The following is a 71210-nucleotide window of genomic DNA, read 5'->3' as shown; positions in this document are numbered from 1 at the left end:
TTGATGGTGTAGCTTTACTTAGAAATAAGTCTAGTGTTGTAGCATATTTCAGTCTCTGTATTTAAGATGTAATTCTTAGAAGTTGAGAGAAACTATGAGTCATGTTGACTACTAGAAGATATGCAGATAGGAAGGCCAATTGTAAATATTTCATGCCTTGTAATTTTGTATAAATGAAGTGGTATCAACGGATGACTTAAAGACCTTCAACGGATGAGAAGCTAAGCTTCAACGGATGTCTCTAAAGCTTCAACGGATAACATCCTTCAACGGATGAGTGCATCAACGGATGAAAGCTTTAACGGATGTTCTGTTGATTAACCGTTGATAAGTGGTAGTTGTACCTACAAACAGAGGCACGTGGGTGAACAGAGATAACTGAAATGTGGCAGCCTAATTTCAGGAACATCAGAAAAAGCAGCCGTTCTACTCTAGTATAAAGAGACATTAAGTCAACAAAGTACTGGAGTGAACTGGAGAAGAAACAAGTGGAGATCTTACTTTATTATTTTATTATATCCTTGTCTTCACTTGTAAACTTGGTAATATATAAACCAAGTAGTAGCTAGTAATTAGATAAGAATTTTTCCAGAGCTGTTTAGAAAAATCTTGAGAGAAAAATTATCTAGTTTGTACTAGGATGCAGCTGTGATCAAATTCTTAGATCACAGAATTTCTGAAATACCATCTCTGGTGGAACAACAAATCCACCAGAAAAGTTTTTAAAGGTTTATTGTGTTCTTTACATTTGTGTTTGAATATATATCTGTCTGTATCAGCTTAAAGCAATTCACACACTTGTTCATCTTGAACACACAGTCTTTATAAACTGCTCAAAACTTGAAAAAGTTTTGAGATTTACATTCAACCCCCTTCTGTAAATCTCATTGTTAGTTCTCTAGAAATAACAGATAATAAACTCCAATCAAGCTGTAATGCAGAAAGCCTAGCGACACCATAAAACCCCGAAGACTGTAAAAATGGTATCATACGACGGTCCAACCTAATAGTTTCCTTGTCAGGATTCAAGTGTCTACATCGCATAGCATCATCACCACCTAATCTCCAAATCTCTTCGGACCTATGATTCGGCTGAAGATGAAGAATGCTATCATCAATAGGTCTTGGATTAATAGACTGCATATAAATATTTGTACAATGTCAAAATGTATGTCACAGAAACCAAATCAATACATATACATATTTAAACATTTAAAATCAAATAAAACACAAAAATAGTATGGGACACTAAAAATAGTATGGGAAACTAAAAACTATAGCACAGTAAACCATTACTACAAAGTAGCTCACTATATGATATGTTATCAGACTGAGGCATTTGCATTAAGAATCTAGACGCTAGTTCAAGTCTTTGAATCCTAGCGGAAGCTGCCATAACAGAATTCCAATAAATGGTAACCTTGCTGTTCATTTCCTCAAACAAGCGAATCGCCTCTTCGACACACCCACATTTCCCATACATATCAATCACACAATTAGAGGTAACAACACTGCATTCATCCCCATACATGGCCCAACTAAACTCGAACCCTTTAACATTTGATATAAATGAGAACATGATTATCTACTTAGATTACACCAACATCTTTAATTAGGAGATGATAATTAAGAGAGCAAAAAAATCATACAAGAAAGTATCAGCATACTAGTAATGTGTATCAAACTTCGCACATTAAGTTCTTAACAGGTCTAGTCGGGTTAGGTTGGTATGATTCGGTAGACATAGTTATTTTTCCTAAATAAAAATGCCAGTAATGTGTATCAAACTCAAAAATCATGATCAAACTCAAAAATCATTGCTCTGCATTTTGACAAACATATGGTGGGCAGTAATGGAATTGGCATAAAACTTATGTAAACTAATAACTTTTGTCAACAAATAGAAACACATAACCATATCAACTACAAAAAAATAAAAATAACGAAGAAAGATATGGGAGGGAAAACATACATTAAAATCCATAAAAATTGTAGAAAAGAACTTTGATAAACCCTAATTTGATAATGAAGAAGACACCAATATCATAAGCATTAAAGGAACTTTGATAAACCCTAATTTGATAATGAAGAAGACACCAAAATCATAAGCATTAAATAATCGGTGTAAATTGCAGCAGAAAGGGTAAGTCAGAGAGATGACGAAATGTGTTGTGATTTCTTTTTTTTATGCAGAAAAGGGAAAACAGTTTCACGTTTTTTAAAAATAAAAATGGTAAACGGAATGCTGTTATAGAGTGACATTTGTGGCTAATAATTTATAAAATGAAATTGAGGGCCTTTTAGCCCCAAATAATGACATTTGGAGCCTTTTTGCATGAAATGTTCGAGGAATGACATTTTTCTAAATTCTTTACGAAAGTAAGGTTTGCAATTAAAAGCAAAAAATGCTACAATTTTTTACAAAATTGTAGGAGTAATCAACTAAATGTAACTTTTTCTTTAATTTTTTTGCTGAAATACGTTGCAGTTGTTTTTTGTTGAATTTATCGTTTATTTTAGTTACATTTAGTTAGAAAGTCTTGGTTTTTCTAAAAAAATTAAATTTGTATTTTGTAATAAAATAAAGAAAAATGACGCATTTGTGCAAAAACATGAAAAAAATTGTATTTTGCCAAAAAAATATTTTTATTATTAATCTCTACTTATATTTTAAATTCTAATAATATTACAAATATTGAATTTTAGTATGTATTTTTTTTGACGAACAATGAAATTTTATTAAAACTCCAAAGCACTTCTGAGTACATTTTTGAACCTCAGTAGGAATAGAACTCCTATCGAAAACTCGATCTGGAAAAGAACATGACAGACGAGCTAATTCGTGCGCCGCCATATTAGCAGATCGTTTAACAAAAAATAGTGACACTGTGTTTGACTCCACCAACATATTCCGACAGGATTGAACAACCTGCCCGAGAGGAGATACCATTGGCGTCTTACTTCGAATGGCCTGAATAGCAGTCAGACAATCCGACTCCACCACCACCTTACTCCAGCCATTGCTTTTAATCCAACTGAGTGCTTCTTTAATCGCCAAAACTTCAGCCATAATAGACGACACCATACCTGGAAGATACCGAGTTCGCGCTTGAACAAGATCCCCATGATCATCCCTTGCAATTAAAGCCAAACCTGAAGCATTATACTTAGAGAAAATTGTTGCATCTGCCGAGATCTTCATATATTCAATCTGTGGTGCAACCCAAAGCTCCTTCCCATCACCTTCAACAAGATTAGGATAACGTGATGGTTGTTTATTCTTTTGGGCTATATTCCATTGTAGAAGAAACTGCCTAACTTTTGTTATGACAACATTTAGACGAGTATAATTCTTGTTCCAAACAAAATTATTTCTAGCTTTTCATAACGACCAACAAACTGAGGCCACTTCTGCTCTTTTCTCGTTGTCACGGACCTTCAGAACTCTCTGCCACCATCGAAAAAACTATAATTCCCGTTTGCAGTGACCTGAGGTAACAGTCGTTGCCAACATTGAGCTGCCAAAGTACAATGACATAAAATATGCTCCACTGTTTCATCACCATTTCTGCATACTTGACAAACTGAGCTGACAGGTACGTGTTTCTGCATTAACATCATCATTGTAGGCAAACAATTCGACAAAGCTCTCCACATGAAATTTAAGATCTTTGGAGGTACTTTTACTCTCCACGTCTTTCTCCACGTACTATTCTGATCATCCTGTCTCCATAAATTCTTTTGTTGTTGAAGGAGTCTATATGAACTTCGAACAGAGTAATGCCCTGACACTTCTTTTGCCCAGTACAATTTATCCTCCTCACTACTCTCTAGCAGATTTATACGCCTAATGCACTGCTGGTCACGGGTATTGAACATGTCACACAGAATTTCCTCATCCCACCCTTTGTGATCCATAGACATTAAAGCACTTACCTTGTGATTTTGCAAGCCTTGGATCGTTGAAGTTACAAACGGATTATTTTCATCTAATAACCAGGGCTGACCAATAACATTAACAAAGTTCCCCGAGCCAATTTTCCACCTCATACTTGCTGCAATAACATGCTTAGTTTCCCAAATACTCCGCCAAATAAAACTAGGATTGTTACCAATTTGTGCATCCATAAACGAACAATCAGGGAAGTAACGCGCCTTGAAAACCTTACTAACCAAACTTTGAGGATTTTTAATGAATCTCCAACCTTGTTTCCCAAGCATTGCTAGATTAAAATCTCTAAAATCTCTAAATCCCATTCCCCCACAAGATTTATGTCGACTCAATCAGTCCCAACTCATCCAGTGTATACTTTTACTAGCTGTCTACTTAGTATTCCACCAGAATTTTGAAATACATCTCTCCACATCTTTAGTGATCTCTAATGGCAGTAAAAATACGCTCATCGCATATGTTGGCAAATATTGAATGACTGACTTCACCAGCACTTCTTTTCCGCCCTGGTTGATAATTTTTCCATCCCATCCTTGAGCTCGTCTTCTTACTTTATCTTTCAGAAAACTCATCGTTGCCACCTTACTTCTTTTCATCATATTAGGCAGGCCCAGATACATACAATCATCTCTTGTTTCTTCAATTTGTAAGGTGCTACATAGCTGGTATCTAGCATCCGTCCTTGTATTTGTACTATAGAAAACCGAGGAGTTAGACCGATTGACCTTTTGTCCCGAAGCAAGCTCAAATTTCATCAAAATCTCTACCATTTTCTGTACTTCACTTTCTCCTGCTTTACATTAAAAGTAAGAATCATCGGCAAACAACATATGAGTAATACTTGGAGCTCGTTTGCAGACCTTAACCCCCTGAATCAATTTTTGATTTTCAAAACTATGGAGCATAGCCGAGAGACCTTCTGCACAAAGAATGAACAAATATGGAGATAAAGGATCTCCTTGGTGTAAGCCTCGACTTGGCATAATTTGGCCAATTTCCCTTTGAGCATGAACAATGTGGTATGAGACTGATTGGACACACTGCATAATTAAGTGAACCCACCAGGAATCGAAACCCATCTTTATCAAAATAGCTTGAAGGTAACTCCATTCAATACGATCATAAGCCTTGCTCATGTCGAGCTTTAAAGCCATATATGCCTCTTTCCCCCGTCTTTTCCGTTTTAGAGTGTGCAGTACTTCATAAGCTATTAACACATTATCTGGAATCAACCTCCCAGATATAAATGCACTCTGATTTGCAGATATCACCTGATCTAACATCAATTTCAATCTGTTCGCAACAACTTTAGTAATAACTTTTACTAAAATGTTGCATAAAGAGATAAGACGAAGATCTGTCACCACTACTGGGCATTTTTTTCTTCGGAATAAGGACTATGTTGGTAGCATTTAACTCCTCCATTAAGATGCCAGTAATGAAAAAATTGCGAACCAGGGGTCATTCCGTCGGGACCAGGAGCTTTATCAGGGTTCATTTGGAATAGAGCTTCCTTAACCTCATCTGCTGAAACTGGACCTAACAAGTGATCATTCTGGTCCCTTGTGATTGAAGTCGGCACATAACTAACCACCTCCTGCCAATCGACCTGAGTGGCTGTGAACAAGCTCATGAAATACCCCGACATCATCTCTGCAAGACCATTCTCCCATTCCAGCCATTGACCATTTTTATTTTTAAGCTTATTAATTTGGTTATTTCTCCTTCGATTGGAAGCAAACGAGTGAAAATATTTGCTATTTTGGTCACCAGCCTGTAACCACAATTGTTTTGATCTTTGGCGCCAAAAAATCTCTCTCTGATTTAAATTTTTCATAAGCTCGTTTCTAGCTTCCATGTACCGATGCTTTGAGTCCTCATCTCTCCCCCTCTGAATTGCTTCATCTCAGCTTTACAACTCTTAATTCTGTTGCCAAAGTTGCCAGTTATTTCTTGACCCCATATTGCCAGACTATGACTACAAGTTCTAATTTTCTGAAGAATACTGGCTTCATTATCACTGCTCCAACCATCTCTGACTATCACCTCACACATGGGCTTAATCATCCAAGCATTTTCAAATTTAAAACGATAAGGAGCCTTTACTTTCGAAATAACTTGAGGAACTAACAAGATAGGACTATGATCATTGGTGGTACCTTCTAAATTATATAGCTTTGCCATAGGAAACATGTTTAGCCATACCTCAGTTGTCAAAGCTCTATCAAGTCGCACCTCCATCCAATCATCTGTGTCTCTCCCCCTTTCCCATGTGTATTGATGCCCCACCAATTCCATATCTATAAGACCTGCATCCTGCAATGCTTCATTGAATCCATCTATTAACCAACTTGGATATTGTGGACCTCCAGTCTTGTCCCTTGTATCAACTACATTATTAATATCTCCGATTATACACCAAGGTAGGTTTGAATCTCTCGCATGATTTCGGAGTAAGTCCCATGTTCTGAATCTTAAAGCTCGGTTAGACTCCCCATGGAGTCCAGTTAAACGCCATGAAGACCCGTTCTCCATATTAATTTTTACGTCAATATGGTTCTGTGAGTAACCCAAAACCTCAACTAGATCACTCTCCTGCCATAGTATAGCTACACCCCCACTTCTTCCTACACAATAAACCACGAACATACCCGGATACCCCAATTTCATCTGTACCCACTCCATTTTCGACTTCCTTGCTAAAGTTTCACATAAAAAAATAACCATGGGCTTTTCTTGACGTACAACGTCCGATAGGAACTGAATAGTCCAAGGGAGGCCCACCCCCAGCAGTTCCAACTGAGAATATTCATAATGATAGGCGGGTCTGCTTTGCAGAGCCAGCCATAATTTTGTTTTTTGAATTCAAGTTCTCTAGCTTACCTTCTTCAATCATGTCCGTATCTTCTGTACTGTTACTTTCTCCCAGCCCAACTTCTATGGTCTCTTCAATTCGACGTCTTTTTGGGTCCACAACTTGCAGCCCATTGTCTTCATTTGAATAAACATTTTCCTCCGTAGAAATATTATTTGAGATAATAGCATTATTATCTCCTAAATTTTCCCCCGTACCAGATGTGCCTCCAATCATTATCTTTTTTGAATTAACTGCCATATCCATTTTGTTACCTACTTTCATGGGAACAGGAATAATTACTGCGCTTTTTGTGGCAACAATCTCTCCCTCACTGTCAGTTGTCGTTGTTGCCGGAAAACTCACCGGATTTTTACCACCCTGTCTCAGCCATTTAGCTCCCCGTGGTTGAAGAGTCAACCTGGGAGCATGAAAGTGAGATGTTAGAAAAGTACCCTCAATTATTTTCATAGCGTGATTTTGAGGACACAATCCTAATAAGGGGGGGGGGGGAGAATGTAACGACCGAGAAATTACGCTTGTATTATATTTTAATAAAGGTGATTTATGTGTAATATTATGTGATAAAGTGTGTTGAGTCATAAAACCCTAATTGTCATGTGCTACGTGTTGTCTGTTATGATCGGAATGTGTTTCGAGTAGTTATCGAGTGTTTTATTATAAGTTATATGTTTTATACCAAAATCTGTACAGCCCAAACAGTGTTTTAAAAGCCCATATTTCAAACAAAATCATTGGCCCTATTTTGCCAAGTATGGCCTATACCACATCGATATTCTGAACATCTAGACGTTTTACAAATTTACCTTTTTCGCGAAAAACGACTTTTCCGGGCCCCTTCGGGTGTCAAAAGCCCCACACAAAAATCACATTTTTATTTTTATATGATCATGAAATTATCAAACATCATTTTTCTTTGCATTTTTGTATTGTTCACAATTTTTGGGAATTTTTGGCATATATTTTGTATTTATTGTATATTTAAAAATTCATAATTAATACCCAAAAATTATAAAAATTGGGGCCAAATAATTTTATTAGATGTGTAATTAGACCCTTAATTTTATTTAGGGGTATTATTTTAGCTAGTATAAATAGCTGATTTATTATTAATTATTAATTATTAATTATAAAAAAATCAGAATATTCAAGAAATATTAGTGTTGGTGAAGAACAGGCCAGGAATTAAACCTTCGATTTGAACGTGATTCTGTTGCTCAAATCTTTTATGTAAGTAGTCAAATTGAAGCTTATGATCTCTACTTTCTATTCGTACCATCAATTTCATGTTTTATTGCTTAGATTTTTGATTCGTATTCTAGGGTTTATGTTCTGAATTAGGGGTTTTTGATTGCGGAATCGTTTGATTGTTTTGATGATTCGTATAGCTTATTCGTAGTCTTAGAAATGATCTGTATAGCTTATTTATAGTTTTGATTTCGTTTTCGTTAAATTATAGATGTTTTTGGTTGATGTTAGCTATTGAGAATGATTGTAGAACTCTGTAGCTTCGATTTGGTGAGATTTTGTTAAGTTTTTTGTGAGGAACGATTTTCCGATGAAGTTCATCGGAGAAGATCGGGATTTAGCCGGAGATGGAGATGGGACGGTGACTCGACGGAGGTGATGCGGCGGAAAGGTTGCTGCAGCCGTGGGGGATTGAATGGCACCAAAAATCAGAAGAAATGACGTCCTGGGAGCATGAAACGGACTCGTCGGAAAACTCGTCTGGTAACCGGAGTTGCTGCAGAATCCGGCGGGTCGACCCGTGTTCTTGAAGACCCGATTACTGACCCGTTAACCCAGAGCCATGACCCGATTTTAATCTTGATTGTTACTAAACTGATTTCTAAAAATTGTTTCTGTAATTTCTAATTTATTTTTAATTTATAAAAATCAGAAAATCAATTTTTATTATTTAGTAGATCAAATAAAAATCAGATTAAAAATCTGATTATTTATTTATTTAATTAATTATTTATCTATTTAATTATTTATTAATTATTAATTAATTAATTAATAAATGAGATTAAATAATTAGATCGAATAATTCGATTAGTGGTTCTATAATTAATCGAATTAATGCGAGTAACTCGTAGTTATTCGAGTTGTGTTTCGAGAATTTGGAAATTGGCGTTCGAGTATCGATTCATTTATTTGTGCGATCAGATTCGTAATAGTTATACGTAGCGATTAATCGATTAATTAATTATAAGTAATCGATTTAATCAGATAATTTGTAATAAATTGTAATTAATTCTCAAAATTAGGGGATAATTATTTTAAATATAATAATTTTTAATTAATTATTTAAAAATATAATTAAGGTTTAATTAATTATGATTATTTATTTATAATTGATTTTTAATTAATTAAATCTTGTTTATTATGTAACAAATACCGTCTATCCAATTTGAGTGAAACGAAGACCCTTAAACTCAGAAAAATGACCTGATTCCATTAAAAATAATTATAAATCATAATTTCTTTCGAAAGCGAGTCGGCTTATGATAATTATTTATTTATTGACCCTATTTGTGATAAAAACGAGTCTAATAAATCCCAAAAAATTAGGAATCGAGCCAAATAGTGTCTGTTAATGCGAATATAAGTCTAGTATCGATTCTAAAAATAATTGTAAGTCTAAAATTAATTATGTGCTTTATGTGCTATGTGATTTACGTGATTATGTGAACTCTATGTGTTATATAATTATATGCGAGTCGGATAGAACCGTATGGGTAGACGATTAGGGTTACGTGGTATCAACCTGAGATTGCGTATGAAGTAAGTCATCTAAACAAGTATCTTTCCTTGATAGATTCAGTACCAGCAAGGCGAATCAAGCCAGAGATAGAAGGTTGTGAATCATTCAAGGTGAAGTGCATACCAGGCAAGTTTTTCCCCTATTCTAAGTTCAGAATAGTGAATTACATCCAACTTTTCATAATAATTACACCTTGATAATTCTTGTTCACAAACACTGATACACAGTTATTGATCATTTGTTTATATTTCATTTCGATTCTTGATTTCTCCTAATTCATTGAATCCTCTATTTATATTCCAATACTTATACCCTTATTTACATATACTCTGATATATCCTGATGTTGGGATACATCGAAAGCATACCGATTGTCCCGGATGCTAAGCATCCTGATGTTGGGATACTCTGATATATTCGGACTGGATGGTTATGATACGGGCCGGGTATGAACTGGACCCTTGATTATTAGGCCATAGTTGCCTGGGTATTCCATATGTTGGTTGGGTCAATGCAGTTGGGTATATATCCGCACTGTATCCTGACTGATCAGCAGGTTATAGTGCATATGTTGGTTCTTGTTTCTAGTCTCGTTCATTTGACACTCGCCAGTTATGGCATTCATTGTTCTTTACAGAAACAGATGGTTGTTCGAACCAGCAAATTACCGGTTCATTTATTCTTTCTCTTTACACTATATATACATATTGTTGCAGGCTTGTTGAGCAATTTTTGGCTCACCCCTATTATTGTTGTTCACCTTGTTTTCAGTTAAGGTTGACAATGAAACTCATCAGAACCCGAGTAGTTAAGAAGCAAGTCAAGCTGCGGGACCCTCTAATTCCAAGAATGTTTGTCCCTATCCCAGAAGAGAGCTTTGAGTTGTCAGAACAGGTGTAGCAGGATAAGTGATAGTTGTAGTTTGAATAAAAGATGTTTAGTTTAAAATTTGAATAGAAAAATGGTTTGTAATTAAAAGAGTACATGAGACTGGCTGTGTAGAATTGTTGTAATAAAGTTGGTTTGTCGTTCTTGTTTTCAATCCTTAACCTCGAAAAGATCTTGAGTAGTATCTTGAGTAGTTGTAGTTCGGGGTAATTATTTATTTATATTATGCTTGTACAGGTTCATTAAGTAGTTAGTATTAATAATGACCCAAATTTATACCCCGGATTTGGAGGGTGTTATAGTTGGTATGTATTGATACCATTAAATGTTTTCATTCATTATTTTAATATTTAAATTTTTGCCACCTATCAACTTCAATTTGGGCCGAATCATGCTTTAATGCACAAACTATCTTTTTCAAGTCCACGGGCCTCTACCAGCCAAGCCCATTCATTATACATCATCGTCTCTTTCATCAACTAACTTTTCCACAGCCTTTACATCCCTAACGTTTACTCTTATTTCCCCTAATAAAAAAAGAAAAGAAAAAAGTGGGGTTTAATAAGTTGCAACTTATAAGTTGTAACTTATAAGCAGCTTCTTCGCCTAGGGTTTATCATTCACCTTCTTCACAATGAAAGTGAAAGTCATATCACGTTCTACTGATGAATTCACTCGCGAGCGAAGCAAGGACCTCCAGGTATGCATACATATATACACGTATACATATATGTAATTTCTAATTTAATGTTTAATTGTTTGAATTGATTTTAATTTTATGTGTTTTTAGAGAGTGTTTCACAACTTCGATCCAAATTTGAGAACTCAAGAGAAGGCGGTTGAGTATGTTAGAGCTCTTAATGCTGCGAAATTAGAGAAGGTAATTATTATTTTTTTACATTTTTTTAAAATTAATTAGATAGATTTTGTGTTTTTTTAGGTTTAGGTGAGTTGTTTGATGTTTATGAGAAATGTCGTGGTGTTTGGTTTGGGATAATTAGGTGTTTGCTAGGCCGTTTATCGGAGCGTTGGATGGACATATTGATGCTGTGACGTGTATGGCTAAAAATCCTAATAATTTGAAAGGAATAGTTTCCGGTTCTGCTGATGGAGGTATATTTGTTTGTTTTGGTTTTTATAGTTGAGATTGATTTTTAGCTGCCTGTAGTTTTACCGAAAATAATGAAATTGGTGAATATTCCGTAGTTGTAGCTGTTAGAGGAAGCTTGTTAAGTCTACTTTCGTTTATAAATTAGCTATATTGTGTGTGGATCATACAATTTGAAAACACGAAGTAGATGAATTAATGTAGATTTTGGTTTTGTTTTGCCGCAGATATTCGTCTCTGGGATCTGGCTACAAGGTATTTTGACATTTTCCCCTACTTGGAACTCCTCAAAAATATTTATGTAGAGAAGGAAAGCCATTATAAATCGACTAATCTCTATATTTCATTATCGAAGTTTATTTTCAAGTTGATAATAATATGGTTAGGATGCATCATTCTAATTATAGTTCATTCTCATTGTCCTGAGTCAACAGAATCAACGCACTAATTTTTTTTTTTACTTTAGTTGATCGACGAAAGCACTTCATATTTTCAGTTGACTTTGTAATTAAGTGTTGTACAATTCTAACACTAAAAGCACTTGCAACGTTAACTTCGTAATTATGTGTCTATGACTAAAAGGTCTTGAAAAGTTAACTTTGTTTTGTCTACTCTCTTCTATTTTGATTTCTTTCTTTCTTTCACCAGATTAAAGATAAATGCTCTTACATTCCAACACTGTGTGAATCTTCTTTATAATCTCTAAACTGTAATGGTAAAAGATTTTTAAGTGGAAGATGAGGTTGAGTTAGTATATAATAAGGATACATCATGGACTTGATATTGTAGGAATAGATTACTGTTATTACCCTGATTTTCAGTGATTTCGAGGGTCTAACGATACCATTGGCTTATTGGCTGTCGTGTCCGTGTCAGCTAGTTAGGAACACTAACTTTTATGGTTTCTGTAAATAGTACATGTTTTGTAGTAATGTGTAGACAGTAGACACCTGAATGAAATATCTGAACATCCATGCAGAACATTCGATTTTCTGTTTCTTTCGCTCTAATTAGTTGAATCGTCTTTCAGAAGCATCTTTTTGTTAGTTATCCTGGGATAGTAGGATCTGGCCCAGTGTTGTTAAACGCGAGATGCGCACTGAAGCGCAAAGGATTCCTGGAGCATAAGCGAGAAGCACGCTTTTTGAAAAAAATGCAATAGCTTGAAAAAATGCATAACAATAAATTTGACATGTAATGAGCAAATTAGATTGCCATAAAATATGTTAATAATATCCAGATTCAAGTTTAGGGCAAAAACATTAAGTCTTTGTAATAAAATAAATATAGAGGATCAACTAAAAGTTCCATAAAGTAGTACTGGACTTCTTAATAGTTAATAACTTGACAAAAACTAAGGATCATCACTAACATAACTTGCGCTTCTTGCATCTCGTTTAAGCACAGAAGCACACCAAAAAGCGTGCTTCAGGAAACTTGCATCGCATAATTGAATCGAAGCGCTTCAGCCTCGCATCGCATCGCTTCTCGCTTAAGCGAGCGCTTAAGCGCGCTTTTAACAACACTGATCTGGCCTATTTTTTGCACAAAATGTATTTAACATAACTATGTGCATCATCACCGTATAAATTTAACCTTATATGTTCCATATATCATATAACCATTTACCGTAGTTGTATAAAGTTTTGTATGATACGCTCAGTAACCAACTTAATATGATGTGGATGCTGGTTATAGCTGCTTATCTAATATGCAAGGGCTTCATGGAATTTTGGCAACAAGCCGTGATGTGGTTACATTGATGATCGAATACAGTTCCTCCTGACAAAATTCTTTCTTCTGTTGTTTTTAATAAATTCAGACGAACGGTTTGTCAGTTTCCTGGTCACCAGGGTTCAGTACAGGGTGTGACAGTGTCTACAGATGGACGGATACTTGTATCATGCGGAAGCGATTCAAGGTAAGCTCGAACTTTTAGAGGCTGAGGGCATGAAAGTAAACTCTTTTTTCTTTTAATAATATACAGTTGTTATTGTATTGCATTACTCTGTGTATTTCTATAGTTAACTTGTTTGTATTATTTATGTATTTCAGTGTCAAACTCTGGAGTATTCCTGATGATACTGTTATGGATACTGAAGGCTCTTCGAGTGACTCTCCCAAGGTTGATGTCACTTTTTTTTGTGCTTAATATTAGAAGTAATTAAGCATAGAAGCCTTAGTTCTGAAACCGTGTTCTATAATTGCAGCCATTGGCAGATTATGTCCGAACAAATCCAAATTTTAGGTAATATGTTACTTTATATTCACGGAGGAAAATTTGTTATACTCTGTATATATTTGTCATTTAAAATCTTACCTGTTTGTCTTGTTGGAGTTCTATCTCTTGATGCCATTTTTTTGTCTTAAAGGGCTGTTGATCATCAATGGGATGGTAACCTCTTTGCAACAGCTGGTGCTCAAGTGGATATATGGGACCATAATAGGTTTGCACTCCCTTTTTTTTCAGGTATGATTGCCTCACATGAGAGCTCAAATTTGTAATCTGTGATTCATACAGGTCTCAGCCAGTGAACAGTTTCGAATGGGGAATAGATACCGTGGTATCAGTTCGGTTCAATCCTGGTGAACCAAATATATTAGCGACATCAGCTAGGTATGTGCAGTCTTTAAAGTTGTAGAAACCATTAGGATTGCTAATTTCTGGAATTAGTTACTATTATGCATAACATTCTTTCCCGATACTATCCGAGTCCGGAGAAACATGTGTTATGCACCATTACATCTAAAGGTGTTTGGTCGTGTATCTATACTTCGAGTCATGAAATAGGTAAACAATATGTGAAAAAATGTTAAAAATAACAATTTTTTGGTGCAAATGGCTCAAAATACCCATTCTGGAAGTGGATGGCTGAAAATACCGTTTTGGATACGCATTTGTCATTTGGGTATCGTGTTTTGTACTAGATACGCATTTGTTAAATGGGTATCCAATTTATTTTTTTTATTTTTTTTAAGATACGCATTTGGCAAATACGTATCTCAATGGTAATACCCAAACTACAAATGCGTATCTTTAGTAATTTCTTAGATACCCAATTCTCAAATGCGTATTACACTTACCCAATTACAAAATGCGTATCCAAAACGGTATTTTCAACCATGTATTTTGAAAATGGGTATTTTCAGCCATTGCACCCCAAAAATGGGTATTTTTAAACATCACCCACAATATGTTGGCATGCTAGATCCTATGTACCTCACTAGATATTTGTGGACCTTGACTGTTCATTTAGAACGTTGAATTCTACTTCATCGACTTGGCATATTGGCATCTTATTTCTTATAATAAATTTGGACAGTCAGTTGATCCCAGTAAGAGCCTGTTTTATGCATTTAAATGAATATAAATACAGTTGATTTTGACAAACACCACTTATTTTCTCACTATTATTAATGTTCCGAGTCCTATAAGTTTATGTGTCCACTTTAGTTCAGCATGTACCACAATATTATGCTAGGATTATGCTTCTGTTTATAAGGTTGTGTCAGTATTTAAGTTATTAGTTCTATGTGTTCTTTTGACTTGGAATATCTCCCCCCTCTCTATATATGAATACTTTTATTTTGACATCGGTAGTACAATTCAATGGATGCTTACACTAAGTCTTCAGAAATGCCATTTGCCAATCATTTACCTTTACCCAACTGATAACAGTCTTTAGATTTTCACTATACTAATGTATTTAGCAATCTTTTGGCAACATTCTAAAGTAATTTTGTCTCAATTAAGTTCGCCAATTATAACAGTGAAGTTATATTAAGGATGTGATTGCGTTTGTGATGTAGTTTTTCCTTTGAACCTGGGTCAAAATTGAATTCTGTTGTCAAAGTCACATATTGTTACAGAAAATGTTAATGCTTGCTAATTGCTATAGTATTCTCCAGCGCACTACTTTTGCGAAATGTAAATTTTCTCCTCTCCCATCTCTATTCCTCTGCACAAACCTTTAAATTCATCAGTTAATACCACTTGTATTGGTTTACTATGTGAAGTTCACTGGTAGTTCTTGCACGATCCTTTTTTCAAATTTTCTACCGCATCTTAGGTTTCTAGTGTATTTTGGATTGCTCCTATAGGAGAAGTTCTGGATTAGGGATGGATTAAAAGTATTGTTGTCACCTGCTAAAGGGACAAATGTTAGCATAATTTGATACCTGTAATCAACAAATGTAAATTTCTTAAGTGAATTGTACGGCTCTGCAAGTTGGTTCTGCTTTGGTATTGATATTAATGTGGTGTATTATGTTATCATACATTTAATAACTTGGTGCTCTGATCGTTCTCGTTGTAGTGATCGTAGCATAGCAGTATATGATTTGCGGATGTCATCACCAGCAAGAAAGCTTATCATGCAGGTAACTGCGGGATTCTAAAACATAGAACTAGTTCTACTACTTTTTCCTATAAAATATACTAAATGTCTGGAAAAAGTTGATGTATCCGCGCACAATTTTATTATGTACCTTGTAAAAATTTAGGTCTCACTTATTACTTAAGCATCTGGTTGTTTAAAATGCTAGTTACAATAGACCTAGGTGGTATCCAAATTGAGCAACAAATGGTGAAAGGCCTAGATATTCTTGATCTATTATCTGAAAATTATCAATATCTCCAAACATAAGAAATTTGTAACAATGTTGGCTCAAATGTGACTAGCTCTTGCTATGTAGCATGGATTTGTTGGTAGGACTGTACTGTTTTCTATTAAACTGGGTGGAAAAAACAAAATAAGGCAAGCCATTACTTGCGAAACCACTCCTAGGTCTAAGAATAAATGTCTCTGACTCTCAGTGCTCACCAAACAATAAGCTGGAACATCATGGAAAATCAATATGAAAAGGTTTACCAGTCAAAAAGATTACATGCGTGTTTAACAATATTTAGTAATTTTAGGTTAATCTGTTTGAACTATACCAGAAAATGAGTTGACTATAGTTGATTTAAAATTACTAATAAAATATTTTGGCTGGAAATTAGAATAATTGTTTTTCTTTTTAGTGGGAATTCAGTTTCCCTTGGCTTACAAGTATTTTTGCATATTTGTTGCAATATTTCTACCCTCATAATTGCACGCATGCTTTTTTTAAATACCGGAAAAAAGCTTTAGGGGTCAATTGTACTATATTTTTGTAAATCAAAGCTGCATGGTACAAGTACTTTTTTGCTTACTTTTGCAGATTCTGATCATTTTTATATTCTGCTTACAGACAAGGACCAATTCAATAGCTTGGAATCCAAGGGAACCAATGAATTTCACAGCTGTAAGTAAAATTATAATATAATTCTTTGACGGTGTCTCTATAAATGATTTTGCTTTGAAAGATATGTGATATATGTCAGAATTTAGATATACTGGACTACATGTTTAAGTCAGTTTCCACTCTAGTGGTAAATTAATAATCATCCAGTACGTAATCTTTTATTTCAGTACTGTTCTCTGCACTTGCACAATCTTTTCTATTCTGCTTAGTAAAACATCTAAATTTCAAATATTTAAATTTTAGGCAAATGAAGATTGCAATTGCTACAGCTATGACGCCAGAAAGTTGAATGAAGCCAAGTGTGTTCATAAAGATCATGTTTCTGCAGTGTAAGTTTTTATTCTTAAAACATGTTATATGTTTATTTCTAGAATTTGTTTTACAATCAGGAAATTATATCTTCTCATCTTTTGCAGGATGGATATTGATTACTCACCAACTGGTCGTGAATTCGTGACTGGATCATATGATAGAACAGTTAGTGACCTTTTATTTGATAATATAATTCATTCGTTTTTTATTCCTCTTGTTCTATTTCTTGAAGACTTATTGTAAATCTGAAAAATGTTATCCCTCATGTAGGTAAGGATATTCAATTATAATGCTGGTCACAGCAGGGAAATCTATCATACTAAGAGAATGCAGAGGTTCGCCTCTTGTTAAACCCTTAATGACTCCTTTTTAGCGGGAACATTAAGAGAATGCATTGTTAAGTAGTGAAATGCTTGTGGATTTTTGGATAATTTCTCATTTACCACAGCAGTTGATCAACTGCTTGCTGACATGACTTGTTTGTAAACAGGGTATTTTGTGTAAAGTTCAGTAGTGATGCAACATATGTGATTTCCGGAAGTGATGATACTAACCTTCGACTTTGGAAGGCTAACGCATCTGAACAATTGGGAGTTGTAAGACTCTTCACTTGACGATATCATACTATTCATTTCACTATTAGTGTAGCAAGATTCTGTCATTTGCATATCTAAAGATTGTATATATTTATGAGTATGTTTTACATGCTTTATGTCCACATGGGTGCTTGGTTTTTACATGCGTTATATTCTCATCACATTGCTTACCAAAACTTTTCCTAACGTTTGTTGGATTTTGTGACTTCTTTCTTTTTCTGGTTCTGAGTTTGGAAGTGACCCCTGCCTATTCTGTCTTGAAAAATTGTTGTAATCCCTTTACTGCTTCAATAGTGTTGCTTTTACCAAGTTATTTGAGACAATCAGTCTAGACAAAGAAAATTCTTATATATGTGGCTCTGTAACAGTGTGGACGTTTACATTAGTTAATTGATTTGCTTATAGAGAAAAGTATGAAAGGGATCACAAGTTATTTTATTAGAATTTTGAAAATGGTTGTGAACTTGCCATTTTCTAAAGATAAAGCTTCTTAAACTGTTGTTTGGCTCTTATAAGCAGTGCTTATCAGGGTACAAGATGAAATTAAGCTGTCACTTTTGGCAGAAGGGGAAGTGTTTTTTTTCCTGGTTGAGTTGATTTAGGGTGTACTGGGAAGTGGGAACCAATAAACAAGAATGAAATTTTATTTTGGGTCCTAGAAGTACTGAATTCATTAAGTTGTTAGAACTGCTTCAGATTGTCCCTACCATGTTCTTTCAAGTCTATTAATCCTGTGGGTTAAACAATATATGTCTAAATCCTACCATATTGCAGCTTCTGCCTAGGGAACGTAAACAGCACGAGTATCGTGAGGCTGTTAAGAATCGTTACAAGCACCTTCCTGAAGTGAAGCGTATAGTGAGGTAAATTTTAAGCTTAATCTGAACTCATTGTTTGCCTTCAAAACTTTATTACTTTATCCTTGCCCGCTTGTATATGTTCCGCTTATGCTTGATTTTAATTATTTTATGATGATAACAAGTAGGGTTTAAACTCAATCTAGTATCATGATTTAAAATAAAAATATAAACAAGATGTCAAGAGGAGGGGTGAAGTATTAAACTTGGAAATTTGTTTTGAGCTTGTTGATTTTGTGACATATTGGTCAGTAGTGGGAATAGGAATTCTAATAGGAATTCAACACAGACATCTGCAGATAGGTATAGAGTTTTCCGAAAAAACCTGCTAGTGGAGGACAGTAGTGGGACTAGGAATGCAATATAAACATTGGTTTGCAACTTTGCATGAATGGCTACGGCCCAGCTTACAAGTGTGCAAGTGGCTGGATTCTTAGAAACCTTACCTTCTCTATTTTGAATCCATGTGTCATATATATTAGCATTACAAATAGTCAAATACACGCGTTTTTATGTGGTCTCCGATCTTTCTATGCAATGCAATTGTGATCTAGCATCTTGTGCTCAAAATTAATTCTTACATTTCTCTTGAGATGCCTCTTACCGCGTTGATCTCCCCCTTCTTTTCTTTCTTTCTGTTTCCTCATAATTTAATTGTTATAAGTGTTTGCCTTGAGTAGTCACTAGTCACATAAGTACATAACATTTGTTCGTGTACAGTTGCTGTAAGTGATTATATTTTCGCATTTATGACTGCTCAGAAAGTTGGTGCATTTTTTTTACTTGCATTTTGTATTAATATCAAAATCTAAACAAGAATAAAGGATTTCAGTCTCTATTTGCTTGGAAACTGTGGAATACTGGTTGCGGGTATAATCCACATGTAAATTGACATTTGTTCATTTTTTGAACTAATTGTGCAGGCATAGACATTTACCGAAACCGATATACAAGGCATCAGCTCTTAGAAGAACTATGCAAGATGCGGAGAGGAGAAAAGAAGATAGAAGAAGAGCACACAGTGCCCCAGGAAGCATGCCTAAAGAGTCTGTGCGCAAGAGAAGAATTATTAAAGAAATCGAATGAATATCTGCTGTGGACGGAAGACTTTTACGTGAGTAGACCTTATAAAATCCATGGTTTAACCTGGGTTTTGATGTACAACGGTGCTATTTAAAATTTTGGTTGAGTAGAGCCCGGCCAAAAAACATTGTCGGATATAATTTAACTTTGTATCTTTGAAATTAAATTTTGATGTAATCTTGTAACAAATGTTTTACTGCTTAAAAACACAACTTTATATTTTTTTTTAAGTTTTAGAAAGTTACATGAGTCCTAATTAACTTTTAATGTTGTCACCACTCCCAACTAAATCTATCAAGCTGTAAGCAGTGAAAACCTGCAAACGCTAAAATGTGAAAGCTCAACTAGGGTATTTTCAATTTGGATCCAAATTACCCGCCCAAACCAATCTAGAATCCAGGTTCTTGGTTCAAACGAAAGTCACAAATTATAATATGGACCGGATTGGGTTGTCATGTTTTCTCTCAAACATAGATACAAACCAGATTAGTTACCTACCGGGCCGATACCGATTATATTATAATTGTTTTTCAAAAAGTTTTTTTAAAATAGCTTAATTTGAATAATATATATTAATACAATATTTTTATTACATACTAATGAGAAAACTTAAAAAATGATATTATCCAAACTACAAATATTGATTATCAATTTTTTATTAAATAAAAAAATATTATAAATAATATTTTTTTAACTAAAATTAATTTTAAATAAGATAAAATTAGTAAAGAAAATGAAACTATTAAAAGTTATTAATTTAAGAATATAAAAATGAGAAATTAGTAAAGAGAAGTGAGAAATGGGTAAGAGAGATAATTAGTGGAGATTGTAAATGAAAGAAAGAGATTGAAAGTAAATTAAATGACGAGGGAATTGTTAGTAGAAGATAATATCAACAAAATTAATGAGAGTTTGACGCATAGTATTTGATAATGTAAGCGCTTAAAAGGAGATTTTGACACATAATATATGATTATGTCAGCTATACTTTATTTTAGTATAATGTAGATATGTGATACATATATTTGCACCCATATTATCATGCTTTCTTGTTCCTCTAAATCAAATTGCTGCGATGATGTGGATTAGGGCTGTAAATTGATCCGGATTATCCGATATCTTGGCTTATATTCGGCTCGAAAATATGATACATGTCTCATATCCGTTTGATAAATCCGTTTGATAAATGATTCACATTTGGCTGAAAAATTAAGCTCAGATAAAATATGATCACGGATATAAGCACTCATATACCCGCTCAAATTATATCTCATATTATTTTCTATAAAATGATTCTACCCGAATATCCAAATATGATACATGGCTCATATTCGATTCGATCTCATATGTAGAATATATTTTCAACCATTATATTTGTAAATAAATAATCATTTTATAATTTTTTATATCTTATATAAGTTTTATATCTTAGAAAATGAAAATATGGTACTGACTCATATTCGGTTTGGATCCGGTCTTCATATATCCGGGATCAGTTTGTATTCGAATAATATGATCACGGATCCAAACCTGAACACACTAAAATACAATATTTGAGTATAAGGGTGTCTGTTTCTAACAGATCATTTTACTGCCCTAGCGGTGATGGCCTCCCGTCCTCTCACTCACTCCTTAGCTATTAACTCGCTTTAGATGTTTTATATTCCAAATTTTTTATATATCAATCATTAATCTTTTCAATATTCCCGACAAAAAAAGAAATTTTCAATATTTTTTAATGAATTTTTATTTAAATAGAAAAGTAGTAACATTTGTTATATTAAAAAAATTATAAAAATGATTTATCCATATTTTGACCCTAATCCATTATAATCCGAACCAAATTCTAACTATATTTTAATTAAATATGGATTAAATATAGTTTTGCATCAGGACCCAACCCATATCCATATTAATTGACCCAAATTAGACCCAAATCTATATTTTGCCACCCCGGTATGGATGGCATTCAAATGAGGGACATGAAAATTGAAAATTATTGGATATCCAGTTTGAAGGCATGTAATATAAGTTTAATTAGTTAAAAAAAATTAAAGTTAATATTTTTGAAAATTTTCTTATCCAATAATTTTGAATTAGACACGAGGACAATCCCTAAATTTTTGGATAAAACCCACAAATCCGGTTGTAGTAATTTTATTTTTCTCAGTAAGAAAATATAAAAATATTTTTGTTGTCAGGTTAAAATCTAAAAATCTAAAAATAAAAAAATAGAAAGAGAAGCAAATAAGAAACAAGCTAGGGTTTTAGCCAAACATAAAACTCAGAACACAAAAAACATCAAAATCCACAAGAAAAATGTCCGGCGTCGCCGCCGCTAGATCTATTTTCCGATCAGCCGCTGTGCGTAACGGCGCCGCTAGGTTCGCTTCAAGCGCCAAAGCTTCTCGTTCTCCATTTCGTATGTCCACTAGAACGCCTCTCGCCAATCGCCTCTTCAGGTATATACAACACTCACTATTTCATTTTATATTTAATATTAATTTATAATTACATTTTTAATGTTTGTGTATGTGTATTGATTATGTTGATTATATTGATTACTGAAATTTCACTTAATTGTGAATGTGAAGCTGTCCGTGTGAATTGAGTTCGATGCAGCCGTTCCACACTGCCACTGCTTCCGCTTTGATGACTTCCATGCTTACGCTCTCTCGTCGAGGCTACGGTTGGCTTCCTGAAGGTAGTTTTTCGATTTAATTGCCCCTGTATTATGCGTTTTGATGTATTGAGTTTCGTATTGTGCAATTATGTTAATTGAATTGGAAGCTAAATAGTAAAATATTTATCTATATGCTTAGTCTTTATATGTTGACTTAAAATGTGGCACTTGTAAATTTATTCATTGAAGTTAAACACAAAATTACCACAGTTCCGTTTAATCTGCGTATTTAGTGTGCAACTAAATACATTGTAAATACAAATTTAAATACATTTTCGTTTTTTCTATATATAACCTGATCCTCATTTTATGTTAGCTTGAAATGTGGCGCTTATAATTTATAAATTTTAAGTTAAACGGAAATTTGCACAGTTCTGTTGAATCTGTGTATTTAGTGTGCAATTAGGTTGTAATGTGGGAGATGATAAGAACGAGTTACGAATTTTGCAATTCATTTCCGAGTGTTTTTACTTGGTAGGCTAACCTTTTTCTTGTCAGTAATATGTATACATGTGTGTTGGAGTCTTGGAGACCCGGAGTGTTCACGTTGTTGAAACTTAAGACATGCACTTCAATCTAGCATATTAGGCTCATCTGTATTTATGTATTAAAATTGGCAATAGAGTGGGGTTATTTGAATTTTGATGTTAATGGATATATGCTTTTAAATAAATTTGACGGTCGTTCCACGACATGGCAGTGTTTAATGACTGGAAAGCATTGTCTATGTGGTTCCATATAAGGAGTTTTTCAATTACAATAATCACGATACCGGTGGATTTTGCATATTATTCAATTGGTTAGGAAATATGTCAAGAAATATACTTTCTGTATAATAGCATTGTAAAATATATTGACTTCAATCATCAAATGGGAGTTAACAAATTTTCTACATTGGCCTCTTTATCCGATTCCAGACTTTTTATGTTAACTCTATTAAATACGATGACTTCAGCAATTAAGTTGTTCTTGAAATTTTCTAGTTAACTAACCACATTGCTATTAGGATTTTGCATTCTTGTCCTGATTGTCTGCGCACTTACTGTAATTTGAGCTTTCTTATCAAGTAAAGGTTGTTGCCTAACCGTTTGGTCTTCTCTTGGTTTAGGTATCTAACAAAACTCTAAGACTTTCTCTTGCTGTCCTGTTTCTCTTTTGATATTATTATTCGGTAAGTTAAATTTTACATGACATTATCTAGACCACGATTCCATTGGTAACTTTGTTAAGTAATCACCCCTGGTATGCTGAATCTTGAGTATGTCAATAGATGTTACATTTGAGTAAAGAAACTGTTTTTAACGACACAGAATCTCAATCTCTTAAACTAGTCAGTAATCAGTATGACACTATCAATTATCAATGATGATAATTTCACTATTTTTGCAGATCTCTAAGAATTCAGTCAGTTTCCATTCTTTTCGCCCACTTTTAACGAAGTTCCACCTGCTTTAATGTTCCCTGTTGTAGGCATTGACAAGACTAGATGAAGTTCGAGATGCAACTATGGAATTAAATAAATTTGTGATGTTTTTGAGCTTTTGATACCCTAGATTGCTGCTTAAATTGAATTCAATTCAAGTTCAGTATTTAAACATAAATTTGATGACAAAAGTACAGTGATCTTTTATAGATCTAGTTCAAGTATATGTTAAGATATACATGATAATGTACCTTTTCGTATTGAATATCTTTTAATTGTTCATAGATTGTTTGATTCTTTCGATATCCTTGAATATTTTCTGAATCATTTATTTTAGCTTTTGTAATAGGTGTACACTGATTTTCTCCTAACATGTTGACCCTTGACATGATTTAAATTGATTTAAATGTGCTATTTGCTGGGTTTAGACCTGAGTAACTTATCCTCTGAAATATGATTATTAATTAATAATTATCTTTATGCGATCAGGTTGCAATGATGATATGTGATATTATTCAGAGGATTGGGGCAGTATTTCATATTTTGATGTAATAATTCGTTCAATGTAAGCCCTGCCGCTAATAACATTTCAATATCTGAACGGGTTGGAGATTTATGAACTGTTCTATCTTCTTGGTATATTATATACTAGTTCTTATGTTATTAAGACCAGTGAATGAAGAAACGATTTCTTTGCCTGATTATGTTGCAAATTGTGATTTGAACCATTTGGTTTTACCTGTTTTCAGAAAAAAAACCTTTTGGTTTCACCTCTACTTAGTTACAAACATGTTACCAATGGTAATAAGATTGGTAACATACATCATGGTCCTTGTATATTAGTCAGCTTGCGATAACAGTTTTACAGTGAATCTTCAGAGCCGGGTTGTCCTTTTTTGATTTTTCACCTTATTATTCATGTGGCTCACCTCATACATTCAAAACACGTGGGGAGAGGATGGCTGCATTTTCTGTATTCATCCTCTTTGGAAACTGATATTAACAATATATACTGTTCTATTGTACCCCGCTTATGGAGCTTTATATGTGTTTTTCTATTTCAAAGACATATAATCTACTGATAATAGAAATCACTAGTTCTGTTATGTTTTGTAGAGTTGAATAAAAGCTTTCTTTAGATATACTAGTTCTCCTCGTTTTAAAATAAACATTATATGCTGTACAAAATTAGCCTTGTTTCGTGGAAAAATGAAAAACTTATCCATCTATGCTAGCAAGACAAGGACTGAGCCGTGGTTCACAATTTCTCTTTTGACGAGATCCCTGTTGTTGACTATGAGCCTTTGACTAATCTTTAGGTTGAATTTTAGTTGCTATAGCACCCTCACATTATTCATATTTGGAGACAGACCTTATCAAAATATGTTAAACAGGATTACTTTACCCTGTTTATACAAAGTGAAGAGAAGAAAGGATTATATTATATAATCCCTTCTTGCACACTTGTCTATATATTATAGACATTTAGCTGTAAATTTTGAACAGTCTTGAGATTTTTATTCTGCACTTTTAACAATTAACAATGCTTGTGCCAAACAACGATTCTAATCAGCTTCCTTGTTAATATGTAGTGTTCTAAATTCACATGAAAACAGGGCAATACGATAGCTAAAACTACGCGCTCCGTCTCATTAGACTGTTACATCGTTCAAATTCTCCCTCACATATTCCCTCACATAATTTAAATAATGTTAACATTTCGGTGGGATAAATTTCCCCTCACATAATTTAAATAATGTTAACATTTCAATAGGACGGAGGGAGCATGGTGTAATTCCCCGGTTGCTTCATCCTGAATAAGACCTATATGTAACTGTAAATATGTCATGAATCTGAGTCACCTACCGCCACCATTAGTTTCTTTCTTATAATCATCATCACATCACTTTTGCTTGTTGCTTCCTGGAACCTACTTATCCAGCCTCCGATTCTGTAGACCACTTCCAGATAAAAACTAACCTCACAATATGCCAAATCCATTTCGCCTAATCTCACGTGACCAACATGTGACCCATCCCTTCCTCAAAAGTCTTTATAATTGACCTAACTTCCTTATATCTAAACAAATAAATACTCACTATTCTTTCCTTCTTTCTTAAGCCTCTAAAAAACTCCTCATCCAATGAGCAATACCATGTCAAACCCTAGCGAAAGCTGGGCTCAGTATTATCAACACAATGCTCCTGCTAAGCCTGCTGGTTTGTTCATTAGCAACCAGGTCTCGGACGCGACTACCGTCACCACCAACACCATCAGTTCAGCTAGCGGGGGTGGTTTGAGCCCGGAAGGTCGCGTGTCGAAGCCTGTCAGGAAAAGGTCCAGGGCCTCGAGACGAACTCCTACCACTTTGCTAAATACCGACACCGCTAACTTCAGAGCCATGGTTCAGCAGTTTACTGGTGGTTCATTGACTCCATTTCCTTCCACTGGCTCAAGCACCAGCTCTTACCCTATTGGTACTAATTTCAGTCTCGGAATCGGGACTGGTCAACAATATGCTAACCCTAATGCAGTCATGGTTCCTAGACCAGGGTACAATAATCTTTTACAAGTCCAGCAACAGTTGCAGCAGCAGCAGCAACAACAACAACAACATCAGTTCATGTTTTCGAAAAATGATGATGATCATCATGCCTATCTTCGGGGGATCGAAAGATCCACAATACCTCAGATGGATGCTCCTGGTGGTTCCGGTTTTCGCATGGACGGTGTTTCCTCATCCGTGCCTCCAATCATGAGGTCTTCTTCCTCCAGCCAGAATCTAAGCGAGGACAACTACATGTTATAATCAGAAATCAAAAAACACAAGGCATGAAGAGGTACTGAAGAAAACTTAGTTTCTGCATGACTTTGTAAAAGGAACAGCATTGACATAATGTATATACAGTTAATTTCCTCTCCATCTAGCTACTTTAACACTTATGTAATCATTCTCAGTTTGTTCGATGATCATACCTTATTTCAATACTTGGTTTATTTATTTCAATACTTGGTTTATTAGTATGCCAGTTACTCCCTCTCTCCCTCTCTCCCTCCCATTTGTTTATCCTTTCTTTTTTGGATGTTCTTCCAATTATTTACATTTCAAAATTTTTCAAAAATAGTAAAGTTTTTATAATTTTTTAAAAATCTACGTCCACTACTTCTCTTCATTATATACCCACTTTATACATATAATATTATCGATCTCACTATTTTATCATTTTTTTAACTTTCTTCCACTATTTTATCATTTTTTTTAAACTCCGTACTCAACCCAAATGTAAAAGAGACGGAGCGAGTATAAACTTATAATTCTTCAAATTAAACATATATTTTTGGTTGGAGGAATAAATTTGAAATGTATTGCAGATCAATCCTTTGATCAGAACCGGAATAAATCTAAAAATTGGTTTCAACGTGTTTCAGCTCAATCTAGTATGATTCACAATATTGATGATGGGTCCCGCTTGGTCAATAAGTGGGAACTTGGATGAACAAATTTAATTAAATTAATGTTTGTTTAATTTGGTTGTTTAATTTACGTTTGTTAGGCTGGTGTGCTAAACACGTTGTGAATTTCAAATATTCTGAATTGATGGGAGTGTGAAGTGGGTTGGGTAGATGGGCTGAATGTGAGCTAGTTGGGCCCCCTCCCCATCACTATCTGAAGAAAATTCTTCTTCTAGAATCTCTGTTATTTTTGAATTGCCTGTGTTTTATGGGCTCTATATTTTACAATTAATTAAATGCCTTTGTGCCGACTGCGTGCTACGTGGTGCTAGTCCTCAAGTTTCGAAAATTTTGAACAAATAATTTTAAGTTAATATGAATTCCGCATATATTAATATGCGACCCTCTAATTAAAAAATATCATAAATAATTCGGGAACAACTTTAAATCTCAATTGATCATTTTCTTGTAAATAGATTGAACCTCAAGTATATTGATATGCGGCCCACTAATTAAAAAAATTCATAGATAAATCAGGAACAACTTTAGATCCCCTGCATTGCGCTTCTGCTGAATGAATATGTAATCTGAATCCTTTTTGCTAATATGGACATAAAGCCTTCTTTGTCTCTTTCTTGCTCTACCTTGCTTATGTTGTTAGGACCGTTCAATAACTTGTAGGGCTACGGTGAAATCAAAAAATCGGGCCCTAATTTTTTTCTTCTATTATATAATATAATATAATATAATAAAGTTATATTTTATTTAAACCACTTAAATTTTAAACTTTAGATCATTTGTATTGTCCAGTATAATATCATGCAGTATTGAAATATATTTGTAATGCGTTATATGTTTCAACGGTCTAAAATGATTTTGGTTTAAGGCTTAAGTGGTATAAATAAAAATTTGTCAAATATAATAATTAGTAAACATGATATTATATCGATATTAATCTAATTAATATTTAGTAAAATAGAAATGCGAAAAATAGGCATAAATATCAACGAAATCACAATAGGAAAAAAATTAAAATAGTTTGAAAAGAAAATTATCATTCGTAAATTTAATATCTCTAAATCAAACAACACATTATTAATTTAAAGAAAAATATACCATGAAATCTTTAGCCTAGCCTATAAAATTAAAAAAATGAGTCATTTGAAAATTAAAAAACTTAATTATGTAAAACTAATTAATATTTAGTAAAATAGAAATGCGAAAAATAGGCATAATTATCAACGAAATCACAATAGGAAAAAAATTAAAATAGTTTGAAAAGAAAATTATCATTCGTAAATTTAATATCTCTAAATCAAACAACACATTATTAATTTAAAGAAAAATATACCATGAAATCTTTAGCCTAGCCTATAAAATTAAAAAAATGAGTCATTTGAAAATTAAAAAACTTAATTATGTAAAACTAATTAATATTTAGTAAAATAGAAATGCGAAAAATAGGCATAAATATCAACGAAATCACAATAGGAAAAAAATTAAAATAGTTTGAAAAGAAAATTATCATTCGTAAATTTAATATCTCTAAATCAAACAACACATTATTAATTTAAAGAAAAATATACCATGAAATCTTTAGCCTAGCCTATAAAATTAAAAAAATGAGTCATTTGAAAATTAAAAAACTTAATTATGTAAAACTAATTAATATTTAGTAAAATAGAAATGCGAAAAATAGGCATAAATATCAACGAAATCACAATAGGAAAAAAATTAAAATAGTTTGAAAAGAAAATTATCATTCGTAAATTTAATATCTCTAAATCAAACAACACATTATTAATTTAAAGAAAAATATACCATGAAATCTTTAGCCTAGCCTATAAAATTAAAAAAATGAGTCATTTGAAAATTAAAAAACTTAATTATGTAAAACTAATTAATATTTAGTAAAATAGAAATGCGAAAAATAGGCATAAATATCAACGAAATCACAATAGGAAAAAAATTAAAATAGTTTGAAAAGAAAATTATCATTCGTAAATTTAATATCTCTAAATCAAACAACACATTATTAATTTAAAGAAAAATATACCATGAAATCTTTAGCCTAGCCTATAAAAATAAAAAAATGAGTCATTTGAAAATTAAAAAACTTAATTATGTAAAATTTTAAAATAATACATACTAAAATTAACGACTAGATGAGTAGACGAACACATTTATAATATTTTTTATTTTTGTATAAAATATATGTATATATACTATTAAAATTTTGCTGAATTTTGAGCCCCTTCAAAAATATGGGCCCGGTCACCCTCTTAGGCCTCCCTCTGGGTCGGCCCTGTATGTTGTAAAACTTGATCGAGAAAAAGAAGTGCATTGCAGAGCCCATCTTAAAGTTTCAACTAAATTATATATTGTTTATTCATGATTCTTTTATTTATAAACATTAATGCATCAATACAGTTATATCAATCGAACACTTGGAAATGCTCAGTTTAACTTCCACTTCCACATCTACATTTTAATTTCTGAAATTCGAGTTCTGGATTAACTGCATTTGAACTAGTAGATTCTGAACTAGCTTAAGCTTAATTCTGATAAATGTAAACTTGGTGACCCTATTCAACTCTATAGATAACCTTCTGTCCTACATGCTTACAATCTGATCCGCGTCGAGTTCACCTTGCTTCTTGGCATGCCTCAGATAGAAGGCTTTTATCCTCTCAAGACCTTCTTCAAGAGCTGCCGGATCAACAGCAAAAGTAATACGGAGCCAATTCTTGAGCCCTACTGCAGCTCCTGCAGGAGACAACAAACTATGAGTATCCTTTATTTAGTAACCAATCATCACCACATGCCCGGAGAAATCATGTTTTGACATCAAGTATCCGTACATGATCCAGTCAAAACTTCTTTAACATCTTTTCATGAATGTCCGAAACTTTAATTAAATTTTAAAAAGCAAGTGTCTTTATTCTTTGGGATCTACATTTTTACAAACTGTATCCTTCCATTCCAAATACGACGCAAGAGGTTTTGTGTATATATATATTCATACCTGGAAGCACGATCACAGACTCTTCTTTGGCTAACTTAATGCAAAAATCCATATCATCATGTATGCCCTCCAACAGTGACAAGTTTAGTTTCACCTGCAACAAACGTTGACGATCCCTTTATTTTAAACATTTCCTAGTATCAATCACGATAAAAACTACATCTCCTTACCATGCAAGACATAGCTCCTTCTGGTTTCTGAGGGCAAGAAAGGCAAGGAATTTCCTCGAGTTTAGTGTGGAAGACATCCACAGCCTCTTTAAGTATGTCAATAGTATTAGAAAAGAAGCCATTTGTTGTTTTTTCAAGGATTTGTGGTAAAGCTCCCTGAAAAATAGACCATGTTATTAGCTTATTTCTTCATATTTCTTGCTTGTCAAAAGTACACATAAGCTTCATAGAACTTTGACATTCATGGATTTAGGAGAACAATTAATCACATAAAGACTACTGTAAAAAACTTAATTTGATCTAAATCATGCTTATTAGTTTCAATTCCCAATTTTCTTTACAATCATGGCGTATACTTAATATTTTAGTAATACAAAACGAATTTGTATGCGTCGCAAATGAGACCACACTTGTTAGATTCACATAGGATTTAGGATTAACAGTTCTGAATATATAGAACAAGGCTCCAATTGTCATTAGAACTCTGATATTTAGACATGTAATTTTTATATCCCCTGCCATGTAATACCACAGAAACAAATACTCAACAGAGAATGAGAACATAATAGACACTGGAACTGATCCATAACAACCATATACCTGAATGAAAGTTGGAGGTTCAGCGCTGATGCTGATATAGCTCTTGATAGATTCAACAAGCTAATCCAAAATGAAAAAAAAAAAATTAGTCAGCATCATTGGGAACAAGTCTTACATGCAGTCAAAGTAGGACCCTGAAGCCTTGTGGAAGTACATATAGTGGCATGGAAATTAATGTAGAGATCGTTTGTGTACACTACGCTGTTGGGTGAATTACAGCAACGTTTGCTTAATGAAAATTAATAGTGATTCTTCTTTCATATATAAACTAATGTTTGTTTTGCTACTTGGAGCTGGTTTGTGCAGAGTAGCATGACTTATTGACAGACAGTAGTCAGTAGGTATATGTGGATAAAGGATCAGAATATTCTTTTACCAGAAGAAAAAGGTTGAGGTTTTCTGCATATTACTATTGTGCAGAAAGTATGTTGGAGGTATTAAAGTGTTAAGCAAAGGTAGAGACCAAAAATTACCCCATATTTCTGCATAATGTCATTTGGATCGTTTATCGCGATCCATCCGAGTCGCCACCCAGGAACAATCCATCTTTTTGATAGCGATCCTAGAGTAAGAACAGGTGTGACAGGTCCAAACACTCCTCCTGGAACAAATGGTTTACTCCCAAAACATAGGTGATTATAAACTTCATCTGCAATTACAAGAATCCCAAGCCTTTTTGCAGTCTCTGCAACCTTTTATATAAATGGATGATATCAAGAATAGGAAGAGATGAATCAGAATTCAGAAGGAAACGAATAATCTCTACCCAAACTTGTAAGTTATAAATTGGATGTATTAAACTATTTTTTTTGACATCAGCCTAACTCACCTGTTTTAGGTGTTCATGTGTGAAAACATTTCCACAGGGATTTCCTGGGTTGATGATAACTATAGCAACTGTATTACCATCTGCCAGTGCTTCCACACTGCGAAGGTCAACCTCCCAACCATTTTCAGGCAGAAGATTGAAGTGCCTAACCTCGATATTACTAAAGGCGGCACGAGCTTCATATACTGGATAACCTGGTCTTGGAATTAATATATTGGCACCAGGGCGAGCAAGAACTGATAAAATAACTTCAATTGCATGATTAGCACCAACCGTAAGAAAAATATCATCAGGAGATAATTTATAAGGGAGATTGAGTGAAAGATGATCTGCAACAGACCTGTGGAATATAAATAAATATGTTAACACTGCTTAGCTAAATATGTTTGAAATGATCTCAGTTGAGTTTGCTTTGCTCCATGTTCAACATAAAAGAGGGTCCAAACCATTAACAAGTCACAAGAGCATAGCATATCTTTAAATCTTCAAAAGTATTCAGAACCGGAAAAAGAATTCCAACCCCCCCCCCCCCCCCAAACACCCACGCACACCTTCATCTGAGTATTATGCAATTATCATGCAAATTGCAGTCTACTTGTAATATTGTATGAAGTCCTCTGTGCACATAAATTCATACTTCAATAAACATAATTTTGTAAATCACTGCAAAGGAAACTCTGTCGTCCTATAGAGATTAATGGTGCAAGGAGTTTTAATGATATCGAATGAGAGAAGGAAGAAAGTGAACAGCCCAAATTGTATTCTATTTTTTGGTATATCCAAAGATTTATTCAGCTTAATAATTCAAAATTTTATACTGTTCTTCCTAGTCCGTACATTATGCAATCTTTATGCATATGAGTAATTTACATCCAATGTTAATGTATGGGGCCAGTCATGCCCTATAACAAAATTTTAAACTCTAAAGAAAGAAGGTGGAAAAGCACTTCAATCTCCAACCTCTTAATAGTGATCTCAGATGATGGTGAGAACAAGGAAAAGATAAAAAGAAACTGGCCCCTTGAGTTGGGACTTGTTATTAATGTTTGCACAAATTAAATTATTTCCCCATCAATTTACATTGCTTTCTAGGTACAAGAGGATAAGAGTAATCTCTCCGACTATGACCTCATTATTAGTGAATTGGCGGGGGAGGAGTTTTCGCCACTAGAATATTCCTAAATCCTCAATATTACATCCTTTTTACCAATCATTAAGGGTTTTCATCATTAAGGGTTGTGTAAGAAACTATCCGCCATGGATGATGGAAATTGTTTCTCAACCAAAATTGATGTCAGATTCAATACTCAAACATAAAAACAAATACATTATACTACTAATTATCACGTTCTCTTAAAAATATTGCAAACTTCAGAATTTAGGGAATGAGAACACTTAATAACAAGCATTCAACAAATTAAACAATGAAGCTACATTTTAATCAACTAATCATCAAAACTTAATTTTCACTTACGGTCTATAAATCGAAAAACAGAAATCATCAATCCATGAAAAAATTGAACCATGTCTTAATGATTCAATCATGCACATTAAGATTACTCTATAAATGTACCATTCCCCAATTCCCCACAAATTAGAACTCCAATTCACAATAAAAAAAAACAATTTTCAAGAAAGTGTGTGTGTGTGTGTTTTTTTACCTCCTTGCCATTGAAATACCAGCAGCAGGGCCATAACAGTTAAATTTAGCAGAACGAATGGCATCAACAAGAGAATCTTCAGCAACAGGAGTAGTTTTAAAGCAAGGAAATGAAGATGGGTCACCATGGCCCAATGGAATAGTGGGCCTGCCATCATTCTTCAGATTCTCCATTATAGAAGCAAGAACACCTCTCACTGTAAATTTTGAGGCCGCGTCCAAATCTTTGTTACCTCGAATGCACCATTTTGTTATTCCACTTTTCATCTTTCTTCTTCAAAAAAACCTTAATCTACAGTTTAAATAATTTAATAATATGAGGGTTTGGTTGGTTCTATCTATCTCTTTAGTTTAGTGCATGTTGAGATCTTCTTCCAAGTGTGACGGAAGTACTTTGGCTTATTGCACGTGGGACTCTGTCAGATTCATAGTTACAAAGGCTGTGTTTCTTTTTGGGCCTTTATTTCCTTTTGAAACTTGAATATTCTTATTTCTATAATTTGCTTTTTTCATTGGGCTAGTTATAACTTTTAGCAAATGGTCCAGTGGGCCTAAGAGCATTCCCATGTCATTCCCGTGCATCCTTATCTCCATATTTTAAGAGAATCTTGAAATTTAGTGCAAATACTTTCTTTATTTTTTTATCGGTCTTTCTAATGTGTGCCCAAGGGCACACAATAACACTAAATTTTATGAGTTTGGTGCATTTTTATTGGTGGAGTTGTTGTAAATGCAGGGGTGGTCCATCAATATTTATGATTAGAGGATCAATCAAAATGTAACAAACTCATGAGAGTTAGTGTTTATTGTGTGCTCTTGGGCAAACATTTAAAAAACCCGTTTTTTTATTTGTCATCTTGACTTTTGCACAAATTTCAATGTGTTTTGGCTGGCTAGTTCGAAATATCATTTTAAAAAAATTCTTTTTGTGAATTAAAATATAGGCCGGCTACTTTTATTTAGAAAAAGAAAATTTTGCAAATGATAATTCTAACTAGCCGGTCAAAAACATATTGGATAGTGTGCAAAAGTTAAAGCGACAAATAAAAAAATAAAGGGAGTATAAGCTAACATCAATTTCTCTATTTCAAAATAAATTTTAGGGACAACTAATTGAGTCCCCAAATATGGGGACTTTTGATTCTCCATCCTATATTTTATACACTTTTATTATGTAAGGAATGAGTGAGATATATTAAAATATTAATTAGTGGTTGAAGTTGTAAAAAAGGTGAGAGAAAGAGTTAAAAAAAAATAAGTATAGAGATGAAGACGGGGATTGGGATGTAAGAGCAACTCCAACAGCTTACTTATAAAGGATCCTTACCTAAAATTATAAGTATTCAATCAAAATTGGAACTCCAACAGCATCCTAGTAGTTCCCTGAAAAGTTAAGATCATTCTTTACTTCCTTAAAGATAAGGGATGCTTAATTATTTCCTATCTTACTTTTGTTAATTAAATATTCATTTCCCTCCTTTCTTCACACTCCTTTTTCTCTCTCATCTTTAAAAAAATATGAATAGGATTTGAATTTAATATTATAATAATAGTAAGGAACCAAAATAAGAATTGTATTAGGATTTGAATTGAATTTTTGTCTCATCGTTCATATTCTACCTACAGAATCTGAATCATGTGAGTTTTATTATTAAATATGGATCGGTTTAAGGAGATGAATCATCAAATGGCTGGGTTAGATATTGAAAAAGAGGAAAATATGAGTTGTGTGTGGTAGGGAGATTCTTGACAGAGAGAAATGTGAATGTTAGAGTAATGAAGTCAAAAATGGTGGATATTTGGCGTCATGCAGTGGGGATTAATATTAAAGAGATTGATCAAGGAGTTTTCTTGCTTCAATTTTATAATAGAGAGGACATGAATTGGGCGTTGAGAGGAGGTCTGTGGTCTTTTGATAGTGCAATGTTGGTCATATCGGAGGTGTCTGTGGGAGTAGATGTGACAACCCAGGTCAAATCCCGAACCTTTTTCGAAAATCGGGTCAAATCCCGATTCCGAGTCCGAAATAAGTCGAAGCCTACTGTCCTGAGTGCATCCAACTTGGGTTAAGACAAGCCCACCACAGGCCCCCAAAAGATCATGATTTGTTGGTACATATAGTAGTAGTACTTTGCCTTATAAATAGAACAGAAGTCCCAAATCTCCTCGATGTGGGACTGGGGTGTTACAAACTCCCCCACTTAAATCCTGACATCCTCGTCGGGCTCTACAACCATCCCATAGGTCCGGATCGTTCCTCTCTAGCCATTATGGGATAATATCGGCTGATTTCGTATCCCCACCTCCGAACCTCTTGCCATTGTGTGATAATACCACCAGCCTTTGTGTTCCCATCTCCGGCAACTTGATGCATCAAACTTTCGAGAGTCGGATCTGATACTATATGTGACATCCCGAGTCAAATCCCGAGCCTTTTTTGAAAATCGGGTCAAGTCCCGATTTCTAGTCCGAAATAAGCTGAAGCATATTATCCCAAGTGCATCCAACTTGTGTTACGACAAGCCCACCGTAGGCCCCCAAAAGATCATGATTTATTGGTGCACATCATAGTAGTGTTTTTCCTTATAAAGTGAACAAAAGTCCCAAATCTCCTCGATTTGGGACTGGGGTGTTACAGTAGAGCCGACTAATGTACTGTTGTGGTCGCTAAATATGTGAATCTAGATTTTTGATTTTCCATCAGGGTTCATGACATAAGCTGTTGGTAAATAATTAAGGAACTTTTTTGGGGAGTTTCTTGAGTACGATCACAAGAATAATACTAGCATATGACGTGAATGTATGATGATTAAGGTGAAACTCGATGTCAGAAAATCGTTGAAACGAAAGAAGAAGATAATCAATAGGAATATAGAAGAAATGGTGGTATCATGTAAGTATGAACGTCTTGGTGACTTTTGTTTTACATGTGATATAATGACGCACACTGAAAGGTATTGTGCAAAATTTCTAAGTCGTGAGAAGGAGGAGGTTAACAAAGATTGGGGTAACTGGCTTCGAGCTCAACCTCGTCGGAATTCAGTGCAGGTAAAGAGTAAATGGTTAAGGGAAGATGGTGACACAGAGTGGGAAGAGAGATGGGGACAAGGGTACGGGGGCGAAAAGTCAGGGGAAGGTGGTTTGTATAGGTCGGGAAATCAGCATGACGGAGGGCGAGATTTTAGGCATTGGTTGCAACTTACTGGAAATGAATATTATCTAGCTAATGATGGGAATCAAGTTATGAACTCTCAGGGAGGGAGAGTTAATTCAACCTGAGGATGAAGAGTTAAATGGGCTGCATATAATGGAAATGAAAAGAATGAGAGGAGGCCCAGATAGATATGAAGTAATGGACGTAGAAGGTGGGCTTAAAATGACAGTGGGGAATAAGCAGCTAATACAAAATTCACAGGTTGTTCTTTCTGAAATAGATTGTTCAACATCTTTAAACATTGATTCAGTTAAGCTTGTACTCCAAGCTAGCCGGCAGCCATGAATGCTTTAAGTTAAAATTGTCGAGGATTGGGAAACTCTCGTGCAGTTCATGCTTTGGGGGACCTGATCAAGTCCCATAAACCCAATATTTTGTTTTTGATTGAAACTTTGTCAGTAAATTCTAGAATAAAGAAGTTGTGTGTGAAATTTGGTTTCAAAAGTTATTGGGTAGTGGATAGTGTAGGAAGAAGTGGAGGTCTGGCTATATTTTAGAATAATAGTGTTCAATTTTCTATAGTTGGTGCTGATAGGAACTACATCGATATTCATCTGTTGAGTAATAATACATCGTCGTGGAGGCTTACTGGTTTTTATGGCTTTTTGGAAGGATCTCGAAGAAGAGAGTCTTGGAATTTACTAGATAATCTAATTAAAAAGTCTGCTCTACCTTGGTGTGTAATTGGCGACTTTAATGATATATTAAGTGAGGAAGATAAGAGTGGTAATCATAGACATTCGCAGGCATTACTCGAAGGTTTTCGTAGGACAATTGAGGAATGTGGCCTGATCGAGCTGGAGTTGATTGGGGGTAAATAGACTTGGGAAAAGAGTAAAGGTAAGGTAGATTGGGTTAGAGAAAGAATTAATCGAGCTTTTGTTTCGGTTTCTTAGTGGCAAAAATACCTATTGTGTAAGTTGATGGTTCATCATACGGTTTATTCAGATCATGATCCAGTGCACCTGGAGTTGTATAATAGTAATCACGCAAGGAAAAAATTCAGATTCCTTTTTGAGAATACGTGGTTAAGAGAGAAAAAATTTCATGAAGAAGTATCATAATATTGGAGAAGTTTAAAATAATTCATTTCCTTTTTAAATTATTGGAGCGTCAAGTTTTATGGAGAAGTGGGGTAGAAAGTTTTTTAACAAATTTAGAAAGAAAGTTAAAAAACAAAAGGAGATTTTGGGGTTGTATGAAGTGTGTGTTAATGAGTTTGAAGTAAAACGGTGTTTTGAGGAAAAAAGCAAGTTGGAGGAATTAGTTCACGAAGAGCAGTATTGGAAACAGAGAGCATAGTCCTTTTGGCTTTTAGATGGTGATTCGAATACCAAATATTTTCATGCCTATGCAATTACAAGGAAAAAGAGAACTAATCTTACTCAGTTGAGGGACGATAACAACGAAATTATGACTGCCCATGATGGGATGAGCAGGGTGGTAAAGTCGTACTTCGAGAAGTTATTTGGTCAGGGGAATATGTTCAGGATAATAACTTGCCTAGATCTGGAGTAGTGATTTCAGAAGAGAAAAATAGGAAATTGGTGTAAGAGTTTACTTTTGAGGAGTTCTCAGAAGTAGTTAAACAGATGCATCCAGACAAGAGTGTTGGTTCGGATGGATTAAACCCAGCCTTCTTTCAGAATTTTTGGAGCATGTTGGGCAGAGAAGTATTTCAGTGTTGTGTCAGTTGGTTGAAGGATGTGTCATTCCCTGCTAATCTGAATGATACTGCGATAATTCTGATTCCAAAGAAAGAAGGTGCAGAGCCTATGAAAGATTTGAGACCCATTGCTTTATGTAATGTGCTCTATAATATTATTGATAAAGTACTATCAAATAGACTGCGAGAGATTTTTCTAGGTCTAATAACTGAAAATCAATTTATATTTGTCCCTGGTAGGAGTATTACGGATAATGTTCTGATAGTGTTTGAGTTATTGCATTTTATGCAGCAGAAGAAAAGTGGTAGTGAATATGTGGTAGCTCTAAAATTAGATGTTAGTAAGACCTATGATAGAGTGGTTTGGTTTTTTTTAAAACATCAAATGGTTCATATGGGGTTTTCGAGCAGGTGGATAGAGTGGATTATGTTGTGTATGTCAATTGTCTCATATTCTATAAGTTTTAATGTGTCTCATTTAGGGCCTGTAACTCCTTTTAGTGGATTGCGTCAAGGAGACCCTTTGTCACCTTGTGTTGTGTATTGTTAGGTCCCAATTTGTTTGTAGAAGGGGGGTTGAATGCAAACAATACCGTTTAAGCGAATAAAATGCGGAATAAAAAAAATGAAACAAAATTCAAGTTAAATAAAACTTTTATTAAACTTGAAAGATGTTACAACTACGGTATCGGTTACAAGGGATTAATCTCAAATCAATTATTACAAATCTAGAATAAATTCGACATGAACTTTTTCTATTTTTGCAATTAAAAGATCAAATGCTAAATGCGATTTGAGATTAAGTTCTAGGGATTTTAATCCGCTAGATTGATACACAAGAACAAGATAAAGATTTCTAGTTGATTGGATTTAACTTTACAATCTAGAAATTTAATCTTGAAGAAAGCAGATGAAAAATGAAAATGTTTTGCCTTTGTTTTCTGCTTCTTTTTCTCTTGACTTGTGTGTTCTGTATGTTGAATAATTGCATTAATAACTTCTGCTGTGTTTTGTTGTTTAAGTAAACAAAACAATCCAGTTGAATCAGCAAGACTTTCGGCAAGACAATCAAATGAACTAGCAAGACAATCCTTTGAACTGGAGAGACTTTCGGTGAGACAATCCAATTGTATTGGCAAGACAATCTGTTGAACTGGAGAGACTTTCGGTATGACAATTACTTGACTTGGAAAGACTATCCAGAATGACTTGGTAGGACTTTCGGTATGACAATCTAATTGTCATACCAGTTCAAATCTATTTTGCTGATTATCTTTTTGAATATAATTCCAAAATCATTTCTGAAAAATGCATAATATTAATTCAGATTTAATTAACCAATTAATTCAATTAATCAATAAATTAATCTTTGCAGATTTAATTTATTCTCTTAATTAAATTAAATGACTTAATTAATTAAAAGAGAATTAATACTACTCTTGAACAACAACCACTCTTCTGTAAATCTTCTGAAAATCACTGAAATATATGGATAAATTCCACCACTTCAATGTTGACACTCGATGTACTGTCTGGTTCATGAGTGACTAACTTCCGTGACGTTTCTTCAAGCCTTGACCTTGATACTCTTGATTTTCTTCAGACTAAATCCTTGTAATTAATTGATACCCTGACGAGATCTCTGTCACTTGATTAAATCCACAATCTTGATTTATATCACTGAGGCTTGATCAATTTCTTGAGCTTCTTCCAGTGAATTAAGTCTTCAAGTCTGTAGATGAATAATGTTTCTTAACCCTTTGACAGATGTTACTTTGAGAGATCTCTGACGATAGATCCACTATTTACTTATTACATTCTTATTTGAGTTGAGTTAAATCCTCGAATATACAAATAGGCTATGCCATATTCCTTTCAATCTCCCCCTATTTGCTTGTTAGACAATAACAACAAATACCTAGAGGATAACTCAACTAACAAATAAGAAAAAGATATAAACAGAAATGCAAAGTAAATAGCAGAAAAGTTCTGGATTATATTTAACATTTTCCAGATTCCAAAAGAAATTTACAAGTGAATACAAGATAGATGTTCCTCTAGCCTGAACATATAACTACATTAGACTATCTTGATTCATAAAGCTCTAATCATATTACATTGAGTTTTGAGCTAATTGATTTCAGTTGTCTTCTCTTCTGACTTCACCTTCTTCTAAATCTTGAAGCAACTCTTTGTCAAAGACACGATCCTTTTCTGAAGTGAAGCTTGTTGGTCTGACTGGTTGAACTCCAACTGACTTCAGCTTATTCTTGATCTGATTGTACCTTTTAATATTCTTTTTACAATAAGCTTGAATCAAATCAGCAGCTTGAGTCTTCAACATGGATGAGTATCCAGCAGTTCTTAAATGATGTTCCATCCAGACCAGATGCTTAGCTGAGTAGTCTTTAAGAGATTGTACATCTAGCTGACAGATTTGAAGACAATCAGACTTAAAGAATCTCACCTGATGAGGATTGTTGACCACTTGAGGACTAGCCCTGCTGGCAAACTCTTTAAGCCTTTCTCGAAGAACTTCATTCAATTCTGAGCTTCTTTTTACCTTGTTGAGAAGGACCCAAATCTCTGACAAAGAACGATTCTCAAACAGATGAAGTGACACCTTGAAAGATCCTTCACTCTGATAATATACAAAAATGCTCATCTCATTTAGGGATCTATCAAAAGCAGCTGTGATCCTTGAGACTTCAGTCTTGATAGCATTCATGTACATGTTATTGTTAGGATTTGAGATTTCCAGCTTGTCAAGAAGATGTAGGAACTGCCTATCATTGTTAGTGCTCAGCTGAGGCATATCAAGTACTCTCCTAGCTTCATCCCATTTTTCACCAATCTTCAGTCTGACATCTCTTCTCCTTTCTTGAGCCTTAATGTCATGTAGACGTTGCTTTTGAAGAGTTTCTGTTCTTTGTATGTCTTTCCTCATATCAATGATCTGGGATACCTTTTTGAGTTCAGCTTCTTTTCTTTTCATCTCTGACTGCTTCTTCTGAAACTCTTTCTCAAAGATAGGATCCACTGTAGCTTCCTCTTCTCAATCTCCAAAATCACTTTCCTCTTCAGCTTCAAATAAACCATCTTTATCTTCCAAGACTGGTTCAGTGGGAATGTCAAAAATGTCAAAGTCATCATGTTCTCCACTGTAATAGACATCATCAGCCTTTCCTTTGTCCCCAGCAGAGGTATCTTTTTCTTTCCCCTTTCCACTACTCCCTTTCTTCTCCCCCTTAGTTGAGGGATCCTTTACTGATTTTCCCTTAGATCCTCCATGACCTCCATCACCTCCCGAGCCTGAGCCTCCACCAGACGGCCCTTCAAAGTAAGTCCTTTGTTCTTCATTGGGACAGTGAGAATTTTTGATCATGTAGTACAGGTGCTTCATCCCTTCATTCAGATGTTCCATACATGTCTCTATCTTCAGAAATCTAGAGGAATCCAGTGAATGATTCATTTCAACCAAATCTTCAAGAGAAGTCATCCTTGTATGTAGAGAGCAGAAGTCAGAAATGTCATCAGCTGATAAAGTTGGAGTTTCCTGAATGGAATTGAGCTTTGGTGTGACAGTGTTCTTGAGATCTGAGATATCATTCCTTATGAGTGCCAGCTGATTGTTGACAGAGGTGGAAAAAGAAGACCGTTCAACCACTTGTGCTTTGAATGCTTGAGCTTCAGCTTGGCTTTTAGCAAGTTCTTCTTTTAGGGCAGCAATTTGAGCTAACAGGTTTACAGTATCAGTGTCTGTGTGTGCTCTCACCTGAATTTCACTCGTGTTTGGTTCACTCGCCTCACGTGCTTGTGTTTCTCTCAATATAATTGCTCGTGAGGAGTCTTACGGTTGCTGTTCTTCTGTACCTGCAGTTAAAATCACCCTAGCCTCTTCAAGAGAGGTCAGTGGTGGTGCAATTGGAATTCGCGAGTCTCGATCCTCAGTCAAACCTATCGTTTCATGTGAAATAGATGTCTGAATTGCTTTAGGGATAGATTGATCGAGTTGCCCTCCACTTTCTCCAGATAAATCTGCGAGTGGAGAATCCCGTGAGGGAGCCAGAGGTGTTTGATCTGGGAGGGGAGAAAATGACTCTATTAAGGGTGGCTGAGAGTCAGATTTTCCCTCAGAAGCACGTGACTGCTCTTCTGCCGTAACTATGGCAGGCACTGTAACAGACTCTATGTGCACTCCTCGCTCTGTGTCCTGAGTATCATGTGCGGATATGTATGGTTCCATTGTGAGTAATGGAATTGTGCTTGACTCAGTACAAGATGCCATGGCCCTATGGCGAATTTCAATAGATTCATCCTGTTGAGAGAATGTCTCTAGTAACTGTTCATCGGCCATTTCAAAGTCCATGTCCTGTTGGGAGGACAAGGATGAGCTTTCAGATGCCTCAGTATAAGTTTTTCTTTTCTTTGGAGGAGGCAGAGCTGAGGGTTCACTCACATTTAACAATGCACTACTTCCTATTAATCTTCTGGGTAACATTTTAGACAGTGGGGGAGAGGTTGAGATAGAATGTGACTCTGTGTTTGGCTCTATGATCTGGGATTGAAGCTGTGGTTCTACAACTTCATGGTCAGCCCTATCAACCACTGAGGGTCTTTTAACAGAAGTAGGAGTGGAGTGAGAGTGGGGAATTATTACCTGTAATGGAAGAGCATCTGATGTTGGAGGAGCCTGGGTGGCTTGAACCACTGGAGGTTGAGGTTGCTGTTCATGACCGGGAAGATTGAAAATAGGTAAAGGAATATAGGTGGCCATGAAAGCAGATACAAGTACTGGAACTTGCATGAATTTGAAGGTTGTATCTTGGCGGGTGTAAATCTTTTTGCTTACCGGAGGGGGTTCGGTTACTGCGGAGTTAGCAAAAAGGGCTTTGTGCTCAGGTGTGAGAAGATGATCTGCTATAAGCATGAGAAAATGAGCATAGTAACATGATACCCTACGATTTGTAGAATAATCACGTAAAGCAGTAGTGAGACGTCTCAAGAGAATGGGAAAAAGTAGTTTGCCAAAATTGATCCTTTGATTGAAAACAACCGCAAGACCAATATACTGCAGAGTGGAAGTGATGTTGTGAAAGTTGGATTTAGTGCAGTTGGCAAACACTTTAGAAAGTGTATCGAAGAAAATATCCCATTCATACACCAAATTGGATTTTGAAAGTTTCGTTAAATTGATCACCCCCTGATAGTGAATAGCATGGAAAAAGTTTGTGATATCATTTTCAGAGGGTAAATTACAGAAATTGTCCAATGGAAAATTTAACGCCTGATTGACTACTGTTTCATCAACCACATACTGTGTGTTTGCCACGGTGAATGAAAAAGATTTTGAATCATCGGCCACAGTAGAGGTTGTGCAAATCAGTCTAAGCAGATCGACATTTAAAATCACATTTGATTTAATAGCAGAGCTAACAATCGAATGGTCATTTAAAAATCTAATCCAAGGCTTAAATTTTTCCACATCACATTTTTCCGGATTAAAATAACCAACCTGATTATGCGCGACAATTTGGAAATTGAGAGCCATTTAAAATAATAATAAGACACACACTTTCAGAATTTTAAGAATAATATTAAGAAAATTCGAATTAATTAAATTAATTTAATAATTCGAATTAAATTAATTATAATCGAAAAACTTAGACAGAAATGTATCTCGTTAAAATTCTTGACTCACAAACGCAGATTTGAAAAGCCAAAAGACACAAAACAGAAATTAGAATTTAAATCAACAAAATTTTGGCAGCACTCCTGTATGTATATATATGTAAGTATATATCACAGGAGTGATGATTTAGATTGCTGAGTAAAGACTCGAGCAAAGGAGAATCAAAGGTAGTTGAAATTGTTTTTGATCGAAGAGAGAGAAGAGAGAAAAAAAACTGTTGAATTTTTTATTTTTTTTTTGAAAAACTGAAGAAAATGAACTGATGAACCTAAAAATACACACAAAAACATGTTAAGTAGTATAACTGGTATGACAATCGGATTGTCATACCGATTGGCATACCGATTGTCACACCAGCTTAAAGACAGAAAAAACAAATAAAACAAAACAAATAAAAATAAATAACTGGTATGACAATCTGATAGTCATACCGATTGTCATATCAGTACAAAATAAAATAATATAATTCTGATATTAATTTTATTACTGGCATGACAATCAATAGTCATACCGATTGTCTTGCCAGTTATAAAATTAATCTGATTTTAAAATAACCAATCATTATTACTAAAATGACTTTCAGCAAGACAATTTCAATTGTCTTGCCGATTGTCATTCTAAAATAAGAAAAAAATAAGTATTAACAGATTTATATATACATGTGTACTGAAATGATTTTCAGCAAGACAATTTTAATTGTCTTGCCGATTGTCATTCCAGTAGAAAGACTATATATATTATTTACAGAATATATTAACAAATATGGAAAACTGAAGTAAAATCTTATATTAATAGTAAAAATTCAGAAAATATTTACAAAAACAAAGACAATATTTCAGAATTAATTATTTTTATTTCAAAAATGTTGAATTTTAGTAAATAAAATTCATAGAAAAATATTTTTAGAGAAAATAAAATATTTTGAGATATTTGAAGTTAACAAGTCGAGTAAATAAAACAGATAAGATAATAAAAATTCCATAGAAATAAGCAAGAAATATGATAGAATGATAAAACAAATTTGCAAATGAATTTTTCATTTATGAAAAATTCATTTGTAAATTCATTCAAGAACAGATCTCAGATATTAACTAAATTAATCACTAAAACTATTCAACATGCCTAATTTACCAACTAATCTGGTAAATGTGGATTCATCAAGTGGTTTAGTGAAAATATCTGCTATTTGTTCTTCTGTTGGAACAAAGAATAGTTCAACAGTACCATTCATGACGTGCTCTCTAATAAAATGATACATGATGTCAATGTGCTTTGTCCTCGAGTGCTGCACAGGGTTGTTGGTGATGGCTATTGCACTTGTATTGTCACATAAAATAGGAATTTTGTTCAATACAGAGCCATAGTCCCGTAGCTGATTCCTAATCCACAAGATCTGAGCACAGCAGCTTCCAGCAGCAATATATTCAGCCTCGGCCGTTGAGTTGGAAACTGTTTGCTGTTTCTTGCTGTACCATGAGACTAGCCTGCTTCCTAGGAATTGACAACTTCCTGAGGTGCTTTTCCTATCAACAACACTTCCTGCGTAATCTGAATCTGTATATCCAACAAGGTTAAAACCAGATTCTTTAGGGTACCAAATACCTAGATTTGGTGTTCCCTTAAGATATCTTAAGATTCGTTTAACAGCAACGAGATGAATATCTCTAGGATCCGCTTGGAACCTTGCACATAAGCATGTAGCATACATAATATCTGGTCTACTTACAGTAAGATAGAGTAACGAGCCAATCATACCTCTGTAGCTTGTGACATCTACCTTAATGGAGTTTTCACATGGTCCAAGCTTGACAACTGTAGTTGATGGAGTCCTTGCTGATGCAGAATCCTCTAGATTGTACTTTTTGAGGAGTTCCTTGAGATACTTGGATTGACAAATAAATGTTCCATCTAACCTTTGATTTACTTGTAATCCAAGAAAGAACTTCAGCTCTCCCATCATGCTCATTTCAAACTTGTTGTGCATTAACTTAGCAAATCTCTTACAGAGATTATCATTAGTAGACCCAAATATTATATCATCCACATAGACTTGGACTAATATAGTATCATTCTTATGTTTTTTAGAAAAGAGAGTTTTGTCTATGACACCTCTAATAAAGCTATTTTCAATAAGAAATTCAGAGAGAGTGTCATACCATTTTCTTGGAGACTGTTTGAGCCCATAGATAGCCTTGAAAAGAAAGAAGACAAAATCCAAATGATCTGGATCTTCAAAACCAGGAGGTTGCTCTACATATACCTCTTCATCCAACTTTCCATTCAGAAAGGCGCTCTTGACATCCATTTGATAAACTTTAAAGTTTGAGAATGTTGCGAATGCCAGAAATATCCTGATGGCCTTAAGTCTAGCCATTGGAGCATAGGTTTCATCATAATCAATGCCTTCGGCTTGAGAATACCCTTTTGCTACCAGTCTTGCCTTGTTTCTTGTAACCACACCATCTTCATCTAGTTTATTCCTGAATACCCACCTAGTATCAACAACTTTCTTGTGTGTAGGTCTAGGTACTAGTTTCCAGACTTGTTGACTTTCAAACTGATTGAGCTCATCTTGCATAGCAATCACCCAATCTGGATCAGTTAGTGCTTCTTCAATCTTCTTAGGTTCCATCTCAGAAAGAAATCCTGAGAACATACACTCATTTTGAGTAGCACGTCTAGTTCTGACTCCAACATCTGGATCACCAATAATCAACTCAAAAGGGTGAGCTTTATTCCAGACAGTCTGTCTTGGAAGATTTGATCTTGATGATTCGCCTTGAAATTCATTGTGATGTTGTGTCCTACTAGATGATCCTTCAGCATCTCCCCCTGAGTTGTTGCCATGTTGACTTGAAGATTCTCCATCAGTAGCAGTGGTATCTACATTGTTGCCAAAGTTTCCATCACTATTACCTTGAGTATCATCAAGATTAACAGGTTCTTCACCAGTAACAACCTCAGGTTCTTGACCATGTTCTGATTCTGAATCTGACATATCATCAAACTTCAGTTTCTCAGAAGGATCTTCAGTTTGGATACTAGGGAGTTTAGTGTCATCAAATGTAATATTGACACTTTCAGTTACTTTGTGTTGATCAATGATATACACTCTGTATGATCTTCTTCCATATCCAACAAAAATACCCTCATATGCCTTTGCCTCGAATTTACCACGACGCTCATCTCCATCCTTGAGCACGAAGCATCTGGCACCAAATACATGAAAGTATTTGATAGAAGGTTTCTGTTCATTCAAAATCTCATAAGGAGTTTTCATGAAGTCTTTGTTGATTAGAGTTCGATTCTGAGTATAACATGCAGTATTGACAGCTTCATCCCAAAAGTACATTGGAAGACCGGATTCACTTAACATCGTTCTTGCAGCTTCAATCAATGTACGATTCTTCCTTTCTACCACTCCATTTTGCTGAGGGGTTCTAGGAGCTGAAAATTGTCTGGTAATCCCTTTGTCTGTACAAAATTCATTGAGAAGTGCATTCTTGAATTCTGTCTCATTATCTGACCTTATTGCTCTAACAGGGACGTTAGAATCTAACTCAATCATCTTGATATGATCAATCACAACTTGTGGTGTTTCATCCTTAGAGTGAAGAAATAAAACCCACGTATACTTGGAATAGTCATCAACTATCACAAGACAGTAACACTTCTTTGACATCGAAAGGACATTAACTGGTCCAAATAAATCCATGTGCAATAATTGCAGAACACCAGTTATGGAAGATGTGTTAGTGCCTCTGTGACTTGCTTTCTTTGACTTTCCTTTCTGGCAAGCCTCACATAGTCCTTCTGGAGAGAATTCCAGCTGAGGCAGACCTCTTACCAATTCTCTTTTTACAAGAGAATTCATTGTTTTAAAATTGAGATGAGAAAGTCTCTTGTGCCATAGCCAACTCTCATCTGACGATGCCTTTGCATAGAAACAATTGACTTCAGGATTGCTTCCAGAGTTCATGTCAGCTACGAACAGATTTCCTTTCCGAATTCCTATTAAGGAGGGTTTTTCACTTTTCTTGTGTAGAATCTGACACTTCAGCTTGTCGAATAAAACATTGTAGCCGTTGTCACAGAACTGACTAATGCTAAGCAGATTGTGTTCAAGTCCTTGCACAACATATACATTTTCAATGATAACATTTCCAGCTAGCAAACAGCCATATCCCTCCGTTAAACCTTTGCTGTTATCTCCAAAGGTAATCACTGGGCCAGCTTTCTCAACCACATTTGATAGCAGGGCTCTATCTCCGGTCATATGTCTTGACGATCCGCTGTCAAGAATCCACACCACCGGTTGTACCTGTTTAATGCCCTGCAATACAAATGGATTAGACCTTCTTTGGAACCCAAGCTTGGCTGGGTCTGGCATACTTGTAAAATTGGCCTTTATCAGGCAAAACAACATTCTTAATTTTAATATTCTCAACATTCTCAATGACTGAACATTTGACCTTGTGAACAGCCTTGACAAATTTCTGTTTAGGCTTAGGCACAAATGTCTCCTTTCTAGCTTTAGGAGGACTAGCAGTCTTAGACCTATCATGCTTTCTATTATTCACATGCTGATGAGGAGTAGTCTTATCATTAGAAACATGCTTACCATTAAAATAAGCAAACATCAGATTAAAAGCACAAGACATATAATCAGGAACACCACATGCTTTATGAGAAGGATTAACAATAGGCAACTTATGCATGGTAGACATGGCATTTGTGTTATCCAAATCATGTGTGTCTGAGTTAGTCTCAGTTGCTTTCACAACCTTGACAGGAACTTTTGACACACTTGACTTGGAGACAGCTTTCTCATTAGCATTATCTTCAGCACAGATTTCTTCTTGAATAATAAAAGAGGTCTCATCAAATGGTTCAGCAATTGATTCTTTGTAGAGGGGTTCATCAACACCCTTAAGCACATGTGGTACTTCCCTGCCTTTAGCACAGACATGAGGAGGGGAGTTTATGCCTAATTTTCCAATAGCAGCATTGTAATCATAACCTATACCAGATGTTTGATTAACAGCTTGCTTATTGTAAAACTCTTTGGACTTCGAACAAGAATTAAAGTAAGCTTTAACCTTAGCCTCAAGACCAGTGATCTTGTCTTTAAGAATAGTTTCAATTTTTCTATAACAGTCAACTCTATTCTCTTGAAAAGACACTTGATCTTTTAATTTATCTTGATTAATGTGTACAAGTCTTAATTCATTGACCTCTTTCTCAAGGTCTTTGATTTGTTGATTTAACAATTCATTATCACGACGAGCACAATCTAAGGAACCTCCTAGATGATAAACTAATTCAGCATCAGTAAATTTTACCTCTTTTCTTGACGATGAGGTGCTTGCATCACTAGCCATGAGAGCAAGATTCCCAACTTCTTCATCTTCACTGTCAATATCATCCCAGCTTCTTCCCTTTGCCAGGTAAGCCCTTTCAGATTTACTCTTCTGATTAGAATTGTAAGAGTTCTTCCTAGCTTGTTTTGGCTTCCTGCATTCTGTGGCAAAGTGTCCCAACTCATTGCAGTTAAAACATCGAATGGTGCTTCGATCAACCATCACTGTTTTATACCCACCACTGCTGGTGTTAGAGGATGAGATCCACCTTTCTGGAATCTGTTGTAGTTAGACTTGTACTTGAACTTGGGATTCCTTTTGAATCTGACATTTGAGAATCTCTTGATAATCAGGGCCATTGACTCATCCTCCAATTGCTCCAGTTCTTCCAAGGAATAATAATCATCTCCTGATTGATTTGTAGTAGGAGAATCAAATTCTGCTACTATCACATTATCTTCAACCTTGGAAGACTGTACCATTCTTTCTGACTGTTGAGATTGTTGTTGATATTGTGGTTGTTGTTGTTGTTCATCAGCTACTAGAGTAGTAGACGTGCTGACCACTCTTCCTTTCCCGTAAACTTCCTTCTGCTGAATCCGCTCCAACTCATAAGTCTTTAACACACCATAGAGCCTTTCTAAAGAAATCTCACTCAGATCTATTGCTTCTCTTATGGCAGTGATTCTATGTTCGAGATGAGTTGGCAGTGTTAAAAGGAACTTTTTGTTGACCTCCCTGATGGAATAGTATTTACCATTAATGTTCAGGTTGTTGATCAATGCATTGTACCTCTCAAACACTTCGGTGATTCCTTCCCCTGGATTGGATTTAAAGTATTCATACTCGGAGGTTAGGATTTCTAGTTTGTTCTCCCTAACTTCCTCTGTGCCTTCATTAATAATCTCAATAGTTTCCCAGATATATTTGGAATCTTTACAATTCATCACATGTCTATTCATCAAGGGATTAAGGGAATCTACTAAGATTAATTGAAGGCTAGCATCCAGGGAGGCTTCTTCTATTTCAGCAGGAGAGAAGTCCTCAGGATCCTTCACATAAGTTCTCGCTTTGGTGATCACCACATCATTTTCTATTACCTCTGGTTCAATAACCATAGGAATTTTTGGACCCTTCTTTAACACTTGCAAATATTTGGGATTAGCAACCTGTAAAAACAGTAGCATCTTCTTCTTCCACATAACATAATTTTCTTTATCGAAAAGTGGAATTTTAACGGTTCCAACTTTTTGTGTAGTCATTATGAATTTTCGAGTGAATAAAAATTCAAGAAGTGAAAGAAACACAAAAGTCTAGGATCTAGATTTGTACGTTAATCAGAAGGCTCTGATACCAATTGTTAGGTCCCAATTTGTTTGTAGAAGGGGGGTTGAATGCAAACAATACCGTTTAAGCGAATAAAATGCGGAATAAAAAAAATGAAACAAAATTCAAGTTAAATAAAACTTTTATTAAACTTGAAAGGTGTTACAACTACGGTATCGGTTACAAGGGATAAATCTCAAATCAATTATTACAAATCTAGAATAAATTCGACATGAACTTTTTCTATTTTTGCAATTAAAAGATCAAATGCTAAATGCGATTTGAGATTAAGTTCTAGGGATTTTAATCCGCTAGATTGATACACAAGAACAAGATAAAGATTTCTAGTTGATTGGATTTAACTTTACAATCTAGAAATTTAATCTTGAAGAAAGCAGATGAAAAATGAAAATGTTTTGCCTTTGTTTTCTGCTTCTTTTTCTCTTGACTTGTGTGTTCTGTATGTTGAATAATTGCATTAATAACTTCTGCTGTGTTTTGTTGTTTAAGTAAACAAAACAATCCAGTTGAATCAGCAAGACTTTCGGCAAGACAATCAAATGAACTAGCAAGACAATCCTTTGAACTGGAGAGACTTTCGGTGAGACAATCCAATTGTATTGGCAAGACAATCTGTTGAACTGGAGAGACTTTCGGTATGACAATTACTTGACTTGGAAAGACTATCCAGAATGACTTGGTAGGACTTTCGGTATGACAATCTAATTGTCATACCAGTTCAAATCTATTTTGCTGATTATCTTTTTGAATATAATTCCAAAATCATTTCTGAAAAATGCATAATATTAATTCAGATTTAATTAACCAATTAATTCAATTAATCAATAAATTAATCTTTGCAGATTTAATTTATTCTCTTAATTAAATTAAATGACTTAATTAATTAAAAGAGAATTAATACTACTCTTGAACAGCAACCACTCTTCTGTAAATCTTCTGAAAATCACTGAAATATATGAATAAATTCCACCACTTCAATGTTGACACTCGATGTACTGTCTGGTTCATGAGTGACTAACTTCCGTGACGTTTCTTCAAGCCTTGACCTTGATACTCTTGATTTTCTTCAGACTAAATCCTTGTAATTAATTGATACCCTGACGAGATCTCTGTCACTTGATTAAATCCACAATCTTGATTTATATCACTGAGGCTTGATCAATTTCTTGAGCTTCTTCCAGTGAATTAAGTCTTCAAGTCTGTAGATGAATAATGTTTCTTAACCCTTTGACAGATGTTACTTTGTGAGATCTCTCTGACGATAGATCCACTATTTACTTATTACATTCTTATTTGAGTTGAGTTAAATCCTCGAATATACAAATAGGCTATGCCATATGCCTTTCATGTATGGAGAGGTTTTCGAGAATGTTAGTTACGTCAGCTGAAGAGGGAAGGATTACTGGCTGTAGAATTCATGAGCAAGATCCAGATGTCACAAACCTGCTTTTTGCAGACGGTAGTTTCTTATTTTATAAAGCAACTATGGAGGAGGTTAGAGAAATGAAGCGAGTCTTGCAGAAGTACGAATTGTATTCAGGCCAAACAGTGAATTTTCAGAAATCAGGGATTAATTTCAGTGCTAATTTAAGGGTCGATAAATAAGAGGGGATTAAGAGTGTGATGGGGGTTCATAATGATCTCACCGAGGGTCGGTATCTTGGTCTACCATCGCTTATAGGTCGATCGAAGAAACATGTGTTTAATTTTTTAAAAGATTGGTTATGGAATAAACTTAAGGGGTGGAGTGTGAAATGTCTGTCGAAGGTGGGGAAAGATGTTTTACTCAGAAACGTTGCTCAAGATGTACCTTCTTATATTATGTCGTGCTTCTTATTGCCTAATTGTTATGTAATGAGTTTGAAAGGATGATGAACAGTTTTTGGTGGGGTTCGAATGAAGGAAGTAAGAAAGGAATAAAATGGTTGTCTGGACAAATATGAGCATGTCTAAGGGAGCAGGGGGCTTGGGTTTTAGAGACTTGTTTGGTTTTAATTTGGCTTTGTTATAAAAATATTATTGGATTTTTCTTACTAACCCTAATTCATTAGTTGCCACGGTTTTCAAAGCTCATTATTTCGCTAATAAAAGTCTGTTTGAAGCAAGTCGAGGAGGGGGTGTAAGTTTCATTGGGTCTGGCTTATGGCAGGCTAAGGAAGTTCTTAAGAAATGATTTAAGTGGATACTGGGTAATGGTGAGAATATTAGAATCTTTGAAGGTCCGTGGGTTAGGGGAAAGGAAGATTATATGCTTGATAACACATATGCTGAACTATCAGGTGAAAGGAGAGTGTGTGAGCTATTTGTTCCTGGTGAAAAGAAATGGGATATTTTAAAGGTTAACAATCTCTTTACGAGATGTGATGCCGAAGCTGTCTTGGCTTTATCTATCCCAGTTAATCAAGTTCAAGATCGTATTTGTTGGATGTTCACTAATGATGGTAAGTATTCTATGAAATCAGGTTATAGATTCTGGCATGACAACTTTAGTGAGTGTATTAGAGTTCAGAGCAACCCAGGGTGGGGAAAGATTTGGTCACTGGACATCCCTCACAAAATAAGAGTGTTATCTAGTGTATCTGTAGAAATAACATTCCAGTACGTAATTTATTAAAGGGGAAGGGAATTAAGACAACTATTATATGTCCTCTGTGTATTAATGATGTTGAGCATGTTATGCACTTGTTCCTAGACTATAGCTTTGTGAAGGAATGTTGGAAAGTTCTAGGCTTATAGTTTGATATTTCGACAGTAGAATACTGCTCTGATTGGTTGTTGCAAAAGTTGTTGGAGGTAGATAAGGAGATGTTGGTCAGTATAGCTATGAGATTGTGGGGAATCTGGTCTGCTAGAAATATGAAGGTTTGGTAGAATAAAGTAGTAACTCCGGAAATAGCAGTCCAGTGGAGTTCGAAAGAAGTAACTAAATGGCATGATATGCAGAAGTTGAGAAGGAGTAAAGCTAATGGCAATGTTCAAAGCTATCGGCGGGAAATAATACATTAGAATTTGGAAACCACCGGATGTAGGTAATCTTAAATTGAATGTAGATGCTTCAGTATTTCCGAGGAGGCCTAGTTTTCTATTGGAATGGTGATCAGAGATCATGCTGGAGGTTTCTTCAAGGCTCGAAGTTTATGCAGAAACGATGAGATTTCAGTCTTTGAAGCAGAATTTTGAGAAGTCTTAGAGGCAGTCAGATGGGAAAATTGAGTGTGATTCGATGCTTACGGTTTAAGCTCTTCATAAGGGTACTCTGAATTTTCTTAAAGTAGGGAATTTCCTCGAGGAGTGTAGTACTTTGTTACAGAGTCGCCCGAATATTGATGTCTCGTTTGTTAAAAAGTAAGCTAACATAATAGCCCATATGTTAGCTAGGGTACCTTGTGAGGCTAATTGCTTTATTGATTTTTCTTCTCCTCCACAGTTAGTGTTGGAGAGTATTGTGTATGATGTTTCATCAGTTTGATGCTTCATCAGTTTGAAGCTTCATCAGTTTAATTCAAAAATATTTTACTTTCAAAAGATTTGCTTGCTTAAGATATTCACAAAAATATTAATTGGGAAGAGATATCTCAATTTGTCAAACTTCTTTTTTAAGTTATCAATTGTCTTCAATATCAGATATATGTCATTTTAGGTTGGACGGTCTTACAGATAGATAGAAAAATGCACATAAATACTAATTAGGGGAATTAAGTTTCGTATATAATGAATTATATAAAGACAAAAAAATTAAAATATCTATAAAGAAGAAGAGCATAAATATAAAATAATGTCAAAATGTAAAATTACGATTATATTTTTATAAAAGGATAAAATGTGATGATGTGGTAAAGTTGAAAATAAAAGTTTAAATGTGTAATACACATTCTACCTTGATTAATTTCATGTATTGCATAACTATGCTTTATATTTAAAGTCTATATAAATTTTTTGTAAAGAAAAAAAGCCCATATAAATTTAACAACTTCACATTAAAAAAGGTTAAGTTCAAAAGTAGATCCAAATAGATGCTCAAAACTGGAAGGATAATACATCAACATGAGTTAATTTTATCCGTTCAAGATTCTCTGCCTATGTGATAACTCTCTTCTCTTAACCCTACAATTCGTCTTTACTTTATATGGACATGCTTCATCACAAGCTCAACTGTGAGAAATGATCAAATAAGATGGGATATATATAAGGGCTTGCAATACATAGCATATACTCTGAATATTTTCTTTTTGCTACTTTTTGCATACTAAGGATCAGGTTTCCATAAACAATATGTAACACACCTCAGGATTGCGTCACTCGATATGTATATGCACGATTTAAAGAAAATCCGTGTAAAAATTAATCAACTATTTTTATTAAAGATAATTCAAGTTAAACATACACATTATATAAGCATCCATTAGCACCGAAAAGAATGAATGGTGGTTAATTAATTTAAAAGTTTTCTACCTAAAAATATAAAATGCTTATAACATTAGCAAACAAACCAAAGAAATTTAAGCCCATGTACATAATTATCTTCGATTCTGGATTCATGATTTGTTCTTTCAAGATATGCAAAGCCTAGACTGAAGTAAACCTTAGACCCGCGTGAGAGATTTATTGAGTTGGTCAATCAGCTTGGAAATAAGATCCTAAATAATTCAAAGATCATGACACCACTATTAGTGAAATAATTGAAGAAATTACACATGAGTTTCAACAATTAAACAACACATCGAACCATATTCAATTAAAGGGAAAATAAAAAGCAAATATAGTTTATAAACTAATGGCCTGATATCTCCCATAACCTCGGCTCCAGATATCAGCTTTCAAAAAGGCATTAAAGTTGGCGGGGTCCCCTACTTTGAAAGAGGATCAAGAAGTTCTCGAAAAAAAATTCTACTTTAAGCACCTGTAAAAAAATCAGAAAAAATTAAATATTGAGTAAAAAATAAGGGAAAATTAAATTTGAAAAAAATTGTAGTAAGTGAAATGACATGAACTAATATGTTCAGCTTTTAAAAAGATTAACATGGTTCCATAACATAATTATATATTGTTCGTGATCTTCGATACATTTTACGACAAACTACTATAGAAATTAAGCAGCACGACGAAGGAATATTCAAACCTCAGGAAACGATATAATTAAAGAGAAAATATAATTTATAAACTAATGTCCTGTATTGTATAACCTCGGCTCCAGATGTCTCGAGTATTCAAAAAGGCACCGAAGCCGAATACGGATGATGGGGTTCCCTACTTTGCAATAACTTTAAGCACCTATAAAACAATCAGGAAAAAATGAATTTTGAAGATAAATAAAGTAATCTTCTAACTTCAAGAACTAATATGTCTAGCTATTAAAAACTAAAAGGACCAACGCGTATCCAGAGCACAATTATATACCGTTCTTGATCCTCGACACTTTCTACAACAAACCCCATTCTGCAGAAAAAAAAATCCAATATTATTGAAAAAATATTTAGAAAACAATGTATCTTAATATCAATATACACGTATAAGTGTTTTCTATGTTCGGGTGAATGTAAGAAGCTTGCAAGTGGAATAAAGAATTCCAGACAACTAAGAAGTCATCTGAAGCTAAGGTGAACAACCAATCCAACCATAAATTTTGACATTCTTGATTGCAAATTCTAATGCTAATTTAGAGAGATGCATAAGCTTTATAATTCTGTTCTAAATCGACTAACTAGTGAGGTGGAGCTGAAAGAGGCAACACATCAATGGAAGCACAAAAAATCATTTAAGATCAATGTTAAAATATCAATACCACTAAATTAAAAAAAATCATGAATTAAACAAAGTAACAATCAACCAAGCAGAGGACTTACTTTTTGTTCAAATTATTGGAAAGTGAGCTAATGAAGAAGAAGAGGTCTATGTTCCTTGTTGTGGATGATGATGATAATAGAGCATTATTGTTGGCGATGTAGACACTGAACTAACAAAGAAATTTTAAGAAAGATGGAAAAATTTTTGGATGAAGAACATATTTGAGATAAAAGTTAGAATAACAACAAAAACAAATAATCAAGCATTATTACCATATCTGACATTAAATTTTTTGTGAAGCCTCACCTCAACTTTTTCCGCTGGAGAAGAAATTATATTTGTAAACCATTTGAGGGGATTTGGAAAGTAAGAAGGATCCAGATGAGTACATTTAGTAATAGAATCTTGACTGTATGTGAAGGCAACTATTGCTTCCGCTGCACTTCTAACTATTTGATCCGGTTGCTTCTAAGTACTTAGCGGAAAAATGACATTAATAAATGTATCACTTAAACGTGCTATCGATGATACTCTTTTTTCTAGGATGATTAGTTGTAATAAATTTATAATTGTCTAGTAATTTTGGGTGCACGTAAAATTATTAAAAAAGAGTTGCACTGAATGAATGCATCTTAGAGTACTGAATTAAATGCTATATCGAGTTATATTTTGCACAACCATCTTTTTTTCGCCTACAAAACCACAAATATTTTGGTTGGAGTATATATGGTTAAATTTGTAAGAAATCAATTGTTCATTAGGTGTATAAAGTATGAGGATCCATATAACAAAATCCAAATACAAACATAGCAACAACAACGTTCTAATTACTAATAAATAATTGTAAAATACGCAACCCAAGTAATTCAGGCATGTTAACAATCTCAGTTATTCTAGTTTCTTTAAATTTAAGTTATGGTAAGACTGTTTACCATGTCGAAGTAAACAGTCTGAGCTGAAACAAAGTGAGCTGATTGATAACAACCTGCCTGTCACACAGAGATAGAAACAATTGTCTAGTTATGCCATACAATAACCACTTAATAGAACCAAAAAAACAACAAAACCCAATTAAAGTAGTAAACATGCATAGTAAAAGAAATAAGAACATGAATATTCCAAGTGAAGTGAACAACCATTTCTTAATGTGTTAATATAGCCTAGATTGACACATACAACAACATATAAGCGGAAAATACCGTTACCTTGATTTTCTACGAATTCACTATACACAAGTGTAGCAAAAAAGGTCATATATTGTTGACCAAACAAAATATCCATACCTCTGTAAAAGTACCACAAAGAGTTTATAAATTCAAGCCTTTGAATTATCGTGTCGACATGTATACATACCTTGAATTCGATCCCAATCCTTAAAACTGACAGAAAATGGGTATATCAGAACGAAATATTAAATATGAATTATAAAATTGAGAAGAAACGAACCTGATCGAATGAAAATTTTCCGGTGAATTCCCTCTCATCTCCCAGCAAAGCTTCTATATTTGCAATCTAATACATGAAACTAATGTTTAATTGACCATTGATATGAAATCAATTTAAGTAGGAGGTAAGACCAAAATTGGGAGATAGAAAGCTAAAAGTTAGAGACTGATTGAATTTTTGAGATGAAAATGCCTAAAATCGATCATCTTTACTATTACTAATTACTAAAATTGCCCAAAATATAAGAAAGCTTCAAAATTAGAGAATTTGGTTTGGAGGAAACGTAGGCATGCCACGCCATACACGTGGAATTTTCCTTTATATAGATACCTTTATATATATAAAGATATGTAGATATAGATATAGATTTAGTTATTGATTGATAATTTACAATTCTGAGTTTTGTTAAATTAGTGTATATTATTTATTTTTCTTTGATAAATTGTGTTTTTCGTGTAACGTGTTCTACTTTTCTGGATTTTTTTGGCTCTGATATTACAATAAAAAATTCAATACATTTCATGTTCTCAAAAAATATTTATACATATTTCTGAACTTCATTTCTCGTTACCGGACCGCTTAGTCGAAACACAGAAAATGTCAGACCCCAAAATATTTATAAGTTGGTATCATTTTGTTGGGCCTGCCATTATCGGGTTCAACCGAGATGTCACAGCCCGGATTTTTGTCTATTCCGAATCAGACTCAGCTCGTTTAGCTCAGAATCACCTCGAACTCGGCCAACTTGACTTGGAGAATCAGACTCAGCTCGTTTAGATCAGAATCACCTTGAACTCCACCAACTTGACTTAGATTAAGTTCATATATTGTACAAATAATGAATTATTACTAATCACCTAAATATTGTTATTAAAACATTTTTCTGTTATTTATTAATATTTTTTTATTTAGAATTTTTATATATATTTCTAAATCAAACACTTAGTTGTTTGTAAGTAAATTATCAAATATTGTTATCACGATTTATTTGTCCCTAATTCTATATATTTTCATAAATATTATTAAATAACTTGTAATTTATAGAAAATAAATTTAATAAATACATCAAAACATATTAAAATTACAACATAATAATATAAGAAGTAATGTATAATTTTTAAAGTTATGAATGTCTAAATTTTTAAAATAAAATTAAATATGTTCATAAAACTGTAGTTGACAAGTAAAATGATATAAACTAAAAATCAAATGTAGAGTATGAGCGTGTATATCATTTTAAAATGATGAGTAGTATTTGATTTTGAAGTAACCGGTGAAATTATTAATTATACTTTAAGGTTGATCGATTAAAAAATAGGAAAATATTAATTTCAGAGCAACTTTTTAATTTTCAGAGCAGAAAATGGTGAAAAGACAAAAACGGCCCATATGAAAGCACGTAAACAACCCTTGAAAAAAAAAATCAATGCGAGGGTAATTTGGTATTTCTTTATTTTTTTGGCTCTAAAAATAAAAAAACGCTCTCAAAATAACATTTTCGAAAACATGTCTACAAATTATCAATGGTTCATTATGCTACATTCAAACTCGGCTCGAATTCAGCACATCTCGATTGTTCGTGAGCAAACTCGTGTTTAACTCAAATTTTAACAAATCATTTTTGAACATCACTTTTTTTTTCTCTTATTAAATTAAACTCGACTTGTTTAATAAATAAATTAAGCCCGATTTCGTTCGGTTCTTTTTCGAACATGATGAGAATACCAATATAACATAAACCAAAAATATATTTAACCTAAATTAGAAAATAAAAATAAAAAATTGATACAAATCATGATTTTAAAGATCCCCGATTTTAATGATTGATCTCTGATTAATCCTCTGAAAGTCACGTAATCGACTAGAGTTGCGAAATCTGATTAATCCTTATGTATTTTTCTTGATCGGTATATTGCAAATAAATTATTAAATATAATATAATATGATAAATATATATTAACTTATAAATTATTACTGAAATAAGGTATAAAGTCAAATATAATTTAAATAATAAAATGCATCCGATTTTTCTTTCAATTAATCCTTCCGATTAATACCCGATTCTTCAATTGATATTAAATCAGTACCTCGAACCATCTTTTTCAATTCCCATTTTTATAACATTGGTACAAATAGATATGGACAAGTTAGGGTGATCGCGGTGCAGGCAGTACGATTTTTTACCGAAACCGCTAACCAACCCGTATATGCGGTTTTCTTAAATTCTCAATCCGCAACCGTACCGTAAAATTCTAGACCCATATAAATCGTACCACGGAAATGCGGTGCGATTCACTGTAATTTACACATTCGATTAACTATTTAAATTTATACTAAATCCAAATATGAATTATTACAAAAAATTAAAATTAATAAAAAAACTTGCATGAATCTTCATAAGACATCATTATAATATATATATATATGTATATATATATGTATATATATATAAAGAAAATAGCGGGCCACCAGGAGCTAGCATGAATCTTCTGTTTCTCATTATTTATCCCTCAATACTATTCATCAAATAAATAATTACATTATAAATCATAAATCTTCACTATTCAGATTAATTGGTGATTTCATTTGTGTTGGAAAATTTTATTGAAACGGAGAAAAAATTGTAGGAACGTTTGTAAGTTGAGGATGTGCTGCAACTATTTCATAACATTCCCATTTGTCAAATGGCTTATTCATCTTCTTGAAATACAATCCTTAAGCTTAAATTATCTAAATTAAACGACAAATTATGCATATTAATAATATTTTAAATTAGTTCCGCTTGCACAATGTCTCCTAGCTTGATTCTTGGCACAGTGCCATTTTTTAGTGCTCTCTTCAATGATGTCTAATGTGAGTTAAGAGCAACTTTTGAACGAGGTTCGACATGAGGATTCTCAGAAGTGACACACCAATTTTTTGCATAATCCTCATGAATTTGCCCCCATAAATTATTCTGATTCGAATATCGACCGGTAATTGGATCAACAGATTGTCGAGCCCACGAAATGCATAATTGTAAATCTTCGGAAGGCAATTAGTACCCATTATATATATATATATGAAAGAAATTAAGATTGAGAAGTTAAGAATATGAGTACAATAAAATTTTGTGTAAAAAATGAAGGCATGAGAAGTCAGATTTATAAGTAAAAATGTTACTGTTCAAAAATCGGAATGTTACACTTCAACGTTAGTATTACTGTTTGTAGTCGTTCTGATTAATTTGCCTAGTTAATAGTGTAAATGTGGTGGACCCCTCCAATTGCTGGCCATCAGTTGCTCCATCAGTTATTAAAGTTTGAGTTGCTGAATCAAAACTCAATTAATAATTGATGCTCCAAAAAAGTGACCGGTGCGTGTGACTAGTACATTAGTCCATTAATAGAGTCGCTGAATCAACTAACGAACATGCTTTGGTGCAAATGCTCTAAAAGCTTTGTCTACAAACATGTTAGTCATTTAAATTTTGAGTCCAAAGGCAGGGGTCTCTGAATCAGGCCTCAAGGGTGAAATCTGCATGGGGATCTCACTACTCTCAGAAGGGTCCTCCTCTGTGTCTGAACTAACATATACAGGCTCCTCTAGAGAGGGCGGAATAGGGTCCACAAGGGTACCAGTCAAGCTAATCTCTGAGTCTGAGTCACTACCACTACTAGGATCCTAAGAGAAAACACAAAACAGCAACCAAGAAATAATGTTAGGGTTAAATAAAGCTTCCAGCTAACTCACACCCTAACTCTAGTTTCCACTTTACCAATCAACATTTTCTTAGACTATACCTAATAGTCTAACTCAACTCTACATGAGTCGAACTCTCTCGCGATATAGATATATTCCCAAAATACCCCTTTTTAAAACCTAACTTGTCTCAGGGACTAGATCCTGTAGCTCTGATACCAACTTGTGACGCCCTCAATCTCGGGGTTAGGAAATGAGGACTCACACACCTCTATTCTAATAATTAAATATGCATAAACCCCGATTAACTACTAACAGGATCAACAGGATAAAATATGAGACAAGATTACAACTACCAATCATAAAATATAACTTACAAACCCAAAATACTATTAAATAAACAATATCAATTCCGGCTGGAAACCGACAGAAAACCCATTGTATCTTTATACACCTCTTTCTAGGCGCGAGCTCACTCATACAAACCACTACCTGCTCTGGCAACCGGAAGCCCTCAACACGGTAGGGACCACCAGGTACGCTCTTACGAGCAGTGCGCCTAAGCCTGGCCATCTTCTTGCTTAACTGCCATGGTTAGATTAAGACAAAACAAATGAGTATAAAACTCAGAAAGTAACTATATAGCAGTTCTACAATATTAAATCTCAATATACTTTGAACAAACTAGGGCATTCTACTTTAACTAATCTAGGTGACAGATTTCCATTTTTTTTTTTGGAATAAGGAAAGGTATCTGAAGAATAGTAGGGCTTTCAAGAAACAAGGCTCGAAACAGGACGAAAGCCGACATTCATCACAAATCATTATAGGATCAAAATAAATCTTTCGATAGAGGAAAGCAACAGTATTTCAAGATATAGAATCATTCATATGATCAACAATTTCAAGAATCAGGGTTCTCGAGCTTTAAGCTCCACAATAACATAATCAACTCTTTTCAAAGCATTATAAACCATTTTCATTTCCAAAAATCAATTTACTGAATAAAAGTTTCAGTTCCCTTTTTAAATAATCATTTAGAACCCTTGATTGGATCACTTTATCTTTCCATTTCATTATATACGGGTGATCAGCCCGTATCGACCTCCATTCCGGTCTTTAAGATACCAATCGGCATAATTTCAGCCTTAAATTGGGCTAGTCCCACTAGCCTCTTACCACGACTGGACTAGTCCCACTAGCCTCTTATGTCTCAATCCAATCCATCAGGAATTCATTTGGAAAACCTTGAGTTGAAAAAACAAATAGGTTTTCTAAAATCCATTTTATCATTACCAAGTATTTGAAATCATTCGGACTCTTTCAAGTCGAAACTCATTCTTAAATCAGATTTTAAAGAAAAAAGGTTCAGGGAGTGAATCAAAGATACGCAAGGAACAATTTACAAGAATTTTGTATCAGGGATAACAAGGCACTAAATTTGAAGGATCATCAATAACTTAGGGATCAATAGGGTGATCAAGAGAACACGGTATCATTAAACAGAGTTAACCAAAATAATCAATAGGTTCAATATGATTCATGGCATTATAGGTAACTTGAACAGAAAGGCAGATTATCAAAGGGTGAATTCAATAGGATTATCAATAACACGTTATCAAGAACAAGGGTACTTCAAATCAATATCAAGGTTTCATAAAGCAAGGGTTTTATACTTTAATAGTTCAATACTCTACATGGTATGAACAACATTTCCTTTATAATCATTTACACAAGTAATCAGAGTTACTTGCCTGAAATTGCTTTCCTGAGGGTTGAACTACTGCCACCTAGTAAATCCTTTCCTTTCCTAGTCTGAATGCCCTCACGCTCCGAATCTACAATAAAACCAAAAATCTTAATTAGATTCCCAACTCTCGTTCCCGGAACGATCACTCTATACGATAACTCGATTATATCTTTGACTCGAACATACGAATGTAGCTTATACATATAAGCACATAACACTTAGCACATAGCATAATCCTTATATACCTAGCAATCAAAGCGTACTCGCTTGACCTTGGCTATGTCTCAATTCACACTAACACGACTCTCTTTTACGAGTACAAGACCCATTTACAACCAAACATTTACGTATGCACTATCACTTATATCAATCAACTTAATTTCCTTTTATTTTGCTCCTTAATTCGAACCATACATACAAAACACATTCACATATATTCAATTTCAATCTCACACATTCATGCACAACTAATGAAATTCACAAGATTCATTTATTCACTTTTAGCCTTATCCTTTTTAATCAAAAATTCGAATTATAACCACGTTAAGGGCCAAAATCAACTTCTTTTAATCATCAAAAATTCGAATACAACACTACTTGATCTTTATCATGCATCTAACTCTTACTTAGAAATTCAATCCACTTAATTCACCTTTTTATTCCTAAGAATCCATTCGGATTTTTCCATAAATCAACATACAAGAATGGATTTTAACATGCAAGGCAATACATCACATTTCCCACTTATGCAAAACCCACAAAACCAAATTTTCCTTCTTAATTAGCAAAAAGCCGAAGCAAAAACTCACATGCAAATCCTCAATTTTTGATTTTCTAAGCAACAATCACATGCACACATTCATTTTCTTCCTAACACAATCAATGGAATCATTTAATCAAGCAGACACTTGAATTTCATCAAAGAAGCAAAAACCCTTTTCTAAATTTTCAAGAAATCATAGCATGCAACACTAAAATCCAACGATCACATCATGGAAAATCCACCGGCTCTCCTTTGGATCATGGCCGGTGGTGGTCGAACTTGAGAGAGTCCATAACGGATCTCTTCTCGAGTGTATGACCTCCAATCACGCTTAAATTCACTCTCTTAGTTATGCTTCAAGAAATTGTTTTTCTTAAACACAATCATAGTGATCACTTCAACAAAACCTTTATAATCACTTACATGCAAGTAAGAATCGAAGTATATACCAAGAATAACAACTAATGGAAGCAATATCTCGGTGTTTGAGTGTGTTTTAATGGTTGCATGCGAGTGAGAGAGGTGAGAGATGAGAGAGCCGAGAGGGAGTGAGCGAGAGTGTTCGAGAGAGAGAGGAGAGAAAAGGAAGAGAGAAAAGAGTGGGTGCACGGAAAAGAAGAAGAAAATGGGGGAGGAAGGAGTATTTTATACTCTACCAAAATTAAGGGCAAAATAGTAATTCAATAATTCCTTTTTGACTTGCACTTTCTTTCTCTTTTTACTTAAATGCAACGAAATTCAAAATAAAAATATTTCTCTCTCGGAAAGATGAAATTGTCTTGAATAAAAATCTTTAACACGTAGGTCTCGAAATTAGCTTTTTATCCATTACTCATAATAAGAAATTGAGTGAACGGTTGATTTTATATGAATTTCGCAAACTTGCTTTAATAAATATATTTTCCACATAAAATCAATTAAAAATGCAAAGATCCACAATCAAATTCACTTATTATTTTTAAAAAGTCTCTAAGGTCTTTACGAGGATAACAGAACAAATCCCATATTTTTATCCTTCTCGGATGATTTTATAAAAATGCGCGAAGGTTAATTAAACCTTTACGTAAATCATGTAATTCCTTTAAAATTCACAAAATTGACACAGAACACATAGTCATGCACACAGTCAAGCAATCACACATATATAGTCACATAACGACTCAGGTCTGATCATAGAATCTATCCCTCTTTAATCTTTATCATCTTTTACGCGTACCGGGTCACGTTCAGCCTGACGGCCCGACGCTCAGCGTTTCGATTACGCTTCTCATTATCTTTGTCAATCAACACGTCTCTTAAGACGAAATACTTTATTCATTCACTTCACATATAATTCACATTTTATATTATTTAATTCCATATTAGGACGGGTTCCGTTCTACCTGACGGCCCGACACCAAGCTTAACTTCTAAGCTGACTCTTTAAATTGGAACGTTTTTATCCACGATCCTTAACTCTAGTATACATATAAGACAAATAATCACCACTTAATCTCATCACATAACACATACTTTACTTTCTTAATTACGACGAAAAAAATTCTCGGTCGTTACAACATATAACCGGAACCGAGCCATTTAAATTGGTTCGGTTTTTTGTTTTTCGGTTTCGGTTTAGAATCGGTTTTATTCGGATCGATTTGACCGGTTTTCCCCGGTTTTGGTTCAGTTTCGGTTTTAATCCGGTTTTTTCTCTATCCTGCTCCTTTTTACAGAAGACAAGCCTTACGAATGAGTGTATTTTTTATATTTCGGGGTAAGCAACAAAATAACCCGTTATCTGAGATATAACTACTTCAGCTATTTTATCACATCGAAGTCATAAAAAATTTATTCTACCGTAAAAAATGGGATATTTTTATGATATCATTGTAAAATTGACTTTTTCCGCTGCTATCATCAATTTATTAACTTCTACTCGTGATAATCTTGTATATTTGGTTTTTCACTTTAAATACCCCTCGTGTTTTGGAAAATATAATAGAATTGATTTCGGTTTGAAAACAAATTGTATGTTTGAATTTTTTGCGATAAAATACATAAAATAGATTTTTAAATCATGTAAAAGGGAGTCGGTATGAGTGAAATGTTAACTGTCAAGTTTGGTTATAAAATCTAAATATACCTTACTCATTTTAACTCCGTTTTATGTGATTTAAAGGACAATTTCAAGTGTTTTTTTGCAAAAAAATCAAATATACAATTTATTTTTAATTTATGTACTTTTTTCGCAAAGAATTTAAACATATAATTTGTTTTCAAACCGAAATCAATTATATTATATTTTACTTAACACGAGATATCCGAAATGAGAAAACAAATATACAGGGTTACCACTGGTAGAATCCAATAAATTGATAGAACCAACGAAAAAAATCAATTTTATAGTGATGTCACAAAAATATCCCTAAAAAGTGAATATTATTCAAATATACATATTTATATTAACTTAGGGAGTACTTAATTTTTACACTTTGACTCTTCGAGGAAGCAACCTCGTTTATTATAGGGTTGTAATACGGTTAAGTGAACCAAATTTTAAACGAGATGTAATTCAAGTCGAGCCTACACGTTTAACTAATTGAGCTTAAATCTCTATGAGAATTCGACTAGTTTAATTTTACGAATTGAGTCGAGCTGATTTATTTAATTAAATAAGTCCACTGAATGGTCTTCTTCAATTTTACAATTAATCGAGTCAAAAACTATAACCCAACTCAACTCTTTTAATTTTACATTTATGTCCGAACTTGATATATGTGGAGCCCATAGTTTCAATCCTCCCTCCTACTTTACCAATTTTAAAATAATATAAAACTCAAAGCCACCAAAAAGGGCTGGTATGGGTCAATTTGTACGTGCAGATAATAGATTAGATTATACATATTTGTAGCTAGCCATTTCAGTCTTCTTTTTGCTTTCCATTTAAGTCGTTCCCACTGTTTTCATCTCCACAACTTCTTATTCAAGTTAGTTAAGCAGAATAAGCTGAACTTGTTGACCCATGGCGGGAAGAGAGATTCTTCACAAGATGAAGGTCTTACTCTTACCCTTTTACTTTATAATGTTTTGATCATATTATTGTTATAGTTTTATAGACTTGTAGTATTTTGAGCTTCTTGCTTTAGTCAACTCTTTGTGCTTGTTCTGTAATGATCTTCAAGTTCAGGGTTGACTTTTAACTGTCAGATCTGTAAGAAAATTGTTGTGTGTTGTTAAACTGGCTGAGTGTTTGTACAAGAACTATTAATAGTCTTTGTTTATATATCTGAATATATGAAATTATTCAAGTACAAATTAATTTACGTTACGAACATGATGATTTTAATTAAACTTTTAGTACTTTGCCATGCATTATTTGTAATTTTATTAGTACGACTGGTTATTTGTAGTTAAATTTGGTTTTGGTAGAAATTGGCCTCAATATAATAAGACCATTTATTGAATTTAGCTTGCATAATAACACCATTTCAGTTGTGAAATTGAAAGTAAGTATTTTTTGCAGGTGTCTAGTATAAATGTCAAATATGTGGGTAATTCTAAAATGGCATAAGTTTGAATATAGAAAAAGAAAAATGAAGGTGTATTACTTATGGTATGTTTGGTAACTAAATTTTTATTTTAAATGGACTTGAACCAGATGACATGTTTGAATTTCCAAATGAATTTGGACATTTGGTTCAATTCCATGACATTCGAATATAAGTTCAAGTTTGGGAATTTGAAAGGCTTATTGACTTTTTGGCCCTTAAAGTATTAACGTTTGTACTCATAAACCCTCCTAGCGGACGTATCTTTTAATCCCTAAGGTATAGGCTTTCATACTCTTTAACCCTTTTTAACCGTTACCGTGACAATAACAATATAAATTGGAGAGACAAAAAAGACTTTTCACCCTACGATTTGTACCGTTATAAGGGTCAATAGGTATACTCCATAAAACTTTAAGGGTTAAAAAGTACACCGCAATAAACTTTAAGGGTTAGAATTATGTATGAATTATTTTATGAAATTTATAGTTGTTTTGTATATGGTTCGGTTGATTTAAGTCATTAGAATTTCAGCAGCTCTGTTGGAAGATGTGTATAACATAATTGCTAATAACAAACATGTACATATATATAACAGAATTGACTGGCGAGTATGGATTTTTATTTTAGAATCTGAACTAGTGCTCTAGCTGATTCTGCCTCTTGAACACTAGGTCTCTCGAACATGCTGTTGATTCTTCAGATGTCATATATCTGAAAACTCGTGCTGCTAGTCCAATCATTACTTCTTGCAAATTGCTTTAAGAACCTGCAAGAGGGAAACTCAGTCTTATTAGTCATGTTGCAATACTTAGTACTGAAAAGGATTAAAACTAATACATACTGAATATTCGAAAACTTACAGTAAATATAGCAGTAGTAATCTCTCTTAATTTTTCAAAGCTATGTGATCCGCTGTAGCAACACAACTTTCGTAGTATTCTTGCTGCATTTACCCGAAGCAAGGGAATCTCTAATGCACTGACAAGCTGTTCAGTACTTCAGTTACATCCAGTTTCAAGATCAGATGACAATTGCTCTTGCTGTCTAGTGCTAACATTGATAATGCTTCTCCAGTGAAGAAAATGTTAAACAATTCCTCAAGAATCCCACCTGTTCCTCTAATCCTTTAAGTTGCATCTTCCTCCAACTTGCAAAGATCTTTTAACATGCATGATTTTTGGCAATAGGCCCCTTGTATTTCCAATCTTCCAACAATTGTCATTGATAATCCCAAATCACCCCGGGGCCTTCTCCTGGCCGGACCCGAGCTCAAACTCCTTTTGGACGTTGACGGCGGCGGCGTGCGGTGTAGCTGTAGGATGGGAACCTACAAAATAGAACCGGAGGGGGGTGGCGTCCCCGCGGCACCTCCGGCGTGAGAATGAGAAAGGGTTTTTTAAGGAGAAGAAGGGCAAAGTGAGGATTATGCGAATATATTTATGGGGAGTACGTGTGTGCATGTAATTATAGGTAAGAGAGAGAGTATGTAAGATTGTCACCTGAAACCTTCCTTCTGTTCTACCTTTTATAGGCCTCCTACTAGGGTTTAGGGGTTTGTCTCTTTTCATCTGGACCGTAGGTTGGCCTTTTGGACTGTAGGGCATCTGGACGCCTGGGATGCGTCAGAGTACTATCAGATCCGGACCGTAGGAACGTCCTGGATCCCGGGTACCTGGACGGTGGGGATGTTGCCACGTGTCCTGGGCTCCTCAAGGTCAACGCTGAATGCGTCAGAGTACTATCAGATCCGGACCGTAGGAACGTTCTGGATCCCGGGCACCTGGACGGTGGTGATGCCGCCACGTGTCGTGGGATCTTGTATTTGGACCCTGGGCCTCTTCTATTGGGCCTGAATTATTATGGGCTATCAGTCATGGTCACGAGCAAGTTTCTTCAGTATAAGAAGCCCGAAATGGTTAAATGTCCACAACCCATAGTTTTCATTATCAAAAATAATATTTTTTTCAAATATTATGCCAGCAAAACGAAGTGAATTTTGTTTCTTCCCAGATAGTCTTGACAATATTTCTGCTGCTGAATGCCTAATTTCTTCTTCTGGTGGATCTTTCCGGTTCCCTCTACTAGCCGTTCCACCACTGATATTGTTATTCCAATCTTCTGTAGTGTGTCATCTGCTAACCGGTTATTTGATGCAAATTTTCGTAGTATTTGTGCTCCAATCAGTTGCTCATCAGGATAATTTGAGGCCAAGAGATCCATTTTTAGGCCATTAAAGATGCTTCTAAAACACATCAGAGAAAAATCTTCTGATTGATACCATACCTGATGGAAAAAGTGCACTCTCCTTATTAACTTCTTCCAACAATTTACAGTAGAAACAGCAAAGCCTCTACCAATGCCAAGGAATATTAAATATTTGGATCTGCCTGTCGATTCCTCTTGTCTGTATCCCCTTTAGGCTTTAGCTACCTAACTATTGTTATGCTTACCAAACTTTACTAGAGAAAGGCCAACACAAGTCCCACGTTATCCTCTTGTATGTATTATGTTCTTTCCATTTTTACTTGCCCAACAAGTCCCACATTATAAAAGTATATTAGGGTGTATCTTTTCACCCTCAAGATATGAGAAATGTACCTTTTAACCCTTAAATCAACTCGGAGGGTGAAATGACATTTTTATCCCTCCGATTACACCGTTATTTTCTTGGTAAAAAGGGTTAAAGAGTATGAGATTGGGTAAAAGATACGTCCGCTTAGGTTTGGGGTTTATGGGTACAAATGTTAATACTTTAAGGGCCAAAAGGTCAATAAGCCAATTTGAAATGATGACTTAATTCCTATTACTTGAAATGGATTCTAGGTTTCCATACACAATTCTGATTCTATGGGCAATGTTTAGATTTTACATAAGGAGAAACAAGGATGTTAAAAAATTTCCTTCATGGCTACATGTCGAGTGTAGTGACGGCATGGCGTCATGTTCATTCGCCCTATTCTCGGACCAGGATCCAGTTATTTTTTTTTTTTAGTTTTAATATATAACTAGCATTTATCATTAAATGTATAACAATTGGAAATGATATCTTTTGTATTTGAGGATAATGACTTTTAACACTAGCAGCCATGTGTGTGTGAGGGGAACACTAAAACTTTGATATGATTAAGCTGTATATTATTTTGCATTGCAACACTATATAAGGTGAATGTCATAAAGCGACAGGACACCTTATCACCAAAATTCCACGACATCCTTAAGCTCCTTCCCAACTCTGTTCCACGTAACAGCTATCAGTCCTCATTAGATGTTTATATTTTACAGCATCCAGAATAGTCTGAATGACTATAAGTGTATAGTAGCTTGATTCAAGTAGTACAGAGTATCTTGTTTTGGAGCGGCAAATTTCCAGCATCTTAAATCTTGATGCAGTTTAGAGCTTATTGTTTT

General features: G+C 34.4%; 8 protein-coding genes across 23 annotated transcripts in view; 4 read left to right on the top strand and 4 right to left on the bottom strand.

Annotated features, from left to right (window-relative positions):
• Positions 1–909: 909 nt before the first annotated feature.
• On the bottom strand, positions 910–4257 carry LOC141699904 (uncharacterized; the record flags this gene model as incomplete). Its single annotated transcript, XM_074503707.1, has 5 exons — positions 3577–4257; positions 3437–3518; positions 2767–3318; positions 1421–1551; positions 910–1137 (listed from the first exon to the last, which is right to left on the bottom strand). Coding segments are annotated over exons 1-5 (1674 nt in total), but the record flags the coding sequence as incomplete, so codon positions are not given.
• Positions 4258–5785: 1528 nt separating this feature from the next.
• LOC141699903 (uncharacterized) lies at positions 5786–6637 on the bottom strand. The gene has a single exon (XM_074503706.1). The coding sequence runs from the start codon at positions 6635–6637 to the stop codon at positions 5786–5788; it is 852 nt and encodes a 283-aa protein (XP_074359807.1).
• A 4356-nt stretch (positions 6638–10993) lies between these two features.
• Positions 10994–19946, top strand: LOC141699909 (uncharacterized). Its single transcript, XM_074503714.1, has 17 exons — positions 10994–11181; positions 11272–11361; positions 11483–11594; positions 11817–11844; positions 13412–13510; positions 13645–13714; positions 13800–13837; positions 13962–14036; positions 14111–14206; positions 15906–15969; positions 16822–16875; positions 17119–17204; positions 17292–17352; positions 17458–17522; positions 17678–17783; positions 18558–18646; positions 19564–19946. Exons 1-17 carry the CDS (start codon positions 11116–11118, stop codon positions 19724–19726), a joined length of 1362 nt encoding a protein of 453 aa, XP_074359815.1. The 5' UTR covers positions 10994–11115; the 3' UTR covers positions 19727–19946.
• Positions 19947–21976: 2030 nt separating this feature from the next.
• LOC141699906 (protein NUCLEAR FUSION DEFECTIVE 6, mitochondrial-like) lies at positions 21977–24527 on the top strand. 6 transcript variants are annotated; one of them, XR_012566148.1, is made up of 4 exons: positions 21978–22185; positions 22318–22427; positions 23515–23577; positions 24319–24527. XR_012566148.1 is itself a non-coding variant. In XM_074503711.1 (3 exons), exons 1-3 carry the CDS (start codon positions 22043–22045, stop codon positions 23801–23803), a joined length of 261 nt encoding a protein of 86 aa, XP_074359812.1. In that variant the 5' UTR covers positions 21977–22042; the 3' UTR covers positions 23804–24126. The 6 variants fall into 6 exon arrangements, 3 of the variants coding, with proteins under 3 accessions (XP_074359812.1, XP_074359810.1, XP_074359811.1); XR_012566147.1 differs by lacking the exon at positions 24319–24527 and adding an exon at positions 23877–24126; XR_012566149.1 differs by lacking the exon at positions 24319–24527 and adding an exon at positions 23796–24126.
• A 1373-nt stretch (positions 24528–25900) lies between these two features.
• Positions 25901–26828, top strand: LOC141699905 (VQ motif-containing protein 22-like). The gene has a single exon (XM_074503708.1). The coding sequence runs from the start codon at positions 25973–25975 to the stop codon at positions 26636–26638; it is 666 nt and encodes a 221-aa protein (XP_074359809.1). The 5' UTR covers positions 25901–25972; the 3' UTR covers positions 26639–26828.
• A 2817-nt stretch (positions 26829–29645) lies between these two features.
• Positions 29646–33973, bottom strand: LOC141699896 (nicotianamine aminotransferase 1-like). Its single transcript, XM_074503699.1, has 7 exons — positions 33568–33973; positions 31907–32246; positions 31551–31769; positions 31078–31137; positions 30478–30633; positions 30308–30401; positions 29646–30048 (listed from the first exon to the last, which is right to left on the bottom strand). The coding sequence occupies exons 1-7, from the start codon at positions 33831–33833 to the stop codon at positions 29897–29899; spliced, it is 1287 nt and encodes a 428-aa protein (XP_074359800.1). The 5' UTR covers positions 33834–33973; the 3' UTR covers positions 29646–29896.
• A 21514-nt stretch (positions 33974–55487) lies between these two features.
• LOC141699908 (uncharacterized) lies at positions 55488–58342 on the bottom strand. Of its 11 annotated transcripts, none has more exons than XR_012566153.1 (7): positions 58076–58342; positions 57913–58008; positions 57562–57618; positions 56689–56798; positions 56243–56281; positions 56029–56116; positions 55488–55745 (listed from the first exon to the last, which is right to left on the bottom strand). XR_012566153.1 is itself a non-coding variant. In XM_074503713.1 (6 exons), exons 1-5 carry the CDS (start codon positions 58111–58113, stop codon positions 56053–56055), a joined length of 303 nt encoding a protein of 100 aa, XP_074359814.1. In that variant the 5' UTR covers positions 58114–58342; the 3' UTR covers positions 55488–55745; positions 56029–56052. The 11 variants fall into 11 exon arrangements, 1 of the variants encoding a protein (XP_074359814.1); XR_012566150.1 differs by having other exon boundaries at positions 56689–56793; XR_012566152.1 differs by having other exon boundaries at positions 56689–56793; positions 57562–57614.
• Positions 58343–67089: 8747 nt separating this feature from the next.
• Positions 67090–71210, top strand: part of LOC141699907 (putative protein phosphatase 2C 58) — a 6579-nt gene continuing 2458 nt past the window's right edge. The window contains exon 1 of the mRNA XM_074503712.1: positions 67090–67306. Coding sequence (XP_074359813.1) covers positions 67274–67306 — 33 coding nt within the window. The 5' untranslated portion in view covers positions 67090–67273. The remainder of the gene's footprint in view (positions 67307–71210) is intronic.

This window comes from Apium graveolens, unplaced genomic scaffold (assembly GCF_009905375.1).
Source record: "Apium graveolens cultivar Ventura unplaced genomic scaffold, ASM990537v1 ctg1477, whole genome shotgun sequence".
NCBI classification, from domain to species: domain Eukaryota; kingdom Viridiplantae; phylum Streptophyta; class Magnoliopsida; order Apiales; family Apiaceae; genus Apium; species Apium graveolens.
Note: the sequence above shows the minus strand (reverse complement) of the source record. Positions and strands in the feature narration are given on the sequence as shown.

What these genes read in the sequence shown, in the direction of transcription:
- LOC141699903 (XM_074503706.1), bottom strand. Translation starts at nt 6,637, where the DNA reads ATGGAGTGGGTACAGATGAAATTGGGGTATCCGGGTATGTTCGTGGTT.
- LOC141699909 (XM_074503714.1), top strand. Translation starts at nt 11,116, where the DNA reads ATGAAAGTGAAAGTCATATCACGTTCTACTGATGAATTCACTCGCGAG. An exon ending in TTCCGGTTCTGCTGATGGAG is followed by an intron (nt 11,595 to 11,816) that starts GTATATTTGTTT and finishes GTTTTGCCGCAG; the next exon opens with ATATTCGTCTCTGGGATCTG. An exon ending in CATACTAAGAGAATGCAGAG is followed by an intron (nt 17,523 to 17,677) that starts GTTCGCCTCTTG and finishes GTTTGTAAACAG; the next exon opens with GGTATTTTGTGTAAAGTTCA.
- LOC141699906 (XM_074503709.1), top strand. Translation starts at nt 22,043, where the DNA reads ATGTCCGGCGTCGCCGCCGCTAGATCTATTTTCCGATCAGCCGCTGTG. An exon ending in CTCGCCAATCGCCTCTTCAG is followed by an intron (nt 22,186 to 22,317) that starts GTATATACAACA and finishes GTGAATGTGAAG; the next exon opens with CTGTCCGTGTGAATTGAGTT. An exon ending in CTACGGTTGGCTTCCTGAAG is followed by an intron (nt 22,428 to 24,318) that starts GTAGTTTTTCGA and finishes TTATGCGATCAG; the next exon opens with GTTGCAATGATGATATGTGA.
- LOC141699905 (XM_074503708.1), top strand. Translation starts at nt 25,973, where the DNA reads ATGAGCAATACCATGTCAAACCCTAGCGAAAGCTGGGCTCAGTATTAT.
- LOC141699896 (XM_074503699.1), bottom strand. Translation starts at nt 33,833, where the DNA reads ATGAAAAGTGGAATAACAAAATGGTGCATTCGAGGTAACAAAGATTTG. An exon ending in GGTATTTCAATGGCAAGGAG is followed by an intron (nt 32,247 to 33,567) that starts GTAAAAAAACAC and finishes TATATTCCACAG; the next exon opens with GTCTGTTGCAGATCATCTTT. An exon ending in GTCTGTGATCGTGCTTCCAG is followed by an intron (nt 30,049 to 30,307) that starts GTATGAATATAT and finishes TGTCTCCTGCAG; the next exon opens with GAGCTGCAGTAGGGCTCAAG.
- LOC141699908 (XM_074503713.1), bottom strand. Translation starts at nt 58,113, where the DNA reads ATGAGAGGGAATTCACCGGAAAATTTTCATTCGATCAG. An exon ending in GAAAATTTTCATTCGATCAG is followed by an intron (nt 57,619 to 58,075) that starts GTTCGTTTCTTC and finishes TCTGTGTGACAG; the next exon opens with GCAGGTTGTTATCAATCAGC. An exon ending in TCCAATAATTTGAACAAAAA is followed by an intron (nt 56,282 to 56,688) that starts GTAAGTCCTCTG and finishes TTTTTTCTGCAG; the next exon opens with AATGGGGTTTGTTGTAGAAA.